Below are 72089 nucleotides of genomic sequence, written 5' to 3' on the forward strand. Positions count from 1 at the left end.
AGTAGGTCAGAAGTATGAAGTGTGTAAGCAAAGCGAGTTGAAAACATAATTGTCATTGAGAAGGAGGCAGGCAGACTACGCCAGAAACAACCGTGATAACTTCTCACAGACACTGCATAAATAGACTTAAACACAACACTGAAAATGTGTTCTACACATAATAACATTCTATTACTTGGTCTAACATTTATGATCGACACCAACTCCATCCTCAGTTGTAACACAACACTACATGACATTATTTATTAACGGATTATGAAGGCAATTTAGTTACACAAGCAAATTCAAAAAGGGAATCACTTACTTTGAATCAGGATGTTGTTGTGGGATGTTCCTTTGCAGCTTATATTCAAGCGGTTCCATTTTTTACTTGTCAAAATAAGCAGGTTCCATATGCCATTGAATATCTGAACGTTTACCATAATAGCCTATGCTACTAAAGAACAACGGTATCATTCTTGCAATAGACTCAACAGCCTGTTTTACCATTTTAGTGTGATTTTCATCACCCATCTTTGAATCATAATCGTACAAACACCTGTGTTTTATGCGAAAAACTACAAAAATCCAATGAAAACACTCACTAACATTCACAGGGATGATGATGTTATCTACTCTATCCCAAGGGATATTGGCAATCAAATTGTAACCCCGCATATATTGACCAACACAATGTTAGGAGATATTGAACTCATATCACAATTTGATTCTTCCCACAATATTTCAGCTCCCAACAACCACCACATAAAAATAGAGTTTGTGGTGACATATCTAGTACGAATTTTTGTAGAGTGTTTAGCCTTTTTCCGTAAATAGTACATAATGACATCAACATGTTGTTTCAATATAAACAATCAGTAAATACTATCAAAATGATAAAACAGGATTAAAAAATTACATATTAATTGCATACAATATGATTAACTGTAGTTTATAAATATACATATTAATTGCATACAATATGATTAACATTTTGTTTTTAAAATATTGTGATTTCAAAAACACAATAACTGTATATAGTAGATATATAATAAGATTTCTACATTTTTTTAAAATTATATACTCATCGGTCACATACATATAAATTAAATAAATGACATTAATATGTGAATCTGGAAATTCTTCTATGGACAACATCATATTAATATAATACATGAAGAAGATTAAATTTTGAAACATACCTCATCTTCCCAAGGTCTTCCATCATGAACCATTATGTGGAACCAATCCATTTTCTTAACTTTTACAATTCCTAGATCAAGTTCAGGCTTCAACTTATCATACATTGCGGTGTACGTAGACTTCCTGCTTCAATTATGTTTTAATATATATAAATCCATAATATGGAAAATAATTGATAAAAATTGAGTAAAATCGTCATAATGTAATGTCAAAAGTACCTATTTCGTCTCTGTGATACATTCTGATACACCCAATCTACAAACTTATTTATCAATTCAGCAGAACAATCAAACCCTTTAAACTTTTCAAAAGGATGCTTAGCATTAGAAACAATCATTCGCTTTTCACAACTATTTCCACCTTCAGGAAGCTGCACATATGGAGATGTATCATACTTGCCTGAATTTTCAATTCACATTTGCAATTGTAGTGTCACTATTTCATTAAGTATTGGGTCCAATGCAACCATTTGTGTGTCTGTGAATGGAGGAAAATCGTCCAGTGTTGGTGTTTTAGTAGACGAAGTTCCCGACACATCATATTTAGAAACTAGAATCATATATAATATAACAAATTAGTGCTTCATCATAGGACCTCAATTCTACAACAAAAACATTAACATATTTCGAACCTGTATCAGGCAAATTCATTCCAGAAGAATCATCTACCTCATTTTCTGATGCCACTGCATTTTAAAATGATAAAATTATCTTCACAACAGGTAATAAAATTATCAACTTATTATAAAAATTAGGTATAACAACTAATAATATGTATAAAAGCAAGTTGAATAGAATTTATAAAGGACTCGATACCTGTATCTGAATTTTTCATTCCAAAAGTATCAACTGTTTGATTTTGTTCAACATCTATATTTAACATGAACAAATATTTAGAAAATATCAGTATTTCACTATAAATTCATATAATTCTATGAAAAATATTATTGAGTATAAAACAAGTATGAAAACAGTTTGTTGCTAATCTTCACTTTGTATAAATTTGGTATATAAAGTGATAATAATAGATTAACCAAATATCAAAGTAATTTTTAAAGAACCATACCTTACTTGGGATAATTCTTTTCAAGAGAATTGACTCCTTGATTTTGTGTTATTTTTAAGTGGAATAAATATTTTAGGAAAAAGTAGTTCGCAAATAACTCATATAGGCAGATATGAGACATAAACATAAACATGATAATTATAAAACTAATATAACAATAGATTTTAAATAATAAAAACCTTGAACTGGGAAAAACTTTTCATGGGTTGGAGTTTATTTTTTGATGATCTGAATTCTTCAATAAGCAACTTCATTGAATCATCAATATAAGCTTTCAAATCCTTTATATGATCATCAACTTTTGTCCTTAAATCTTTCAAATCTTCCCGGACCTATGTAAGAAAAAAGAAACTATCACAACGTGTATACGATTATATAAACATAGTAAAATTTTCCCTTACATTCACAATTTCATTCTTTAATCTTAAATATCTTTCTTCATCAGTTAAAACCATCTTAATCCCTTCATCCTGATTATTTGTGCTTTCTGGCATGATTGAAGGATCCATGTCAGCCAGCTCCACATCTGTCAGTACTATGTTTGAAAACTTGATCTAGCATTAAAAATTCATATGAAAAAAACATTTCAAACTAAGAGATTCTAGACATAATTCAAGAAATAAAATTCTTATAATCAAACCACATGAACACACTTACCTGATTTCCGTATTTTCTAAACATTGTATTCTTTAAGAATTCAAAATAAATCAACGAATCAGATGTCCGCCAATTGAGTATCCGCGGAGTGGTGGTACATATGCGAGTTGCAACCAAACGATCAACCTTAGAGCAACACTCATAAAACCATATTTGTAAGGCAAGATGAAATCCACCAAACTTGAATGATGATGGGTTTTTTGCCAGTTTATGGCTACAATTTTTAAGCAGTGTGCGAAAACAAAGGTTCGCCCATGGATAATCTTTATATTCCCCAGTTTCAACCAAGTCAAAGTGCAATTTCAATACAAAATTGTTGTTTGGTTCAGCAGAAAGTAAGAAAGTCTCAATAAAGTATACCAATGCCATTTTGAAGACATCTCCAGGCTCTATAAAATCTTTGGCATTAAAAGCATTAATAAATTCCGACTTTCTGACTTGTTTTATTCCAGGAAAGTACTGTGCTAGCAGCCTGTTTGGAGAATCTGGATCTGAATAAAAATCACTATCCAAACCACATTTTAACCCAGTGATAACAGCAAATTCTCTAATTCCAAATTTAAGCTCAGTATCATTTACATTCACAATGAACATATCATCTCTATCATTCTTTGTTTCAACAAGCAAAAGGTTGCGTAATAGTTGTGGCTGAACCTTTATATGTGGCATGTCCAAAAATAAACCAAAAGGAGATTCCTTAAACTGTAGAAATTGTTGGTCGTTAAGACGATTCCTAATGTCATCACAAACATCCATATTGGTGTAGGAACACCAATGGGTATATTTCTTCTTTTCCTGGAGTAAAAAAAGATACTTTTTAAAAAAGGCAAAAATAAATACAACTTGTGTATACTTTTGATATAAAAATTGATCATGAGCTAATTCAAGAAATAAATTCAAGCAATACATACTATATACTAACAAACAACAACATTATAAATACGTTTGATATAATACCAAAGAGATAATCAAAATAAATTACATGTTACATGATTTAAAAACAATATACTCACATACAACAACATTAATTCACACTGATGTATCTAATTGATATCAGATTTTTTTTGGTTCTGAGATAATAATGAATTATAAAAGTCTATTTCATACTTTATAACTACATGATACTCAAAACCACATCAATAAAGTCAAATTCTTATGCCAAAATTGTATATACAAACGAACATAAATCAGACACATACAAAAATTTATGTTTAAATATCTCCATCAATGAAAATAACATGCAAAGAGTAAAATAATAAAATCATGAAAATATGTTTATTTAATACCTTTGGAACAACTTTTCCGCTTCTGAAATTTAACTTCTTGGCGCGCACCTTAATTTTTGGATTTGGGGCTCTAGAAGTCTCACCCTTCATATAGTTCTTGCCCTTAATGTAACTTGATTCTGGCACAAAATTTGAATCCGAATGTGTATACACAACACTATTGCATTTTCTTTTTTTTTCTTGTTGCTTGGTTGAACTAATTTGAATAGGAAAATTTTCACTTTCATTATTCTCTAAACAATCCTTCTCAAGTGATTGTGATATCAAATTGAAGCTCGGAGGTTGACTCAATCCATGATTGTTACTAAATCTAGGCCTTTTTCTAGGGAAATGGTTAGATTTCAAATATCTCTTCATGATTGATAATATATAATTTAAAAAACACAAAGACTAAGAATGAAGGACATGCAGATAATGGGAAATTGATTAAACGTGTGTAGACAATCAAACACATAATCTCACCACTTCCTAGGTACACTTTCAAAAACTGCTAACTTCTTAATTAATTAATAATCTGAATTAATTATTAAAAAATGGCTTATTAATGTTCAGTGCAGACACATACAAAAAGTTAGAAGATTTATTAATTATTAATTAAACTGCTAACTTTCAAAAATGGCTTATTAATTATTTGGCTTATTAATTATTTTAAAATGGCTTGTTATTTACTAATAAGGAAGCGTTTTCCTAGGCACACTTTCGAAACTTGTGCAGACACCTACAAAAAGTCACCTTAATTAATTATTGATTTAAATATACATTAATTATTAAAAAAAGTCCAATGGCTTTATAATTGAAACGTGTGCCATTAGACTACTTTCTAGGAGCACTTTAAAAAACTAAAAATAAAATTATAAATAATAAATTAATTATTAAAAAATCAAAAAGCCTCATTGAGAAACGTGTGCAGTAACCATTTCCTAGATACACATTTCCTTATTAAATAACTAAACAATCTAAATATATATTTACACGTTTCCATATTAATTTACATTAAATAATTTAAATAAATATTTATTAATTATTAATTAATTCAAATCTGTCATCAGTAGTAATTATTATGTTATATTACTAATTACTAATAAGTACCGGTATAAGATGTAATATATGTTCTATTATGTCTATGTAAATTAATTATTCCTACTCTAATATGTGCAAATTGGAATGGATTAGCATGTTGAAGGCCCATCAAATTGGGCTGGGCTTTGAATTCAATGGTTGACAAAAAGCAGCCCATTATAATAGCTAAAGGAACATACTGATTTGAAAAAATAATATTTAAGAGAAAATTATCTAAATATACAACTTATTTACCATATTTTATAAAATTTCCTATCACTCGAAAAAATTAAAAAATCCTACTCTCTCTTATTCTCTATACATCACTTTACGTGATGTATTAATCGGATATGTATGGGGACGTTGAATGTTGTACTCGAAACCAAGACACGATATATCGGAACTCTTTGGAATGCATCCAGATTTCACCAAATTTAAGAGATTTTTGTAATATAGAAAAGAGCAAGGATAAAATATAATTAGCTCTTAACACTATGAGATTTGTATAAAATTTTCATAATTTAACTAATAATTCATTTTGGAAACACTTATTTGTGTCAAAACTCAAAACTTTTGTTAAGAAAAGTAATCAACCTAAATAATCTCTCACCAACCATTTAATAAATATATAATATTTTGTATAATTCATATTAAAATGAGTATTTTACCATCAATAATCAATATATACAAGCCAAGAAAAGTAAGTATGAACAGCTTGTTTGGATGATTTTTATCTATTGTATTGTACTGTATTGTTTTATTAGTTTTAATACCATGCTTGTTACCTAAATTACGTAATGTGTCTTATTTTAAGTAACAATTGATTTAGTTTGATAACATATTATTTTTTTCTCATTTTCTCATTACTTATTATTTAATAATTCTATTTTATCTTTTACTCTACTTTTTTATGGTTACTCTATCCGTACTCGACTTTTCTTGTAAGTTTATTCTTCATATCAATTATGTGTGATATGATATAACAATTTAAAACGATACAATCAGTTCTAAAAAAAAATTCATCAGATAAATATTGTACGATGAAATACATTATTTCAAATCATAAGTAATAAATATCGAGACAAAGTGTAACTAATTCCACTACCAATGAAATATAAGTAGGTAAGCACGCGGATTGTACCGATCAGATTCAATTGAGTGACGATTACTCCATCTCTTAAGAAAGAACCTATCATTTGTTCAATTTGGTCGATTTGATACTTAGTTAATTCTTTTATCTTTATGTTTCCACTGATACCTAATCGATAACGAACCTGAATGGCTTTTTTAGGACCAATTCCATCAATTTTAGTTGAGGCAATTCTTACTTGTTCATCACCAACTAATCGAACGTGCGGAAAAATAATTGGACTGATGTGTCACATACGAAACATTAAGAACCAAAGTGTACACACAGAAGACTTTCCTCTTAAACCCAAAATCCTCCATTAATGGAGACATTTGAAGATTCTTTGAGAGAGAAATCGAAGAAGAGTGGCATAAGGAAGTAGAAGAATCCAAAAGTTAAGGCAAAAAGATGAAGAATTTACCGGTGTTTTTGATGGGCTGTGGAGGAGTTGGCCGTCAATTGCTTCAACACATTGTTTCTTGTCGATCTCTTCACGCTAAACAGGTAATGAAAAGTGTTGTCTTTTTATCAATTTGAGAAACTCATCGTCAATTTTGATTGTTATTAGTGTTTATTTTTGTTGGGTTTTTGTGGGTAATACTAAAAACTTACAGGGGTTGCATTTGCGAGTTGTGGGTGTGTGTGATAGCAAATCTTTGGTGGTTGTAGCTGATGTTCTTACTTCAGAATTCGATGATTCATTTCTTCTTGAAGTTTTTCGTGTCAAATCCAATGGCTCTTCATTGCAGACTCTTGCAAATTCTGGTAGCAGTTCACCCTTTTTATGGTTTTGTTGTTTAAGTCATTTAGTGTGCTTATTTGTAGAATGACAAAAAGGTGAATTCTTTTTTTTTGTTCCAGTAGGTGTATGTCAAGTGTTTTCTGGTCCAGAAGTTATACGAAAAGTAATTGATATTGGACTTCTTGGAAAATCAACAGGTTTGTGTCATGTCCAAGATATTTATTTTGGGATTGTTGTGGTTGGTAGGCTTGTTATGGAAAGCGTATACCTGCTTATAGTGTCGTCTATTCTTTACTGGTGGAGGACTAATCTACTTGAGAAGTTTGATTAGTAACAACGAGTAGCTGTTAACTTTATGCTGTATGGGTTAAATGCTATGTACATTAGCTCCTACTGTTAAATCTTCCCCATGACTTTTAAATGCTTTGACTTGTATAGTAGTTGACTTCAGCTGCTGCATGATTCTGGACCTTGCTTATTTACTTTGACTGTTCAGTCCAATCTAGGCTCAAATGTATGAGGTGCAGTGAGTAAATTAGCTTTGTTTTTGCAGTCTGTCGGAGTTGTTAGTCTATTTTGCTGTATGGAAGGAATTCTTTTGTTTATCGGGAGGGAATGAGTTCGAAAAACATCTTATTCTTGCTTATACATTTCTTACACTTGCTTAAATTCTTTGTACGTGAAGGCATAAGATAATGCAGGTATCAAGGTGTTAGCTTTTGGGGAGTTGTTTCACAGTCAGATTCCTTTTGATTGAAATTCAAACTGTGGCAGATTTAGCATTTGTTGATTGTTCAGCTAGTGCTGAGACTATTGGAGTGCTAAACCAGGTTGTAGATTTTGGTTGTTGTGTGGTGCTGGCTAACAAGAAGCCTCTTTCTGTGCCAATGGTAACCGGTCCTTTCTATTGTCGTTAATTTCTTCAATGTGTAGCTTCAAACCAGGTAGTTTTTCCTTTATGACAAAAAACCAGGTAGTTATTGTGGCATAGGAACAGTGTTCTAGACATGGTTCAACCATTGAATGTGCCACTAGCAGTTGAAGGATAAAATGTAGCAGATAATGTCCATGGTTGTCATTTTTTTTTTTTAGCAACCACATGCATGCTTACGTGCAGAAATGCAGTAAATGATCCATTCAACCGTGTTTAATCTTGAAAACTAACAAATGATGCTAAATGAGAAAAGAACAAAGACTGAATCAAATGCTATAGCATGAATATAGAGTTTGTTGAAGATATATTTAAGTGAACAAGTGTGATCTATCTAATAGTTTAAACTTTCACATTAAAAAAATCTAATAGTTTAAACTTTTGAATGCGATGACTACCTAATTATTTATGATAGCAGAGAAGGCAGAGGTTTGGGTTTAGGTTCACCATCACCCTTCATTAGAAAAATAAAAAAGTTCCTCATGCTTGGCCAGTTGGCCCATAGAAAAGAATCAGTTCCACAGGCGAGTGACTTAAATAAATAAAGGTGCACTCAACTTAAATTTTTTGGATGAGATGATCACACTATTCAACAGAGCTAAAGTCAAAGTCAGTTTCAATTGCTTCCCTTGATTGTAGCATGCTTACTTATTATGTTTGCTACGGTCACCAAGATTTGCAACACTACATAAATTGTGAACATTCAGGATTACAGGTCAATCACCTTTCATCCTCTTAATCTGTAAAAATATTTCCTCTTAAATGGACACTATTATGTTTTGTGTATTGATTATTTTCGCCTTATTTGCAGGAAGATTATGATAAGTTGGTGTCACAGCCCCGTCGCCTTAGACACGAGTCAACTGTATGTTCTCTTGTTTCTATTGCGTGTAAAAATCTTCTGTGCACTGGAATGTTGGAGACAAAGGAAACTTTAGAGTGTCATGTTATGGGGTTATATTAGTGTATGGGTCTCTAGGTAGAAAAAATCAAATTGTTTTTGATCGAGTAAGACCAGAAAGCTGGCTGAAGCCTTGGTTGTCCTGTCTTTTTGATATCAGCATTCTATACCAAGCTGATTGCAGTGGCGACCAGTTCTGTTTTGTAGCTTCTTCTCTTGTCAATTTAAAACAAGTATATCCAGTCCCTTTATCACCAAGGGGTGTGGTGGGATGGTTGGAGTCCCTCCATCCTATTCTCTCAACTGTGATTGTTCCAATTTCCGTGCGTCAGATATCCTTCCACCATTCGCTGAAAGAAGGATGTAATTAGGCATCTATCTATAAATATACATTTGAAGATAGCAAGAATAACTGATCATATGGATGGTGATGGGTATCATTTGGTTTATCTGATATCTAGAGCACTAGTTAAGTAAAAACCAGTTTCACTAGTATTTGAGATTCTTAAATGTCTCATACACGTTAAACCTTCCTCTTCTGCTTTAAAAGCTTTTCTTGTTCAACTTCCCAAACAATGATATGGGATTTGTAGCGTATTGTGTTTTCTTAATTGATCCAATTTAGCTTCTGTGGTATACTAAGGATGGTATTGTCCTAGTTCAGTTTATACTTGGCCAAGCAAAGTTGTCTGAACTTGCTATATGTGTCGTAGGTTGGTGCTGGCCTTCCTGTCATAGCGTCCTTAAATCGCATAATTTCATCAGGAGACCCCGTCTACCGTATTATTGGGAGTTTGAGTGGTAACATTTTATGACTTTTTATTAGTTAGGCTATATATGCAATAGCAATTGATTATCCTTGGTTGTTATCTTGCTTGTTAAAAACATGAGGAGCTTTTGATGGTACATTGCCATTTATCTTGTTATCTAACAGGTACCCTGGGGTATGTAATGAGTGAGGTTGAGGATGGAAAGCCATTCAGCCAAGTCGTTAATGCTGCTAAAAGCCTTGGCTACACTGAACCAGGTGATAAATTACAGCCACCCTATTAATGTTGTAAAATCACCATATGAGTATTGAGCTATGACTTATAAAAACAGAACAGTGTTTGTTGAAAATATGATATTATCTAGTTATAAATAAGTGTAGTCTTACTTTTTTATTTATATGTTGCTCTTTCTATGTGTAATTCCTACTTGTTTTCATGTCAGGCAACTGGCCCTTTGGTTCAATAGTATTCTGGCTTCTGCTTAGGAAGTTTGTCTAGCACTAATTCGAATGTGAGAGAAATTAGAGAAACACAAGAAGTGATTAAGAGAATGTGTGAGACAAATGTCTTGCACCTGAATTCATCTTTTATATGCTCACTTTACAGTGCATCTTCATACATTTATCCAATGAGGTGAACATGCACATTCAACTCTATATTACACTTTTCTCTTGTTATTTACATTTAGCTATCTAATTCTCCCCTCTAGTTGGTGCATACATGAGCTTGCCATACATGTAACCTGTATAGGGTTTTATGAATGTCTATATGCTGATCAATTGACTTCCCAAACTTTATAACAGTTTCGTGAAAACGTTTTTTGGTGAAGGGACAGTCAGTTTTTATATGCTTGGTCCTCTTGTCAGATTCTGCATACAATGGATACAAGTAAAACTTGATTATCACACTCAAGTTTCGTTATGATCAAATTTCAATTGTTAGAGAAAAATGTATCTCGGGTTTAACTCCGCCCAAAAGTTAGCTCATTACATGAGGATTGCCAAAGACCACATAAAGAGATTACAACAATACATCCTCAAGTGAGACTAACATCTTATCGCTTGCTGAGGGCGGAACATATGGAGTATGTGTAACATAACATAGGGGTTTAATGGTGGGTAATAACTAAACATTAGGGATGAGCTTGAGTGAGATATCATTAATAAAATGGACTTTGTGCCTAACCCAGTCCAAAAGGTTAGTCCAAGATCATATAAGGGTACCTTTAACCAATGTGGTAAACTAATAGCAACCGTTTTCGATCCTTTTGGTGGTTGTTAATCTATGATTTCATCGTCACCATAATCATGACCCAACATTCTCTTTCTTCTATAATGCCAAATTTCCTGAAAGTATTATTATAGTATTTAGAAGTAGAATGTATATACAGAAGGTATCACACTATCACTGTCCATTTTGCGTCGAAATTGTCTTTGATTTTCATTGATAATCCTTTCCAAGAGCAGGCTTCCTACCCCAAAAGATGCAAATCATTGCATCCTAGTGAATACGACATGGCGAATACAGAAATTGATTCGCAATAACAGTTGGAAAGGCAACATCAGGTCTAGTCACCTATAAGATAGTGTAAATTGCTAACTAACCTTCTATATCTCTTGAGATTACTAAGAAGCACTAAGAGCGTCCTCCTAAGTCCTAACCTAGTAGAGTTTTACCATTTAAATTCATAGATCATACATTTCTTCCAAGTACATAAGATGTAATGTTTGTGGCAAGTAACTTTTTAAGGAGAGTGCTTTATCCAAGGAGATAACATCAATATTTTAATCCATTGTGACGGCATAATTCTGTTTCCAGCAGGATTATATAAGAAATTTGGAGCCATCCAAAACTTCTAAGGAAATTCTAGTTCCTTTTCTAATAAAGAAATAACAATGTCTTCAATGCATTGTCAAGATGCAGCCTACTTTCTAGCAGCAATTAACAGGAATCGTACATCCATCCCAAATATCAATATGGAAGAAAAAACCCACTGACACTACACTTCATCTCAATTCTCATTAGGATAGTTGAAATATGAAGTTATTCTTATGTATTTATACGTATCTGCAGATCCTCGGGATGATCTAGGTGGTATGGATGTAGCAAGAAAAGTTAAGAAACATCTTTCTTCTGATTAAACTTACAGTGTCCAAGATTTCAATCCATTTATATTGCCAAATTATTATGCTGATTAAAGCATTATCTTTTTTTTTTCTGAACTTACCTGCAGTCTTACAGTATGCATAAGACATAATGTTTCATCTGCTATATGTTCACACTCACTGTAGAAAGTATTTTCAGGAAGCATGTTTTTTCTGTGATATTCTTATGCTGAATGTTATCCATTTAAGAGTAGGGAATTTTAGCCGAATGGACCCACGGTAATATGCATAGATTATTGTATCTTGCACTATCGCTTAAAGTTAGATCTTTGAAAGGGAAATGTGAATGAATTTATGAGCATTAAGGGTACGAGCAAATTGCCTAAAAACCTGTATAATAAACCCCTTTGGAAGACTCCAACTGCATAACTCAAAAGATTTTGAGGTTCACTTGAGCTTTAATATGGACTGAAGAGTGTGAGAATAAGCTTACCAAAGGTTGGCTACGATATTATGTGAAAAGATCTGAGCTTTCAATATTGGAGAACCTAAACCTTATGAACCCCTTTAAAAGCCTCTATTCAACCCATATGCAACAACTATATAACTCAACTGGAAATGCCTAAGATTCAAATATACGATACTCGAAGACCACCCAATTCTTTGTTTATAAGCCAACATAAACAATATGATACAATTATTCTATTTTGCAATGTCAACTGCAACGAGTCTGAACCATTGAATTAGCCATCTAAAAGAATGTAATTGAAGTAAATTTTGAGAAAAAAAAGAACGGAAAACTAGTAGAGTGATTGGTGATTATCATTGCTTATCCTGTTTTTTCCCTTATCATGGTTACTTGTAAGTATAATCTTGTAAGGAAAACATTCAAGCCAGTCCCATCTGGATATAAAATTCAAGGTTTCTTCTAGTCTGTGATTCTGCTATTCTCTTTTGTATCAGGAAAAGTGTCTCGTTAGCTATAGTCATATGTGCATGAGAGTGTAGAAGGAGCATCTTTGCTTCATACAAGTACTTTTTTATAATCTTTCCTTATTTGGTACTTGGGATGATGATGTCTTTGGGGAGAAGAAAGGCTGTGATTTAGGCAGAATCATTTTCACAGATTGTGATGGGAAGCATATCTTATCCAACTTGATATAGTTAATACTTGGTGTCTCGGTACCTTTCATGAAACGTTCATCGTTCTAATTGGTTCTGTAAATTTTGAGAAGTTGAACATCCCTCATAACAACATTTTGTTTTGATGTCTTCATAACAGGCTCTAATTCTTGCTCGGCTCCTTGGACGGCGTTTAAACCTAGATAATATGAAGGTTAGGATACATGTCACCATGTCTCTTTGTTTGCTACTAACTCAATTAGCTTCAGAAACCTTGATGCATATGCAAATCCCTTTTCAGATTGAAAGCTTGTATCCTGAAGAAATGGGACCAGATGTGATGCCTCTGGAAGACTTTCTAGTGAATGGCCTTCCCTTACTTGATAAGAAAATTGAAGATAGGATTAAACAAGCTTCTGCAAATGGGAATGTTCTGCGTTATGTTTGCTTGATTGATGATGCAAGGTAATTTTTTTATCCTAATCACATTCTGCAAGTCACCACACCTCTAGCAGCTTAAAGCAAAGCTTGCTCACTGATGGGAGTGTTATGGCAAGTTAAGGCACTGATAAGCATGAAGATTACTACTAAAGACACGTTTATCTTAGAAGATAATCTCAATTCCTCTTAACAAATGCTTTAGAAAATTATGATAGCATACACCCACTTGGACATATAAGTTTGAGAGATACCTGCAAACCAGTTGTATTAGTTAAGCTGTTTTATGTTATTGGCAATCCGACTAACAATTTCACTATGCCTTGTCTTCTGGTCAGCTGTTCACCTCTTGTATTCATGACTAATTAAAGAACGAGTTAGAAGTATAAATCTGTAATGGCATAGAAGAGGGAACATTGAAATATCTTTAGATGATAGTTTCAAAATATTTTCATTAATTAGTTATTTTTTCATGTATTTGGGGTGTGGGGAAGATGGCAGATGGGTATGCAGAATTATCATATTTTTTTTCTCGAGACTTATGTTGAGAAAATTGTTATAAGCTCTTGTATTTAGTATAACATCAATTGAAAATTGGGAAGCAAAGCTTGTCGGCTCATTCTACACAAGGCCTATGTTTGGATTTACAACAACAACATACCCAATGTAACTCCACAAGTGGGGTTTGGGGAGGGTAGGATGTATGCAGACCTTGTCTGGATTTGTTTGAATATAATTCACTAACATGTTCATATGGTAATGATGGGTTCGTTTGGATACAAAATGGCTATGTTGTCCGTACTAGTAGAAATTTAGAATCTATCTTTGGTTTCTTTAAGGGGCTTGGTCTCACCTTGTAACGTTTGAGGTTTCATTTCTTGTAATGTCTAGAACAAGCCTATATCAAGGAGTACATATTAATTTGTTGGTTGAAGAAAAAAAAATAGATATTTCTGTTTATTGGTTTTTGTCTTCTTGATAAGTGTCTACTTTAGAACTATTATGATTTGTCCTAGCAAAATCAACTGCTACAAACAGCTTCACTGAAAACAAATAGCACAGAAGAAAGTGTTTGTCCGTCTGCTGCTTGGGGAACAATTGATTATTGAAAACACTTTTGTATACATGACCTTAACATCTCACATTTTCAGATGTGAAGTTGGCATCCAAGAAGTTCCAAAAGATTCTGCATTGGGAAGATTAAGAGGAAGTGATAATGTGGTATGCATTGTCCACTTTCACCTCCCATTTTGCTATTTCTTTGGTCCCTCTTCTTCTTGTTCCATTACTTTGTTTTCCGTTGGGATTTTTCTTTTAACTGCTATGGAGGTTCAACCATATCATACACGTCGTCAATGTTTAAATCCCTTTTGTGATGTCATTTAGTGTAGCGATGTACAACATCATGCTGTGATTTTAAAGAATTGCTCATCTTTTACCCATGCCTAAGGCGAACGCCTTACTTTGTCTTTACTCTATGCATCATCTGGTGTCGCCCTGCAAAACTTTATGTAGTTAAGGTCTTTGATTCTACCTTAATCGTAAAATGTTTCCCTTGTACTTTTGAGGTCATAAAAACAGTAAGATGAATGACTTGCTTTTGTCGAAGAATGACAATGATGATTGAACGTTTGCAATTCGTTTGTCTGCAGGTGGAGATATACAGCCGTTGTTATGAGAAACAACCTTTGGTTATCCAAGGTGCTGGAGCAGGAAATGATACCACAGCAGCTGGTGTCGTAGCTGATATCCTTGACATTCAAGATTTATTCCCTTAACTGAGTATTATACACTGAGATACAAACATCTGATCCTCAAAGGACGAAAAATCGACTCTTCTTGTCCATCTGCTTTCAGATTGGAGACTGAAATCAGGCACAGAAAACATATTCATTTTTTGAGAATTTTCTCGATACACAAGAGTGCCTCTTCAGTCTACAGTAGATTATTATGCAATGTCTCTCGTGCATAACGACTCAAATGGAACAGAGCAAACAGAGTCATTTGCCTCAGTGCTGGACTAGTTTTTAGGATTTCACTTCAGCTTATAATCAGTTTGCTTTGTAATGACCATTTTGTTACCTCAATTTTTTATGTCATCACAATTTTAGAAACTTATCTCTTAGTTAATACACTTTTCAAGTTTGGTATTCGGTATGGTATTTGATATTTATAAAAAAATATTCAAAAACTTTTTTCTTTAGACAAAGAAAGTGACTTTCTGAGGTAACAACTATTTGTTGAGTGCATATAGGAGAGATATTTTCTTTAGACAATGAAAGGTATATTTACAATCTAGTATTTCAACCTAATCTATCAGCTTCCAACATGACATATATAGTGCATTATAGTAATTTTTTCCAATGTTGTCACCTATGTTGCTAAGACCCTTCAAAGGTATTACCGGACCCGTGTTGGATCTAAAAAAAATGCAAAGCTTTTGGAGGATCAGATATATACCCAAAGATGTTTTTAAAGAATCCAAGCAACATAGGTAACTTTTACTGTGAAGGCATTTTTCCTAATGTTTTCTATTTTTTGAAGAATCGATTTGGCTTTGGTATCATATTCATAATTCATTTACACTCCATAAGCAAATTGTAAATTATCAACAAACATAGATTAAAATTTCAAAACAAAAATTGTTCCATTTTATATGATATTTCTTTCGAAAACCTTATTATAGAACACCACAATATTCTTTGGAGTTCCCCACCCTAAGTACCCTTCCTCTCTTGCTTCAATTATTGAATTCCTGACTGGCAGACTCCATAATTTTTTGCTACTCTTTTTTTTCTGTGGCTGTGAGCTGCAGACTGTAGATAAAACATAGTTTTACCAATTACAAGCAAAAGAGAGGGAGAGAAATCATTCTTGATTACATATCACTCTTAGCTCTTAGCATTCAACAAGTAAAATAAAGTTGTTAGTAATTGAAGTTTGAAACATTTATCTTCTTAAAATCATTTTGTGTTTCCTTGTTTTGCTTGCAGATTTCAGAAATGGAGATTGGGTTAACAGTTGGTGGTGCATTTCTCTCTTCAGCTTTGAATGTTCTCTTTGATAGGCTTGCTCCTCATGGTGATCTTCTCAACATGTTTCGGAAGCATAAGGGTCATGTTCAGCTCTTAAAGAAGCTGAAAATGACTTTGCGTGGTCTTCAGATTGTGCTAAGTGATGCAGAGAATAAGCAAGCATCAAATCCATCTGTGAGTGACTGGCTTAATGAGCTTCGTGATGCTGTGGACTCTGCTGAAAACTTAATAGAAGAAGTCAATTATGAAGCTTTGAGGCTTAAGGTGGAAGGACAACTTCAAAATCTTGCAGAAACACTATTGAAACATTGGAGGATTTGCAACCTGTGCGTGGGTGATGATTTCTTTCTTATCATTAAGGATAAGTTGGAAGAAACCATTGAAACATTGGAGGTGTTGGAAAAGCAAATTGGCCACCTTGGCTTAAAGGAGCATTTTGGTTCGACTAAACAAGAAACTAGAACACCTTCAACTTCTTTGGTTGATGATTCTGATATCTTTGGAAGGCAGAATGATATAGAGGAACTGATTGACCGGTTATTGTCTGAAGATGCAAGTGGAAAAAAGCTGACTGTAGTTTCTATTGTTGGAATGGGCGGTGTGGGTAAGACAACACTTGCTAAAGCTGTTTACAATGATGAGAAGGTGAAGGACCATTTTGGTTTGAAAGCTTGGTTTTGTGTTTCTGAGGCATATGATGCTTTCAGAATAACAAAAGGTTTACTTCAAGAAATTGGCTCATTTGACTTGAAGGCTGATGACAATCTTAATCAGCTACAAGTCAAATTGAAGGAAAGATTAAAGGGAAAGAAGTTTCTTATTGTTCTGGATGATGTCTGGAATGACAACTACAAAAAGGAGATATAGGAAGTAAGATCATTGTGACGACACGTAAAGAGAGTGTTGCCTTGATGATGGGTAGTGGGAAAATCAATGTGGGGACTCGGTCTGATGAAGTCTCTTGGGAACTATTCAAACGACATTCACTAGAAAACAGGGATCCTGAGGAACATCCAGAACTTGAAGAGATTGGAAAACAAATTGCAGACAAGTGCAAAGGATTGCCTTTATCTCTAAAGGCACTTGCTGGTATTTTACGTGGTAAATCAGAGGTGGATGAGTGGAGAGACATTTTAAGAAGTGAAATATGGGAGCTTCCAAGTTGTTCGAATGGTATATTACCAGCGTTGATGTTGAGCTACAGTGATCTTCCTGCACATTTGAAGCAATGTTTTGCTTACTGTGCAATATATCCCAAAGATTATCAATTTTGCAAAGACCAAGTTATTCACCTGTGGATTGCTAATGGTCTTGTACAGCAGTTGCATTCAGGTAACCAATACTTTCTTGAGTTGAGATCAAGATCATTGTTCGAAAGGGTCCCAGAATCTGAATGGAAACTGGAGGGATTCTTAATGCATGACCTTGTCAATGATTTGGCCCAAATTGCATCTTCAAATCTTTGTATAAGGTTGGAAGAGAACAAAGGATCGCATATGTTGGAACAATGTCGGCACATGTCCTATTCAATAGGAAAAGAGGGTGACTTTGAGAAATTGAAGTCACTCTTTAAATCAGAGCAGCTGAGGACATTCCTTGCAATCAATATCCAGCACTATTATTACGACATTCAGCTAAGCAGGAGGGTGCTGCATAACCTATTGCCAAGACTAACATCCTTAAGGGCATTATCGTTGTCATGCTATGACATTGTACAGTTTCCAAATGACTTGTTTATAAAATTAAAGCTCCTGAAATTTTTGGATATTTCTCAGACAAAGATTAAAAGGTTGCCAGATTCCATTTGTGTGTTGTATAACTTAAAGACACTTCTCCTGTCATCTTGTGAAGATCTTAAGGAGCTACCGCTGCAGATGGAGAAGTTGATTAACTTGCGTCATCTTGACATAAGCAACACTTGTTGCTTGAAGATGCCGCTACATCTGAGCAAGTTGAAAAGTCTCCAAGTGCTAGTGGGAGCCAAGTTTTTTCTAGGTGGTTGGAGAATGGAAGATTTGGGTGAAGCACAGAACTTGTATGGATCTGTATCAGTTGTAGAGTTGGAAAATGTGGTTGATAGAAGGGAAGCTGAGAAGGCAAAGATGAGGGAGAAGAATCATGTTGACAAGTTATCATTGGAATGGAGTGAAAGTAGTACTGCCGACAATTCACAAACTGAAAGTGACATACTTGATGCCCTACACCCACACACAAACATAAAAGAAGTCAAAATCACTGGATATAGAGGGACAAAATTTCCCAATTGGCTAGCTGATCCTTTGTTTCTTAAGTTAGTGAAATTGTCTCTTAGCAACTGCAAGGTCTGTTATTCCTTGCCAGCACTAGGACAACTCCATTGGTTAAAATTCCTTTCGATTAGAGGGATGCATGGAATAACAGAGGTGACGGAAGAATTCTATGGTAGTTTGTCCTCCAAAAAGCCTTTTAACTCTCTTGTGGAGCTTAGATTTGAAGATATGCCTGAGTGGAAGCAATGGCACCTACTAGGAAGTGGAGAGTTCCCTATACTTGAGAAGCTTAAAATTAAAAATTGCCCTGAACTCAGTTTGGAGACACCCATCCAACTTTCATGTTTAAAAAGGTTTGAAATTATTGGTTGTTCTAAGGTTGGAGTTGTTTTTGATGAGGGGATGAAGCTGATTGAAGAATTAGATATTAGTGATTGCAACTCTTTTACCTCCTTTCCTTTTAGCATACTGCCCACTACCTTGAAGAGAATAGAGATATCTTGTTGCCGGAAATTGAAATTGGAAGCGCCAGTTGGTGAGATGAATTATTGTAACATGTTTCTGGAGGATTTGACACTGCAATCATGTGATTGTATAGATGTTATATCACCTGAGTTACTCCCAAGAGCACACTCTTTGAGGGTAGAGGATTGCCACAACCTTACTAGGTTTTTGATTCCTACTGCCACTGAAAGTCTCGTTATTCAGAATTGTGAGAATGTTGAAAAACTATCTATTTCAGAATCTGGGGGGACCCAGATGACGAAGTTGAGTATTGATGGCTGTTGGAAGCTGAAGTGGCTGCCAGAACGTATGCAGGAACTCCTTCCATCTCTTAAGGAACTGTATCTTTCTAATTGTCCAGAAATAGAGTCCTTTCCTCAAGGAGGATTGCCCTTCAATTTACAAAACCTTTTCATCAGAAATTGCAAGAAACTGGTGAACGGACGAAAGGAGTGGCGTTTACAGAGACTCCCCTGTCTCACAGAGTTAGAGATCGATCATGATGGCAGTGATGAAGAGATTGTTGGTGGTGAGAATTGGGAGTTGCCTTCCTCTATTCAAACACTTGTCATAAACAATGTGAAAACATTAAGCAGCCAACATCTCAAAAGCCTCACCTCTCTTCAATATCTATTTATTCAGGGTAATTTACCTCAAATTCAGCCAATGATGGAAGAAGGACAGCTTCCTTCCTCTCTTTCTAAGCTATATTTAGATGGCCATCATGAGTTCCATTCACTAGGTCTTTGGCACGTCACGTCGCTTCGACTTCTATTTATCGAGGATATCCCTAATCTCCAATTACTTTCTGAATCAGCACTGCCCTCCTCCCTCTCTGAGCTCGCCATCTTCCATTGCCCTAAGCTCCAATCCCTTCCATTAAAAGAGATGCCCTCTTCCCTCTCTAAACTATATATTTGTGACTGCCCATTGCTCAAACCACTACTAGAATTTAACAAGGGGAAATACTGGCCAAATATTGCTCAAATTCCCATCATATTTATCAATGGGAAATACATGTGATGATTAAAACAAATGACTCTCCAACAGATGCAAGTTATTCTTTTTCCTAGAAGTTTATTATTTTTTGTTTACTTCACTTTGCTTTTTAGTTAATTCTTTTCCATTTTTAAACCTTGTTGACCAGTGTGGAGTGTCTATTGCTCAAACCATAAATGTTGATTGGGAGAACCTTTAATGATTAAAACAAGTGGGGCTCCGATAGATGTAAGAAAGTTACAAAGGTACAAATATTTTTTCTTCTTTCTTCCTCACCACAACGCTTATATCGGTTTTGCCCCACCTTGCATTTCAATGATGTCGGAGTGTATCGGTTTTCTACTGGTATTCAGATACTTAAAGTGGGAAATTGCTTTTGAAATTATTGTTTTCATTGTTCGAAAGTTGTTTAACATATGATTGGCATCTGTTGATTCAAATATTTATTTTTCTGCTGATCTTCTTTTATCTTTAGTTTTACATGTCTTCTGATTGGGTTATAATACATGCCTCGCTTCTATAGAAGATGAGAAATTGTCAAATGTCTTTATGAAGTGTTTGCTAACTTGCTATCGATTAATTCAGACTCACTGAATTAATTTCTGACCCAAGTTTATGCATATGTTTGGTCTAACGTTGAAAAGGAAAAATGTTGAATGATATGGGTATTTTCTTTTTTAAGAATACAAAGTCACGATAAAGAGAGAAAATTTTGATGGTATTAATTTTGATATGGATCACCGTTGAGAATTTTGCCTGAGGTATTAGTTTCTATGTTCCCTGTTTAGAAATGTTTCCTGTAGCTCCTAATTGTGATGCTTTCATTTACACATATTTAAAATTTCATCTTATAACAGCTATAAAGTGTATCCAAGTCAATTAGATGTTACAAACTTGGCTCTTCTTTGTTTAATTCACTTTCTTCAATTTGATCAGAAAATATTTCTCTAAAGGCACGTCGATTTTATTATTTTACACGATTTCTGTTTGTGTTACTTTTTAGATTTCTAATTTATTTTTTGAATGTTATTTACAGTTCAATTTTCGATGCTTCCAAGTTTCAGCAGTCCTGATTCCTGAAGTTTTCTGGGTGAGCATGGTTCTCCCCTTTTTTCAAGTTAACAACTTATTTTATATTACTTTTGCTGAGATTGATTGTGAGTTGCAAAATTCACAATTCAATTTCTGTATTATGAATCATTGATGGACTATGGTGAAATTTACTTTTCTTCGTAGAAAAAGTATCAAAGAATTATACTACTATACTAATCAGGTTTATTAATATTGATGCTGCTGATGTTAATAATCACTTGGCTATTATGAAATATGTTGAGGATATTTAAAATTTTTATAAGCTCACAAAGGTCTGGTGAATATCAGATTTCTCTGTTTCGATGCTGGGGTGATTTTATTGTTATAGTGGATAAAGTCAGTTACTTTAATGTGACAAATAATAGTTTTGTGACTTTATTGTGTAGTATATAAAGTTCATGTTATTTTGATAATTTGGCTGATTCAGGATTAACGTCGATTGTATAATTACATGGATTCACAACCAGATATCAACATCAGGGTCAGAGCTAGCAATTTTTCTGGAAGGTTGAACTACTTGAAAAAAAATGAAAGCTACATTACTTCACACAGTTGGGAGATCAAGGTCTCTTCTAGTCTGCGATTCTGCTATTCTCTTTTGTATCATGAAAAATGGCGCATTAGCCATAGTCATTTGTGCATGAGAGTGTAGAAGGAGCATCTCTGTTTCATACTTCAAGTACTTTGTTATAATCTTTCCTTATTTGGTACTTGGGATGATGATGTGTTTCGGGTACAGAAAAGCAGTGGTTTATGCAGAATCATTTTCGCATATTGTGATGGGGAAGCATATCTTATCCAACTTGATATAGTTAATACTTGGTTTCTTCGCACCTTTCATGAAACATTCATAGTTCTAATCGGTTCTGTATATTTTGAGAAGTTGAACATCCCTCATAACAACATTTTGTTTTGATGTCTTCATAACAGGCTTTATTTCTTGCTTGGCTCCTTGGACGGCGTTTAAACCTAGATAATTTGAAGGTTACGATACATGTCGCCATGTCTCTTTGTTTTGTTTCTAACTCAATTAGCTTTAGAATCCTTGATGCAAATGCAAATCCCTTTTCAGATTGAAAGCTTGTATCCTGAAGAAATGTGACCAGATGTGATGCCTCTGGAAGACTTTCTAGTGAATGGCCTTCCCTTACTTGATCAGAAAATTGAAGATAGGATTAAACAAGCTTCTGCAAATGGGAATGTTTTGTGTTATGTTTGCTTGATTGATGTTGCGAGGTAATTCTTTCATTTCATTTTTAGTTTGCTCAATGGATAATGGCAACTGGATCTTTTATTCTTATCACGTTCTGCAAGTCACTGTACCTCTAGACGCTTAAAGCAAAGCTTGCTCACTGATGGGAGTGTTATGGCAAGTTAAGGTACTGATGAGCGATGAGCATAACAGTTACTACTAATTATGACAAGTTTATCTTAGAAGATAGTCTCAATTCCTCTTAACAAATGCTTTAGAAAATTATGACAGCATTCACCCACTTGGACATATAAGTTTGAGAGCTATCTGCAAACTAGTTGTAAGTTCATCTTCATGTTAGTCATCTGATCAGCTGTTTACCTCTTGTATCCGCGACCAATTAAAGGACGAGTTAGAAGTATAAATTTGTAATGGCATAGATGAGGGAACATTGAGATATCTTTAAATGATAGTTCCAAAATATTTCTTTAATTAGTTCTTTTTTTCATGTATTTGGGGTGGGGAAGATGGCAGATGGGTATGCAGAATTATCATATTTTTTCTCGAAACCTATGTTGAGAAAATTGTTATAAGCTCTTGTATTTAGTATAACGTCAATTGAAAATTGGGAAGCAAAAACTTGTCTGCTCATTCTAAATAAGGCCTCTGTTTGGATTTACAACAACAACATACCCAATGTAACCCCACAAATGGGGTCTGGGGAGGGTAGGATGTATGCAGACCTTGTCTGGATTTGTTTGAATATAATTCACTAACATGTTCATATGGTAATGATGGCTTCGTTTGGATGCAATATGGCTATGCTGTCCGTACTAGTAGAAATTTAGAATCTATCTTTGGTTTTCTTGAAGGGGTTTGGTCTCACCTTGTAACGTTTGAGGTTTCATTTCTTGTATTGTCTAGAACAACCCTATATCAAGGAGTACATATTAATTTGTTGGTTGAAGAAAAAAAATAGATATTTCTGTTTATTGGTTTTTGTCTTCTTGATAAGTGCCTAATTTAGAACTATTATGATTTGTCCTAGCAAAATCAACTGCTACAAACAGCTTCACTGAAAACAAATAGCACAGAAGAAAGTGTCTGGCTGTCAGCTGCTTGGGGAAAAATTGATTATTGAAAACACTTTTGTGTACATGACATTAACATCTCACATTTTCAGATGTGAAGTTGGCATCCAAGAAGTTCCAAAAGATTCTGCATTGGGAAGATTAAGAGGAAGTGATAATGTGGTATGCATTGTTCACTTTCACCTCCGATTTTGCTGTTTCTTTGGTCCTTCTTCTTCTTGTTGCATTACTTTGTTTTCCGTTGGGAATTTTCTTCCAACTGCTATGGAGGTTCAACCATATCATACGCGTCGTCAATGTTTAAAGCACTTTTGTGATGTCATTTAGTGTAGTGATGTACAACATCATGCTGTGATTTTAAAGAATTGCTCATCTTTTACCCATGCCTAAGGCGAACGCCTTACTTTGTCCTTACTCTTTACGCATCATCTGGTGTCGCCCTGCAAAGCTTTATGTAGTTAAGGTCTTTGATTCTACCTTAATCGTGAAATGTTTCCCTTGTACTTTTGAGGTCATAAAAACAGGAAGATGAATGACTTGCTTTTGTCGAAGAATGACTATGATGATTGAACGTCTGCAATTCGTTTGTTTGCAGGTGGAGATATACAGCCGTTTTTATGATAAACAACCTTTGGTTATCCAAGGTGCTGGAGCAGGAAATGATACCACAGCAGCTGGTGTCCTAGCTGATATCCTTGACATTCAAGATTTATTCCCTTAACTGAGTATTATACACTGAGATACAAACATCTGATCCTCAAAGGACGAAAAATCGACTCTTGAGTCCATCTGCTTTCAGATTGGAGATTGAAATCAGGCTCAGAAAACATATTCATTTTTTGAGAATTTTCTCGATACACAAGAGTGCCTCTTCAGTTTACAGTAGATTATTATGCAATTTCTCTTGTGAATAACGATTCAAATGGAACAGAGTAAACAGAGTCATTTGCCTCAGTGCTGGACTAGTTTTTAGGATTTCACTTCAGCTTATAATCAGTTTGCTTTGTAATGACCATTTTGTTACCTCAACTTTTTATGTCATCACAATTTTAGAGACTTATCTCATAGTTATTACGCTTTTCAAGTTTGGTATTTGGTATGGTATTTGATATTCATAAAAAATAATCGAAATACTTTTTTCTTTAGACAAAGAAAGTGACTTTCTGAGGTAACAACTATTAGTTGAGTGCATATAGGAGATATATTTTCTTTAGACAATGAAAGGTATATTACAATCTAATCTATCAGCTTCTAACAAAACATATATAGTGCATTATAGTAAATTTTTCCAATGTTGTCACCTATGTTGCTAAGACTCTTCAAAGGTATTACCGGACCCGTGTTGGATCTTAAAAAAATGCAAAGCTTTTGGAGGATCAGATACATACACAAAGACATTGTTAAAGAATCCAAGCAACATAGGTAACTTTTACTATGAAGGCTTCTTTCCTAATGTGTTATTTTTTTTGAAGAATCGATTTAGCTTTGGTATTAAATCCAGAATTCATTTACACTCCATAAGCAAACTGTAAATTATCAACACACAGATTAAAATTTCAAAACAAAAATTGTTCCATTTTATATGATATTTCTTTAGAAAACCGTATGATAGAACACCACAACATTCTTTGGAGTGCCCCACCCCCTTCCTCTCTTGCTTCAATTATTGAATTGCAAAAGTAATGAAAAGACAAGAAACCAGACTGGCAGACTCCATAATTTTTTTGCTACTCTTTTTTTTTCTATGGCTGTGATCTGCAGACTGTAGATAAAACATAATTGTACCAATTACAAGCAAGAGAGAGAGAGAGAGAGAGAGGGAAATCATTCTTGATCACATATCACTCTTAGCTCTTAGCATTCAACAGGTAAAATAAAGTTGTTAGTAATTGAAGTTTTAAACATTTATCTTCTTAAAATCATTTTGTGCTTCCTTGTTTTGCTTTGCAGATTTCAGAAATGGATGTAGTTGGTGGTGCATTTCTCTCTTCAGCTTTGAATGTTCTCTTTGATAGGCTTGCTCCTCACGGTGATCTGCTCAACATGTTTCGGAAGCATAAGGATCCAGTTCAGCTCTTAAAGAAGCTGAAAATGACTTTGCGTGGTCTTCAGATTGTGCTAAGTGATGCAGAGAATAAGCAGGCATCAAATCCATCTGTGAGCGACTGGCTTAATGAGCTTCGAGATGCTGTCGACTCTGCTGAAAACTTAATTGAAGAAGTCAATTATGAAGCTTTGAGGCTTAAGGTGGAAGGCCAGAATCAAAATCTTGCAGAAGTAAGTGACCTCAACCTGTGCTTGAGTGATTATTTCTTTCGTAACATAAATGATAAGTTGGAAGAAACCATTGAAACATTGGAGGTGTTGGAAAAGCAAATTGGTCGCCTTGGCTTAAAGGATCATTTTAGTTCACCTAAACAAGAAACTAGAACACCTTCAACTTCTTTGGTTGATGATTCTGATATCTTTGGAAGGCAGAATGATATAGAGGAATTGGTTGACCGTTTATTGTCTGAAGATGCAAGTGGAAAAAAGCTGACAGTAGTTCCTATTGTTGGAATGGGCGGCCTGGGTAAGACAACACTTGCTAAAGCAGTTTACAATGATGAGAGAGTGGAGAAACATTTTGTTTTGAAAGCTTGGTTTTGTGTTTCTGAGGCATATGATGCTTTCAGAATAACAAAAGGACTACTTCAAGAAATTGGCTCAACTGACTTGAAGGTTGATGACAATCTTAACCAGCTACAAGTCAAATTGAAGAAAAGATTAAAGGGAAAGAAGTTTCTTCTTGTTCTGGACGATGTGTGGAATGACAACTACAACGTGTGGGATGACTTGAGAAATGTTTTTGTACAAGGAGATATAGGAAGTAAGATCATTGTGACGACACGTAAAGAGAGTGTTGCCTTGATAATGGGAAATGAGAAAATTAGCATGGACAATTTGTCTACTGAAGCCTCTTGGTCTTTATTTAAAAGACATGCATTTGAAAACATGGATCCTATGGGACATCCGGAACTTGAAGAGGTCGGAAAACAAATTGCAGCTAAGTGCAAAGGACTGCCCTTAGCTCTGAAGACGCTCGCTGGCATGTTACGCTCCAAATCAGAGGTTGAAGAGTGGAAACGTATTTTGAGAAGTGAAATATGGGAGCTGCCATACAATGACATATTACCAGCGTTGATGTTGAGCTACAATGATCTTCCTGCACATTTAAAGCGATGTTTTTCCTATTGTGCAATATTTCCTAAAGATTATCCATTTAGGAAAGAACAAGTCATTCATCTGTGGATTGCCAATGGTCTCGTACCTCAGGAAGATGAAATAATTGAAGATTCAGGCAACCAATACTTTCTCGAGTTGAGGTCAAGATCATTATTCGAAAGGGTCCCAAATCCTTCTGAAGGGAACATAGAGAATTTATTCTTAATGCATGACCTTGTCAATGATTTAGCCAAAATTGCATCTTCAAAACTTTGTATCAGGTTGGAAGAGAGCAAAGGATCTCATATGTTGGAAAAAAGTCGGCACTTATCTTATTCAATGGGAGAAGGTGGTGAGTTTGAGAAATTGACACCCCTCTACAAATTGGAGCAGCTGAGGACATTGCTTCCGACATGTATTAGTGTCAATAATTGTTATCACCCTCTAAGCAAGAGGGTGCAGCATAACATATTGCCAAATCTTAGATCCTTAAGGGCATTATCATTGTCTCATTACAAGATTAAGGAGTTGCCAAATGACTTGTTTATCAAATTAAAGCTCCTCGGATTTTTGGATATTTCTCAGACAGAGATTAAAAGGTTGCCAAGTTCCATTTGTATGTTGTATAACTTAGAGACACTTCTCCTGTCAGATTGTGATTATCTTGAGGAGCTACCACTGCAGATGGAGAAGTTGATTTACTTGCGTCATCTTGACATAAGCAACACTTGTCTCTTGAAGATGCCGCTACATCTGAGCAAGTTGAAAAGCCTCCAAGTGTTAGTGGGAGCCAAGTTTCTTTTAAGTGGTTGGAGAATGGAAGATTTGGGTGAAGCACAGAACTTGTATGGATCTCTATCAGTTGTAGAGTTGCAAAATGTGGTTGATAGAAAGGAAGCTGGGAAGGCAAAGATGAGGGAGAAGAATCATGTTGACAAGTTATCGCTGGAGTGGAGTGAAAGTAGTAGTGCCGACAATTCACAAACTGAAAGAGACATTCTTGATGAGCTACGCCCACATAAAAACATAAAAGAAGTCGAAATAACCGGATATAGAGGGACAAAATTTCCAAATTGGCTAGCTGATCCTTTGTTTCTTAAGCTAGTGAAATTGTCTATTAGCAACTGCAAGGTCTGTGATTCCTTGCCAGCACTAGGAGTACTCCCTTGTTTGAAATTCCTTTCCATTAGAGGGATGCATCGAATAACAGAGGTGACGGACGAATTCTATGGCAGTTTGTCCTCCAAAAAGCCTTTTAATGCTCTTGAGAAGCTTGTATTTGAAGATATGCCGGAGTGGAAGCAATGGCACGTACTAGGAAGTGGAGAGTTCGCTACACTTGAGAACCTTTTAATTATAAATTGCCCTGAACTCAGTTTGGAGACACCCATCCAACTTTCATGTTTAAAAAGGTTAAAAGTTGTTGGTTCTTCTAAGGTTGGAGTTGTTTTTGATGATGCTCAACTGTTTAGATCCCAACTTGAGGGAATGAAGCAGATTGTTGAATTATATATTAGTGATTGTAACTCTCTTACCTCCTTTCCTTTTAGCATACTGCCCATTACCTTGGAGACAATAATGATATCTGGTTGCAAGAAATTGAAATTGGAAGTGCCAGTTAGTGAGATGAGTTATTGTAACATGTTTATCGAGGATTTGACACTGGATGAATGTGATTGTATAGATGATATATCACCTGAGTTGCTCCCAAGAGCACGCACATTGAATGTAGCTAATTGCCACAACCTTACTAGGTTTTTGATTCCTGCTGCGACTGAAACTCTCTTTATTCAGAATTGTGAGAATGTTGAAAAACTTTCGGTGGCATGTGGGGGGACCCAGATGACGTCACTGACTATTTTGAAGTGGCTGCCAGAACGTATGCAGGAACTCCTTCCATCTCTTAAGACACTGCGACTGATTAATTGTCCAGAAATAGAGTCCTTTCCTGAAGGAGGATTGCCCTTCAATTTACAACAACTTGTGATCAATAATTGCAAGAAACTGGTGAACGGCCGAAAGGAGTGGCGTTTACAGAGACTCCCCTGTCTCACTGAGTTATTCATCTACCATGATGGCAGTGACGAAGAGATTGTTGGTGGTGAGAATTGGGAGTTGCCTTCCTCTATTCAAAGACTTCTCATATACAATCTGAAAACATTAAGCAGCCAACATCTCAAAAGCCTCACCTCTCTTCAATATCTATATATTAAGGGTAATTTACCTCAAATTCAGTCAATGCCGGAACAAGGCCAGTTTTCACACCTCACTTCGCTTCAAAGTCTACACATCTGGTATTTCCCTAATCTCCAATCACTTCCTGAATCAGCACTGCCCTCCTCCCTCTCTCAGCTGGAGATCTCCCTTTGCCCTAATCTCCAATCACTTCCTGAATCAGCACTGCCCTCCTCCCTCTCTGAGCTGGAGATCTACCATTGCCCTAATCTGCAATCTCTTCCAGTAAAAGGGCTGCCATCTTCCCTCTCTAAACTAGATATTTCAGAATGTCCATTGCTCAAACCACTACTAGAATTTGACAAGGGGGAATACTGGCCAAATATTGCTCAATTTCCCACCATAAAGATCGATGGGGAATGCATGTGATGATTAAAACGAATGGCTCTTCAACTGATGTAAGCTATTCTTTTCCCTTGGAAGCTTTTTATTTCCGTTTACTTCAATTTGCTTTTTTGTTAATTCTTTTCATTTTTAATCACTAGTTCTGAAAACATATGTTGCACATTTATCCCAAAATATTTCATATAATTTTTGTATTACAAATGACATATTTTATCCCTTTCAAATCTATTGGTATTTACTAAAAATATATCCACCATTTTTACGATAGAAAGTACATATATCTTCCTAATAAAAAGAATACACCCTTAATTATAAAATTGACTAAACGTGCATAAAGTAAAAATAACTAATTATTGTACAAATCCAATATTCGAATGAGGATACTAAAATACCACATGTTAGGTTAATGTATACAAAACAACTAACCAATGTAAATTCTCAATATTAATAACCATAAAACAATAAAAAGTTATACAATAACAACAAACAAGAAACATAAGCATTAAAAAAAAACAAATAAAAAGAGACAAGAGAAAAGAGCATAGAGAACTTGATATTAAAATATGACAATATAGTGGAAGTATCAACTCCAACAACCCTTTGTCACAATCTACATATAATTAATATTGTTATTCTAATAATATAGCTTTTTGTCATGCTTTCCCTATTAGAAAGACCCTAATAGGAAAAGACAATAATCTAAAATATTAACTAAGTACTCTATACATGCAAAAAATATGAACAACAAATTTATAAGTTATACATACTATTTACTTACCATTAAAAGAGATCTGGACAAATAGACATTGTCCAACTGCTTGAACTTTATCTCTATGTGTATTTTGCAATTACATATATAGTTAAGGAAGAAGTTGAGGGGTCACATTAGTATATGACAGGACATTAAGAGAATCAATATACTTAATGGAGAGAAGTTTGATGGTCACGTTACACGTACATCAGTTGGTGAAACTGATAATAATGATGATGTTGTGCTCATCATTATTAGTATATGACAGGACATTAAGAGAATCAATATATGATGATGTTGTGCTCATCATCAAACACATAGCTTTATATTTAAGCTTCATAGAGAATCTAAATTTTTTAAAAGATAATCAGGGATAACGATCACAAGTTTTAGAAAATAAGTGCAACCTCCATTGTCAGAATAATTAGATGTTATATAATTCTATATTTCTTGGATAGCGACCAGACAACTACACAGGGAAATGCTTGATGTAACAACTTCAGATATACATTTGCAGGGTGTTTATCCAACGAGTAATAAAATCACAGTCTTCAGATATCTTCTCTTGCATATACTTTTGCAATTTTAAACTTTATTTTGAACTGTACATGTTGTTGCTAACTTGAACATGTTTTGTGCTTAATCAGATGTGGATTTTGAAGGGAGAGTACGATAAGTCTGGTCCATCCATTGTCCACAAGAAGTGCTTCTAAGGCGTTTCTGCTATTTTTTACATTTGTTCACGAGTTCTTTTTTATTTTTATTGTTCTTTCCGCTAAAGCTATTATGTCATCCAGAGTGAACTCAGGTCTGCTGTTATAGGCAAGTCTTTGAGATGGGGCTATACTGCTGATACTATTTCATGTTTCCAGTGCAAGCCTCTTTTGTAAGTAGACACAACTCAAATGTAACAGAGCAAACAGATTAAAATCAGGCTCAGCTAGCACATTCATTTTTTGAGAATTTTCTCGATACACACTACTCAAATGTAACAGAGCAAACAGAGTCATTTTCCTCAGTGCTAGACTAGTCTTTAGGATTTCACTTCAGCTTGTAATCAGTACGATTGCTTTGTATTTGTTACCTCAACTTTTTATGCAATCACAATCTCTTAGTTATTACGCTTTTCAATGTATGAAATGATGTGATATCATGCTCATGATCTACACTAAGATAATCATTATCCTAAAATAGAAAAGAACTACTAAATGATATCAAGCAGGAAAAAGGACCATATAGCCAGTGTAGGAATGATCAGTTTAAACCTTCCCTCCCCTCGTCATTTCAACATCTGGACACCAACCAGGCTCAGAAATTCAACCAAATATCAAGAGATGCTAAAAGAAAGTCTTCTTTCACTAAACCTTACCAACTTGTTTGCGACTGAGGTGTGTGTAGTTGTTGTTATTGTATCTAAAACTCAGCTACTACTGTACGATCAAAGTAGCGACCAGTAGGTCCTCCATCAGGCAAGAGAGCTAGCATGACAGGTCCTTCAGCTCCTTCCTCAACAGGCATTGTTCCTCTATGCCAGGATAAATCTGTATGGACGAATCCAGGATGGACACAATTGATGCACATTTTCTGGTACTTTCTTGCAACAACTCTGGTGTAAGCATTAAGTGATAGTTTTGATATGCTATAGACTGGTCCACTCATTTGCCAACCGTTCACCTCGAGAGAATCATGGTTCAAATCATGCAAAAAATTCTGCAGAATCTCTTAGTAACAAAAGGGTTACTTCAAGAAATTGGCTCAACTGACTTAAAGGTTGATGACAATCTTAATCAGTTACAAGTCAAATTGAAGGAAAAGATGAATGGAAAAAGGTTTCTTGTTGTCCTTGATGACGTGTGGAATGATAACTATCCTGAGTGGATTGTTAATGGTCTTGTACATCAGTTGAATTCTGGTAACCAATACTTTCTCGAGTTGAGATCAAGATCACTGTTCAAAATGGCCTCAGAATCTTCTAAAAGAGACGTAGAGGAATACTTAATGCATGACCTTGTCAATGATTTGGCCCAAATTGCATCTTCAAATCTTTGTATAAGGTTGGAAGAGAACAAAGTATCGCCCATGTTGGAACAATGTTGGCACATGTCCTAATCAATAGGAAAAGATGGTGACTTTGAGAAATTGAAACCATTCTTTAAATCAGAGCGGTTGAGGACATTACTTCCAATCAATATCCAACTCCGTGATTATGAAAAAAGTAAGCTTAGCAAGAGGGTGCTGCATAACACCTTGCCAAGACTTACATCCTTAAGGGCATTATCGTTGTCACGCTATGAAATTGTTGTTGACTTACCAAATGACTTATTAGAGACATACTTGATGAGCTACGCCCACATAAAAACATATCTGTGACTGTCCATTGCTCCTCCTCCCTCTCTTAGCTATAATCTCCAATCACTTTCCGAATTGACACTGCCCTCCTCCCTCTCTCAGCTGATCATCTACGATTGCCCTGATCTCCAATCCCTTCCAGTAAAAGAGATGCCCTTTTCCCTCTCTACACTACATATTCACGACTGTCCATTGCTCACACCACTACTAGAATTTGACAAGGGGGAATACTGGCCAAATATTGCTCATAACCCCACCATAGTGATTGATCGGGAATGGCTGTGATGATTAAAACAAATGGTGTAAGTTTTTCTTTTTCCTCATAAGCCTTCTACTTGCTTGAACTTTAGGATGATTTTAATTTTAGATCTCAATAGCAATTAATGTTACTTGAAGATTTTTAGTTCATGTATTGCTTCAACTTTCATCTCAATAGCAATTCATGTATACATGTTCTTTCCCTTTTCAGTCAGTTTAGAGTTATGCAATATCGAATTCAAAGCTCTAATAGAATTCTAAGGTGTACGATACACAAGGTATGTTTCCTATATATCAAAAATACAAATGTTTGCCTCCCAATAAATCTCGATTTGTAAATATGTTTGGGACTCAACTAGTGATTAGAGTACTGATTTTGTAAGATTTGTGTACAAATAATCAAATTAGAAAGATAGCTCGCGATGGATTTGAATTTCAAATCGNAAAAACTTTCAGTGGCATGTGGTGGATGTGAAAGTCTCAGTATTTTGTATATTTGGGGCAGTTGGAAGCTGAAGTGGCTGCCAGAACGTATGCAGGAACTCAAGCGACTTACTCTAGGAGATTGTGGAGAAATAGAGTCCTTTCTTGAAGGAGGATTGCCCTTCAATTTACTACGAATTGCAAGAAACTGGTGGAAGACCGAAAGGAGTGGCATTTACAGAGATCAAACATGATGGCAGTGACAAAGAGATTGTTGGTGGTGTGAATTGGGAGTTGCTTTCCTCTATTCAAAGCCTTGAGGTATCCAATCTGAAAACATTAAGCCTCCAACATCTCAAAAACCTCACCTCTCTTCAATATCTAATATTGAGAGTAATTTACCTCAAATTCAAAGCCAGTGTTCCTCCTTTTCTCACCTCACTTTGCTTCAAATTCTACACATCGAGAATCGCTGTTATCTCCAATCACTTTCCGAATTGACACTGCCCTCCTCCCTCTCTCAGTTGATCATCTACGATTGCCCTGATCTCCAATCCCTTCCAGTAAAAGGGATGCCCTCTTCCCTCTCTACACTACATATTCGCGACTGTCCATTGCTAACACCACTACTAGAATTTGACAAGGGTGAATACTGGCCAGAAATTGCTCATATCCCCACCATAGTGATTGATCGGGAATGGCTGTGATGATTAAAACAAATGGTGTAAGTTTTTGTTTTTCCTCATAAGCCTTCTACTTGCTTGAACTTTAGGATGATTTTAATATTAGATCTCAATAGCAATTAATGTTACTTGAAGAATTTTAGTTCATGTATTGCTTCCACTTTCATCTCAATAGCAATTCATGTATACATGTTCTTTCCCTTTTCAGTCAGTTTAGAGTTATGCAATATCGAATTCAAAGCTCTAATAGAATTCTAAGGTGTACGATACACAAGGTATGTTTCCTATATATCAAAAATACAAATGTTTGCCTCCCAATAATTCTCGATTTGTAAATATGGTTGGGACTCAACTAGTGATTAGAGTACTGATTTTGTAAGATTTGTGTACAAATAATCAAATTAGAAAGATAGCTCGCGATGGATTTGAATTTCAAATCGTGTCTTCTTTTTTCATGTGTGTGTGAGAGAGAGAAATTTGAATTGTGTTGTTTAGATTTGTTGGAATAGTCTAAAGAGATTCTCTGTATAATATTTGAAGACATTTGATGGAGATATGACTAAATGATTTTGAACAACAATTGCAACTGAAAATGGATATGTATATTATTTTCATAGTTAGCAACGTGTTGTATATTTTTATAGTGGATATATTGTTTTCTCATTTGGTGCTCGGTATCCACATTGAAATTCGACTAAATTCAGATTTGCGCATTTCAAGGGGCGGCACTCCTAACATGATTTTTTCCATTCCACGGCTCGTGCTCCTAAATTCTAATTAAGGGTAGAAAAATCTCAATTATTTCATCACAACTCATATGAGTTATATTGGATATACAAGTGCAAATGTTTTTGAAAAACACCAAATAACTAAATCTTACACTCGTTAACTACAACAACTAAAAAATATTTATAGCCCTCAAATGTAAGTAGAAGAACTCAAATTTTGGCCATGAAATGACACCATTTTCTCACACTCAAAATGATCTTAAATTTCATGAATGAAACAATATATATTACTTTGGTTGATTCCCCATTTTCTTCCTCGTTTTCCCAACGTATAAATCCTTAGACTTGATCATACCAGGGACTAATCCAATGATCGTTGTGAATGAAAATTAAGCCACTGCATCTTGCCTTCCTAACGAAACGATGATCTTAGGCGATGATCGAGGTTCGTATATTGCAAATGTAACATCTGGCAATGTGAAATAATTGAAGAGGCTTAGAATTGGAAATTTTCATTTTTGGAAAGAATTTTAAAGTTTTGGAAATTTGGTTAAGTATGGAAATCAGTGAGTTTTTGGCCAAATTTGATCAGTCATAAATCCTTGCTCCGGATGAGTTAGGAGTAGTTCCAGTTATGATTGAAAAGCTTGTGGAATGATATTTCCAACGCCGCTGAGTTTTCTCGATTCCGAGTTCGTATGAGTGAGTTATGCCCTTTGGAAGTTGGGCAGTTGGCAGGGAAGTGAAGTCCGTCCGGAAATTTTAAGGGTATTTTGGTCTTTTCCCTAATCATTTCTTTGGGTTATATTGAGGTGTTAGACTGATTTTTGGATCATTTTTGTCCCATTTTAAAGAGTGAGAGTAAGAGTGAGTGTTAGGGCTTGGGAGATAAGAGAGAAAGAAGAGGAGAAGAAGTGGAGAAAGGGAAGATCAAGCAAGGAGATCATCGTGGATTTCGTCGGGGGTGATCCCTATTAAGGTATGTGAGTTCTTAGTGTTGGGTTGATCCTTTCCCCCACACACCAAACTCATTTTATTATTGAGAAAAGATTGGATATGTTGTTGAAGTTGTTTGGTTGTGTTGTTGATGTTGTTGATTGTGTTGTTGAAGTCCATTGTTGATTTGGGCATGTTTCCGGTTGTGTTTTGGGTTGAAATCTATTGTATGTTGAGGGGTTTATGATTCTAAGTGTTTGGGGTTGGATCCATTGAAGTCAAGGAGGTTTAGAGTAGGAAAAATGAAAGAGAAGAGTCGGATTTTTGGGGGAAAAGGCTGGGGCGTCGCGCCAACCAGCGCGCCCCAACAGGGGTTCTGAGGTTTTACCCCTGGCGTGGCACCTCTCTCAGAGCGCCAGCGGGCCCCTTCTGAGCTTCAAGGGCTGGCGCTCCGCGCCTTGCAGAGCGCCAAAGACGCCAAGTTTCCCCATTCTTTTCACACTTTCTCATGCATGTTCCTAGGTATTATACCTATGTATGTTTCATAGTTGTTTCCGACACTCCAAAGTGCGTCTAAACATCAAGAATCCCTCCATAACATGTGATCAAACACCTTGAATTCATAATTTCAATTCCAGGAAAGTTAGTTTCCAAGTCAAGTGAAGTTAGAAGTCAAGTGAAGTTAGAGCCAAGCTTAGAAGTTAAGAAGTAAGTCAAAGCAAGTCTTCAAAGTTTTCAAGAGTCCTCATTGAACGTTTTAACTTCATTCTAAGGCTCAAGTTCCAAGTTAAGTATAGAATTCCAAGATAAGTATAGAGTTCCAAGTTAAGTATAGAGTTCCAAGATAAGTATAGAGTTCCAAGTAGAGTATAGAGTTTCAAGCTAAGAAAAGAGTCTCAAGTTTCAAGTCAAGAAAAGAGTATCGAGTTTCAAGTCAAGTCAAGAGTTTTCAATTAAGTCAAGAGTTTCGAGATAAGTCAAGAGTCAAGAGTTGAGTTCATTTCTCAAAAGTTAATAGGGAACTAAGTATTTCCCAAAGAAGTTTATAAATGTTTTCACATTTAAGATGAGAGGAAACTGAGATTTCCAAAAGAGTTTTGAGAAGTTTGAGTACTATCTCTTTTTAAGAAAAGATGAGTTTTGCAAAAGAGTTTCTAAAACATGATTAGTATGACAAATCGAGTATGTCATCAATGTTTAAACAGTATGGTCTCTAGATATACCATCAATGTTTAAGCAGTATAAATATCCCGAGTCATCAATGATCATATTAAAATATGGTTTTGAGATGTTCTTTTAGAAAGAGTTTTCAAGAGCCTTTGGGCTAAGTTTTGAGTAATTATCTCAATTAAAGAAAGTTGTGTTTAAAACACTTATGAGCTAAAGTATTTTTGGGAGTAGTCTTGAGCAACGAATTGGGGGAGCGTTCAAAGAACTCACAGCCCCCATAGAACCATGTAGTCAAACATGGGATTTCTTGGGTCATACTTTTTAGATGATCACGAAAGTTAAGCTAGTGGATCCACTAAGCAATAGTGTTCTATATGACGGCAAAGTATATGGCAGTTCTGGCAGCGTGGACAAGACGTTGTTTCACCACTTAAATATGTAGTGGTGGCTGCCGGTTAGAGAACTCCCACAGTAGAAAAAAGTTGGTTCCTTAAGAAGTTCTGCTTAGTGTGGATAGGGTTAAGGGACTTCATTCATACATTGCATAAGTAGACTTTGAGAGGAAGCATGGTATTTTCATGATATTATAAATATGATTTTTGACGTCATGTTTTAAATAGTTTTGTAAGCTTTATATATATTGCACGTGTCTCATTGCTTTATATTGAGTTCAGTTATTCATGAGTTGAACAGAGCCAAGGTAAGTTCTCTTTTGTATCCCTTTCAAGGCGACCAGCTCGCATACTCGTACATTCCATGTACTGATGCTAGTTGGCCTGCATCTTATTATGATGCAGACGCATGTACCCAGGATCATCATCCAGCACGCCGTTGATCCAGTTGAGCAAATCTAGAGTCAGTGGTGAGCCTCTGTGCATTCCGGAGGACTCGATTATTTTGTTCTCTTAATTTTGCTTTATTAGGATGTTGTGGGGTCTGTCCCAACATCCATCTCAGTATTTTAGAGGCTTCATAGACAGTCAGTCAGTTAGTTTTGAGTCTCTCATCTATGTATATATGTAAATATTCTATTTTGTGACTTGAGTTGCCTTTTTGGCCAGATTTTATCAGCTAGGTTATTTTTATAACCTTGCATTGCATTGAGCATTTCTGTTGAGTTAGGTTTCCGCTGAGTTAAGAAAGCCAGGCCAAGGGTTCGCTTGGGGGCCAACAATGGTCTTCGAGTGCCGGCCACGTCCAGGGTGTAGGCTCGGGGCGTGACAAACTTGGTATCAGAGCAAGTTCCAGAGTCATAGGGAGTCTATGAAGTTATGTCTGTAGAGTCCTAATTATCGGTGTAAAGTGCGCCACATCTATAATTGGGAGGCTACAACATTTAGGAAGATTTCTCACTTCTTTCATACTCATCTCGTGCGTTAGAGTTTATCTCTAAAAAGTTTCTTTCTAATTCGTGCCTGCGCGTGTTTCAGAGAATCATGCTTCCACGAAGAGCAGTCAGAGTTCGTCCAGCTATGAGGAGTATTGAGGAACAAGAGTTACCAAGTGCCCAAGAAGTGCAAACCCAAGAAGAGATCAAATATGCTGATTTTCAAGAAGCTATTCGGATGATAAGTCAAGTTGCGACCTATCATGTTGGGCAGAGAAACAATCAACACGAAGTGGTTGATACTTCAAGGATCCGTGAACTCTTAAGGATGAACCCCCCAAGCTTCAATGGTTCAAGTATTAGTGAGAATACGGATAACTTCATTGAGGAGCTTAAAAGGGTATTTGATGTGATGCATGTTGCTGAGTCGGAGAGGGTGGAGCTAGCTGTATACCAATTGAAGGGTGTCGCTAGAATCTGGTTTGATCAATGGAAAAAGAATAGGGCTGAGGATGCGCCAATAGTGAGTTGGGTTGTGTTTGAGAGTGCTCTCATGAGGCGTTACTTTCCTCGTGAGTTGTGAGAGGCAAAGATCAAAGAGTTTCTCACCCTTAATCCGGAGACTATGAGTGTTCATGAGTACAGTCTGAGGTTCACACAACTTTCCCGCTATACTCCGGAGATGGTAGCGGATATGAGGAGCAAGATGAGTTTATATGTTGCTGGGTTGTCTCGTCAGTCAAGCAAGGAAGGCAAGGCAGCTATGCTGATAGGGGATATTGAACTAGCAAGATTTATGGTCCATTTACAACAAGTTGAGGAGGATAAGTTGAAGGATAGAGAAGAGTTTAAGGATAAGAGGGCTAAGATAGTAGGGGAAGAGTTCAGGCAGCCAAAGAATGATGCTAATCAGTCATCCCTCCCACAGAAACAGAAGATACCTTCTCCACCATCTTCTAGTGCACCTGCACTTGAGAACAAAGATGGGTACAAAATAAATTCCTATAGTTTCAGGGCTAGACTTGCCTATCCTCAAGGTAGCATGGTACCAAGGGGTAGTAAGGCTCCTGCATGTGCTAGGTGTGGTTGAACCCACCCAGGTAAGTGTCGCCAAGGCCTGACAGGTTGTTTTAAGTGTGGACAAGAGGGTCACTTCGTGAAGGAGTGCCCTAAGAGCAGGCAAGGTAGTGGAAATCTGGGCAAGAGGGCCCAATCTTCATCAGTTGCTCCCCCAGACAGGATGGTACCTAGAGGAGCTACTTCTAGTACGGGCGGAAGAGCAAACCACCTCTATGCCATCACCAGTCGCCAAGAGCAAGAGGTTTTGCTAGATGTTGTCACTGGTATGATTCAAGTGTTTGACTTTGCTGTTTATGCTTTGCTAGACCCCAGAGTGAGTTTATCTTTTGAAATTCCTTAGGTTGCTATGAACTTTGATGTTATACCTGAGCAACCTAGTGAGCCAGTCATAGAGTGGAGTAGTAGTTCAACAGTGCCTAAAGGTCGTTTCATTTTCGTACCTTGAGGCGAGAAAGTTAGTTTCGAAGGGTTGTATCTATCACTTAGTCCGAGTTAATGACTCTAGTGTTGAGATACCTCATTCTCAGTCAGTTCCTATAGTAAGGGAGTTTCCAGAAGTTTTTCCTGATGATCTACTCGGAATTCCTCCTGAGAGAGAAATAGATTTCGGCATAGACATCATTCCAGATATTTGTCCTATCTCTTTTTCGCCTTATAGAATGGCACCAGCAGAATTGAAAAAGTTGAAAAAGCAGTTAAAGGGATCTGTTAGATAAGGGTTTTATTTGACCAAGTTGACTCGGAAGAACAACGAATTTTCAACGGTCTGAGGCTTGTGAGGAATACTTTCAGGAATGGAAAGAGGAGTTGACTACTACCCATATTGGAGAAGGAAAGAGAGAGTTAGCAAAAGATGTGCTCAGACTTGCACGCCTGGGAGTCAGACTTATAGATTTCACAGATTGAGGAATAGAAGTGACGAGCAGGGCCGAGTTATCATTAGTGTCAGAAGTATAAGGTGAGAAAGACTCAGACCCGATCTTGCTGCAATTTCAGGCTAAATGTTCATAAGCAATGATGGCTTTTGAACAAGGGGGAGATGGTGTTTTGAGGTATCAAGGTGTATTGCGGAATTGATTTCAAGGATAATTGAGATGATTACCTATCTTGTATGGAGTTGCTTACAACGATAGTTACCATTCTAGCATCCATATGGCTCGTTATGAGGCTCTTTATGGGAGGGGATGTAGATCTCTTTTTGGATGGTTTGAAGTTAGTAAAGCAGGGTTGATAGGACCAGAGTTAGTTCATCAAGCTATGGAAAAGGTGAAAGTGATTCAAGAGAGGTTGAAAACGGCACAGAGTCATAAAAAATCCTACACTGATGTTAGGAGAAGGGCGTTAGAGTTTGAAGTAGACGATTGGGTTTATTTGAAGGTCTCACCTATGAAAGGAGTCATGAGGAGGTTCCTGTTCAGATTTTAGATCGCCAAGTTCACAAGTTGAGAACGAAAGAAGTAGCCTCAGTTAAGGTCCTTTGGAGGAACCAATTTGTAGAGAAAGCTACTTGGGAAGCCGAAGAGGATATGAAGAAGAGATATCCATATCTCTTTGAATTCGTAGGAAGTGTAGATCAAGGTACTAATTTCTTTCTTAGTGCTCTTTGAATTATAGTGAGCATGTAGTTGTTGTTGGTGTTTGCATGATTGCTTGTTGGGTGTTTGAGTTTGATTTACACCCTTAGCCTAGTAGGGGTAATCTCATTCGAGGACGAATGTTCCCAAGGGGGAGATATTGTAACATCCAGCAATGTGAAATAATTGAAGAGGCTTAGAATTGGAAATTTTCATTTTTGGAAAGAATTTTAAAGTTTTGAAAATTTGGCTAAGTATGGAAATCAGTGAGTTTTTGGCCAACTTTGAGCAGTCATAACTCCTAGCTCCGGATGAGTTAGGAGTAGTTCCAACTATGATTGCAAAGCTTGTGGAATGATCCTTCCATTTCCGCCGATTTTTCTCGATTCCGAGTTCGTATGAGTTAGTTATTCCCTTTGGAAGTTGGGCAGTTGGCAGGGAAGTGAAGTCCGTCCGGAAATTTTAAGGGTATTTTGGTCTTTTCCCTAATCATTTCTTTGGGTTATATTGAGGTGTTAGACTGATTTTTGGATCATTTTTGTCCCATTTTAAAGAGTGAGAGTAAGAGTGAGTGTTAGGGATTGGGAGATAAGAGAGAAAGAAGAAGAGAAAGGGAAGATCAAGCAAGGAGATCATCGTGGATTTCGTCGGGGGTGATCCCTATTAAGGTATGTGAGTTTTTAGTGTTGGGTTGATCCTTTCCCCCACACATCAAACTCATTTTATTATTGAGAAAAGATTGGATATGTTGTTGAAGTTGTTCGGTTGTGTTGTTAAAGTCCCTTGTTGATTTGGGCATGTTTTCGGTTAAAATCTATTGTATGTTGAGGGGTTTATGATTCTAAGTGTTTTGGGTTGGATCCATTGAAGTTAAGGTGGTTTAGAGTTGGAAAAATAAAGGAGAACCAGAGTGCCAGCAGGCCCCTTCTGAGCTTCAAGGGCTGGCGCTCCGCGCCTTGTAGAGCGCCAAAGACGCCAAGTTTCCCCATTCTTTTCACACTTTCTCATGCATGTTCCTAGGTATTATACCTATGTTTCATAGTTGTTTCCGACACTCCAAAGTGCGTCTAAACATCAAGAATCCCTCTATAACATGTGATCAAACACCTTGAATTCATAATTCCAATTCAAGGAAAGTTAGTTTCCAAGTTAAGTGAAGTTAGAAGTCAAGTGAAGTTAGAGCCAAGCTTAGAAGTTAAGAAGTAACTCAAAGCAAGTCTTCAAAGTTTTCAAGAGTCCTCATTGAACGTTTTAACTTCATTCTAAGGCTCAAGTTCCAAGTTAAGTATAGAGTTCCAAGTTAAGTATAGAGTTCCTAGTAGAGTATAGAATTTCAAGCTAAGAAAAGAGTCTCAAGTTTCAAGTCAAGAAAAGAGTATCTAGTTTCAAGTCAAGTCAAGAGTTTTCAGTTAAGTCAAGAGTTTCGAGATAAGTCAAGAGTCAAGAGTTGAGTTCATTTCTCAAAAGTTATTAGGGAACTAAGTATTTCCCAAAGAAGTTTATAAATGTTTTCACATTTAAGATGAGAGGAAACTGAGATTTCCAAAAGAGTTTTGAGAAGTTTGAGTACTATCTCTTTTTAAGAAAAGATGAGTTTTGCAAAAGAGTTTCTAAAACATGATTAGTATGACAAATCGAGTATGTCATCAATGTTTAAACAGTATGGTCTCTAGATATACTATCAATGTTTAAGCAGTATAAATATCCCGAGTCATCAATGATCATATTAAAATATGGTTTTGAGATGTTCTTTTAGAAAGAATTTTCAAGAACCTTTGGGCTAAGTTTTGAGTAATTATCTCAACTAAAGAAAGATGTGTTTAAAACACTTATGAGCTAAAGTATTTTTGGGAGTAGTCTTGAGCACCGAATTAGGGGATCGTTCAAAGAACTCACAGCCCCCATAGAACCATGTAGCCAAACATGGGATTTCTCGGGTCATACTTTTTAGATGATCACGAAAGTTAAGCTAGTGGATCCACTAAGCAATAGGGTTCTATATGACGGCAAAGTATAGGACAGTTCTGGCAGCGTGGACAAGACGCTGTATCACCACTTAGACATGTAGTGGTGGTTGTCGGTTAGAGAACTCCCACAGTAGAAAGAGCTTGGTTCCTCGAGAAGTTCTGCTTAGTGTGGATTGGGGTATGGGACTTCATTCATGCATTGCACAAGTAGACTTTGAAAGGAACCATGGTATTTTCATGATATTATAAATATGATTTTTTACGTTATGTTTTAAATAGTTTTGTAAGCTTTATATATATTGCATGTGTCTCATTGCTTTATATTGAGTTCAGTTATTCATGAGTTGAACAGAGCCAAGGTAAGTTCTCTTTTGTATCCCTTTCAAGGCGACCAGCTCGCATACTCGTACATTCCATGTACTGATGCCAGTTGGCCTGCATCTTATTATGATGCAGACGCATGTACCCAGGATCAGCATCCAGCACGCCGTTGATCCAGTTAAGCAAATCCAGAGTTAGTGGTGAGCCTCTTTGCATTTCGGAGGACTCGATTATTTTGTTCTCTTAATTTTGCTTTATTAGGATGTTGTGGGGTCTGTTGTGTCGTAATTTTCCTATCTTTAGAAAAATCACTTTTTTGAAATGTTCTAAGCATAAAACAATCGGAGAAGAATACTTAGAAAAAGAGTCCCCACTTAATTTTTTAAAGAAATTAAGAAAACTTATAATTTTCAAAGATTTAAACAGAAAAAATCATTTGAAAATACCAAAGAGGGTTCGGGGTTCAATTTACACTTCGAGAAGGGTTTAAGCATTCGAAGTGTCCGCTAACATGCGGTTGACCTGCGACTTGACTAAAATATATTTGACTATTTTTAGAAAAATAATGATTTAACATAAAAAATAATAACTTACAATATATTCGATTAATTTTGAAAAAATAATTAAATAAATGACACATTTTATATTATTTTACTTTTTGGAAAATGGGACCTTAAAATTAGATTAATTGGTTTTTATTTCAATCATTTTTTAAAATAATAATTTAAACCCAATTGGTTAATCTAAGCATGAAAATAATTTTTAATTAATTGAAGAATAAAAGCAAAGTTTTGACTAACTTTTTGAGAAAAAGTGACAAAGTAAAAGAAAAGCCATTTATTTAACTTAATTGAGGATGTAAAATTTGACCAATATTTAATAAATAAAATAAATGACCTCAACACAAAAAAAGTATTCAAAGCAAACCAACACAAAGAAAATAACTCGTCTTTTGGGGAATCTAATTAAGTTAATTAAAAATTATAAAGTTAGAGTTAAACAACAAATAATAAATAATCACGATTAAATAATTAAAGAGTAAGGGAGAAATTGAATTTGGGCCTCCTTTTGGGCCAATTTCGCTGAAATTTTTGCCTTCAAACCAATCCCTTTTTGTATACAGTTGGTGTATATCAGTGTATATCAGCGTATGCATAGGCTCTTTTCATGTATCTCTTGCTTCCGAACACCTATATTTCACCTTAGCCCTGTATTTTTGTGTTTTTGACCTGTATTTGTTATACTAAACCTGTATATCAGCGTATAATGTTGTATACAACATGTATACTGCCCACTTTCAGACTTTCAAGATCTGGAATTTTAGTTTCCAACCATGTTTGCTACTTTCAATATATCCATCATCTTCTCCACTTGACTCGAGAGGAAGAAAGATGAATTTAGGCCTTTATGGCCTACTTCGAAATGCAATGGAGGAGGGAAAGGAGTCCACAATGGACTCAGCAGGAATTCACATACAACAACGGAAAGAGGAAATATATTAGTGTAGGTTCAAATGACGTGAGAAAAAGAACATATTTAAAATTCCAATATAATCAACACGCACCAAAATAAATTGTGCTAAGCAGGGGATTTAGATGACTTTGGTGGAATAAACCCAAACCGAGGGAGAATTAACTCCACCATACAACACATGCTCATCTAAATGCAACTTCCAAACAACAACAAAATATGCTAAAATTTAATTCATGAACCATGTGGTTTAGACTCGGATTAAGCCAAAAATGATTAACAAAGGGGAAATATACTCTATCAACAATAATTAACACAGAGCAAATGTGCCGGGACGTGCACCACAAAGTTGGGATCGATGTCATCGAGTTCAAATCATAGCATATGATAGTATAAGAAGGCTGAATTTTAAGAAATAAGTCATGGCAAACAAGCAATAATTGAACTTCAAGAGAAAATAAAGTGACACAAAATGAAGTTTTTTTTTTTTTTTGCACAGTAAACTGCAAATGATTGAATATTATGCTTTTTACAATAAAAGGGGATTAGCAACATGCCTCCTATAATAAAACGAATATATTTCGTGGAATAAATAAGTTAGCAAACAATGCTAAAAATTTGGGAAGAGACAAGAACTAGAAGTAAACCAAAAGTTAGAAGGAAACAACATCTCCACATTTATACAAACTCCACTGTAAATGGCGAACAACTCTTGATAAATTTTTATTTTTTATTTTTAGATAAAATAAAGGCCTATACTTGATTCAAACATATCATATTAGGTAGTGAGATAACAAAAACTCCATGAGGTAAAAAAAAGAAAGAAACGACAGCCCAAAAATAATAAGTAGTGACCCACTTCGGTTCAAATATTGAAATTTCAATATTAGCATGATTCATGGTGAAATTAGAAGAAAAAATGGAGTAGTAAACAGACACGAAATGAACACTCGAGAGGCCTGAAATAATCAATTTATCGACTCAATCTTAACTTGATCAAACTAAGCCAAACTCGAAATAAATTAACTCAACATAAAAAGTGACGAATACTACACAACTACTACTATTACGAATGAGATTTAAGAGGTACAAACAACTAATATAAGGACTATATATATGCTACTTAGTTGAACATAGATAGAGCACACACCATAAGAAAAGGCAGTAAACTACTCAACTCACACTATTTATACTAGCTAACATAATTGAAAATAAACCCACACATCAAATTGCGAAAACTAGCATTCTGGACTCGAAAAATTCACAACTGAGCTAAGTCATGGCAACCAGGTGAGATCACTCAATTTAATGAGAAGAAACTAACACGAAGTAAATAATCTTAGCTTAGAAAGGGGTCATCAAATTTCAAACAACAAAAATGAAGAAGAACCGAAATCAAAATAACTAAACTAAGCGAGTGATCAGACCATCCATATTACCAATTTACAGCCAACATTCAGCCATAATGCGCCCCAAATCATAACATTTGAACACTTACTCAGTCAAGAATCAAGTAATCAACACATTAAGGATAAAGAGACATGGGTTGAAATTAGATATTACCTTTTGAGAGGCAGAGAACTGGGAAAGACGAGCTTTGAATAACGACGAGCTTCCACCACCACACGACACTTCGAGAAATCTAGCAAACCACGAACAAGGCCCCAAAAAAAAAATTAAGAAATTGTATTTTAGGTGTATCTTTTATGTAACTTCCTGTAGCTTTGAAAAAATCTTTTCCGGTAGATTCTTGCCCTCAAAATCCAACTTTAAAAAAAAACCTTTTTCCCCCTCTACACTGATGGGTAAGGGGTGGTTATATAGAGGAATTAGGGGGTCAATTTAGGAAGGAAAACGGGTGAGAAATTGAATTTGAAATCCGAATTCCCTTTTTCCAAGGCCATCAGTGAAGAGATTTGGAAATCTCTGAAAAGGGGAAAAAGGGGACGTGAGGGTTTGACATTGAGGCTACTAGGGTATGGGTTCTGCAGGGTAGTTGGATGGGATTTTTGCAGCGTGATTTCTGGGTTTGCTTTGCTTGCTGCGTCGATTGTCACATGAAGAAGAAGAAAATGAGTTGGGGTTATTTGGGTTGGGTCGCGTACTGCACGTATGTTGGTGTGGGCTAGGAATGTTTTGGAATTGTTATTGTATTGTTACTGTATGTAATGTATTAGAAATGTTGGGTGTGTCTTTTGTGAATAATTGAAAATGGGCCTGGGTCAAGGGGAAAAGGTGGGCTGGGAGATTGGGGATTGGAGAATAATGGGCTGCTGAATTGGGAAAAAGGGCCCAAAATTCGGGCCTTTAAAGGGTTAAGAGTAGGATAAGCAATTGACTAAAATTACAAGACAAATTTTTATAAATTAATTAACGAGCATCTTAATCTTAACGACATAAAATAATTAATTCGATTGCAAAAATAATTAATTTAATCACAACTAATTAACTTGAAATTATAACTATAACTTAGACTAAAGTAAATTAATAAGATATTTAACTAGACGTAAAATCTTTTGCGATGATTTTCAAATATTTATAAAATATACTAATTATATACATACATATATATATATATATATATTGACAAAATTTACATAAAAGAAACTCGAAAAATATTTTGAATTTATAACAAAAACTAATTAACTCAAAATTAGTCATCACTTTAAAATACACTAAAGAATATAAAATCTTTTTTTTTTTGAGATGATTTTCGGATATTTATAGGATACACTTATTTCATACATAATTACATAAAACATATATATTATTTAAAAAGTGACAAAACTATTTAAAATAACTTGCAAACTATATTTATTTTATTTATTTTTTTGAATTTTTTATAAAACTAATTATTTTCAATCGTTTGAAATTAAAAAAGCTCAATGATTAACTTAAATTGCGGAGGTCCAAAATTGGGTGTCAACAGGGTCTGTCCCAACATCCATCTCAGTATTTTAGAGGCTTCATAGACAGTCAGTCAGTTAGTTTTGAGTCTCTCATCTATGTATATATGTAAATATTCTATTTTGGGACTCGAGTTGCCTTTTTGGCCAGATTTTATCCGCTGAGTTAAGAAAGCCAGGCCAAGGGTTCACTTGGGGGCCAACAATGGTCTTCGAGTGCCGGCCACGTCCAGGGTGTAGGCTCGGGGCGTGACAGCAAGTTTTCTTTCTTTTCCTCCGCTCATCAAAAGTTTAAGTTCCTGGTAACGAAGAAAGCATTAGAATTCAATTGAATAATAATAACAACAGGGACATACACAATATTGATGAGAAAGCCGATTTTACGCAAACCTTACCCCTACTTTGTCAAGTGAGAATTCAAATGAATAATAGAATCGAAAAATTCAAGTACTGGCTAGCTGCTTCAAGTCCTCTGGCTACTGCTATATTATCAAAAAGATACAAAATGTCATTTAAATCGACTGTACGCTGACCTTACCTCTTGCAACAACATATCCAGCGTAATCCCACAAATGGGGTCTAGGGAAGATATCAAGGTTGTTTCCGATAGACCCTCGGTTATAGTTTCTCTATTGCAACAAAACTAAAAAAATCACCACCCTTCACATATACTCGAAGGACGCAGCCCGTGATTTTTTCATATTCAAACTAATACTAATCCAAGTCATTTCAAGAATAAAATGTGATCAATTAACCTACCATTGTCTGGCAAGGAAAAATCAAAGGCAGAGACGGAATTAAAATGGCCCGCCACATAGAGAAATAGAACTAACTAATCGTAAGTCAAAGGAACTGAATACCACTATTCTCAAACAACTTGGAGCCAGTCTTTCTTTCACACTATTACTAAGATGAAAATAATGGTCAAAATCGAATTCAATTGTTTACTGCCCTTATTGAAAATATAGGATTGACTACTTGTCACTCCCCGAGCCTACACCTTAGGCAGGACCGGCACCCGGAGACCATTTCTGGCCCCAAGCGAACCCTTGGCTTGACTTTCTTAACTCAACGGAAACCTAACTCAACAGAATAACTCAATGCAAATGCAAGGTTACAAAACAACTTAACTTATAAAATCTGGCCACAAAGGCAACTCGAATCTCAAAATAGAATATTTACATATATACATAGATGAGAGACTCAAAACTAACTGACTAATTGTCTATGAAGCCTCTAAAATACTGAGATGGATGTTGGGACAGACCCCGCAACATCCTACTAGAACAAAACTAAGAGAACAAAATAATTGAGTCCTCCGGAATGCAAGGAGGCTCACCACTAACTCTGGAGTGCTCAGCTGGATCAACGGCGTACAGGATGTTGATCCGGGGTACCTGTAACTACATCGTCATAAGATGCAGGCCAACTGGCATCAGTACATTGAATGTACGAGTATGCGAGATGGAAAGCTAAACCGCAACTTAAGCTTGAAATGAGTACAAGAGAACACTTACCTTGGCTCTGTTCGACTTATGAATAACTGAACTCAATATATAAAGCAATAAGACACATGCAATATATAAAGCTTGAAAAATAGTGTAAGCAACTTAGCTCGTTAATGATAAAACAATAACAAACTCAACTTTACTTATATAAAAGTAATATAACTTTAGTGGGAGATTCTTTAACCGACAACCACCACTATGAGCCCTAGTGGTGGTACAACGTTTTACCTCACGTTGCCCAAGGACCATCCTATACCTGGCCGTGATATAAGAAGCTATATTTACTAAGTGGATCCACTAGCTTAACTTTCGTGATCATCTAAAAAGTATGACCCGAGAAAATCCCATGTTGGCCGCATGTTTCTTGTGGAGAGTTGAGTTAATATGAACTCGTGTCCCCAACTCGGTGCTCAAGACTACTCCCAAAAATATACTTTAGCTCATAAGTGTTTTAAACACATCTTTCTTTAGTTTGAGATAATTGCTCAAAATCTAGCCCAAAGGCTCACTTGGAATCGATGTTCCTTTCTTACTCAAATGTAAAAAAAACATTTAGAAACTTCTTTGGGAAATACATAGTTCCCTAATAACTTTTGAGAAATGGACTCGACTTTATGCTCTTAACTTAACTTGAAACTTGAGACTCATCACTTGGCTTGAACTCTATACTCTTTACTCGACTTGAAACTTGAACCTTAAAACGAAGGTAAAACGTTTAATAACGACTCTTGAAAAGCTTTAGAGACTTGCTTGAACTTACTTCTTAACTTTGCTTGACTTGACTCTAACTTCACCTTAACTTGATAATAACTCGCCTTGAATTGGATTATGGATTCAAGGTGTATGATCACACATTTATGGATGAATTCTTGATGTTTAGAAGTACCTTGGAGTGTTGGAAACAACTAGGAAACATAGGTACAATACCTAGGAACATGCATGAGAAAGTATGAAAGGAATGGGGAACTTGGCGTCCTTGGCGCTCTGCAAGGCGCGGAGCGCCAGCCCTTGACGCTCAGAAGGGACCTGCTGGCGCTCTGCTAGGCGCGGCGCCCCAAGGGAGAGAGCTCAGAATCTCTCTTGGGGCGCGCTGGCAGGCGCAACGCGCCACCCCTTCCCTAAAAAACTCGACTTTTCTCCCTCCTTTTTCCAACTCTAAACCACCCTAACTTCAAGGGTTTCAACTCCAAACACTAAGGATCATAAAATCCCTCAACATACAAGAGATTCAACTCAAAAACACAATCAAATCATGTACTAAACCAACAAGGACTTCCAACAACACAACCAACAACTTCAACAACACAAACCAACAATTTCAACAACCCAACCAAGGTTTTTCTCGGAAATAAAACGAGTTGGGCGTGTGGGGGAAAGGATCAACCCAACACTAAGAACTCACATACCTAGTAGGGATCACCCCCGACGATATCCACGACGATCCTTGACGAAAATCCTTGCTTGATCTTCTCTTTCCCCTCTTCTTCTCCTCTTCACTCTCAAGCCCTAGCTCTCACTCTTTAAAATGGGACCAAATGATCCAAAAATCAGCCTAACACAACAATATAACCCCAAAAGAAATAGCTAGGGAAAAGACCAAAATGCCCTTAAAATTTCCGGACGGATTCCCTGCCAACTGCCCAACTTTCCAAGGACATAACTCGCTCATACGAACTCAGAATCGAGCAAACTCGGTGGCGTTGGAAAGATCATTCCACAAGCTTCGCAATCATAACTGGAACTACTCCTAACTTATCCTAATATAGGAGTTATTACTGCTCAAAGTTGGCCAAAACTCACTGATTCCCACACTAAACCAAATTTCCAGATTTTGAATTTTATTCAAAAAATGACTATTTCCGATTTTTAATCTTTTTCATAGTTATTTCAACTTACCGGATGTTACACTACTGATTCTTAAGGAACACATTTCCACTACCTTTTGAAACCACAAAAAAATGGACAAATTCCTTTCATTAGAGACACATACATAAAACGAGGTGAAATATGTTCTGTTTCCACCAGAGTTGTTTAGCATCATGGATGTGCCAAACTTTATACGAATGACATAGATAAGCCATATTTAATAATTCAATGACATATTTGAGCTTTTTCCCTTATATCAAACACTTATTACTATTTTCAAAAAATACATATACTAAAATTGCTAATTTTTGCTCTTTCTATTCTCAAATTCTGTAATATTTAAGAAAATGCATTTTTTTTTTGTGTCATCAGGCAAAGTGTGATAGTAGTAACTAGTGTCATGATCCCAAATCTCAAATGGGTCGTGATCGACAAAAGGCGACTTGACCTATTTTTAGAACTATTAATTTCATTTTATGAGAAGAGAAAATAACTTTTTAAGAACGTAAAGTAAATATATTTATAATTTGGTAAGTCACTTTTAACACTATAATTATAAGTTGAATTTTTTTTTTATCATTTTAAGCTCTTTTAATTTTGAGTCCCCCACCGGGGGTTGGCCCCCCCTTTTTACACCCCTAATTAAGAACCCGTCTCCTCTTGCTTCAATTATTTAATTGAATAGTCTTCGTCGTTTTGTTGGGTGAAAGTCTGTCTTCTTGTTGGGTGAAAAGTCCTACTTTTTGAAAAAGAGAAAAAAATAACAATTTTGCTTCTTTTTTTTTTTTAATTAGTTATAATAGAATCTATTTATTATTTATGCATGATTTACTTATTTATGTTTTATTTAACCTGTCTTCTATCCTACATAAAATAATAATATATATAGATTTTCTCATATTAAAATCTAGGTGTATTAGTTATGTGAATTTCTAAATTGTAAATCAAACACAATATTAGTTTTATACATGAATAACTTACCACATATCCAGATATCAAACATTGTATTACTTATACAAAATTTAATACTTGCATAATTCATTTCCAAACCAGCTACCAGACGACCCATAATCAACATCAACAGGTAAAGTAAAGTTCCTTTAGTAATTGAAGATATAAAACATTTATCTTCTCAAATTAATTTCTTAAAATAATTTTGTGGTTCTTTGTTTTGCTTTGCAGATGTTGAAGATGTTTCAAAAGCATACAAATGATGTTCAAATCTTAAAGAAGCTGAGGATTTTGTTTGGTCTTGAGGTTGTGCTAATATTTCGTAATGTTAACGTCATGGTTTCTTATGTATAAAAATAATATTAAATAAGGTATATAATATAACTAATACATGTATTATTTTCTCTAATATCTCGTATCAAATGACCTCTAAATCTTAAACTTGCAAGGCAGAAAATAGGAATTTAAAGACTTACTGAATATAGAAAGGAACACTTTTTTTAAGACATGTCAAAAAGAAAAGAATGACACTTAAATTGAAATTGAAAAAATATAAAGTTCTAACAAATTTATTTCGTTGAATCTTTACTTAATAATTCTACTGAGTTAAAATATTAGAGATTTGTAACTTCTGGTAACACACTATTACTATAACAATGTATTATACATACCTATTATTATTATCTCCAAAAACACATACTAGAACTGTTAACTTGCTTCTTCAAGGACCTTTTTCACTAAAACATTGTGCTTCAATAAATAGAGGATCGGGCCATGACAGTTCGGTGTACAAAACATCTTGCATTAGTATGAAAGGTAAAAAAGTTGTATGACCTATAAGTCACACGGAGACAAATTTACATAGCACAATTTATTGTTTCACCCACCCCGCGTTATGGCCATTTGTCAACTTTATTCTTCCCCATTTAATTTTTTTTTTTTGCAAAGCCTTTCAAGTTAAATTGAAAAATGAGGAGACTGCCGGTGGATATTCTTTTTACACTGACACATAATTCTATTTATTTCTTTTCTCATTAATTTATTTATATTTTATAAAATAAAAATATTAAATATAGTGATATAAGGTAATTAGGATTCTAAATTTATTTTACCCGTTAGTTTTAGGATCTGTTTCCTCACTTATTGAAAATAGGAATATTAAAAAATGAAGAGACACGTGATTCCATATTATTTTTTTTAGTTAATCCAAATGATTTTAAAAAATATATATAAAAAGAAGTTTTGATAAATTCTTAATGTTGAAAAAGGTGCAGAATAAATTTTTTGATGAATACTAAAAAAAAAAAAGTTCTATTTCAATTTTGCTTCCTTGAAAATAAAAACTCTTACAGTAATTTGCTATAGAAAAAAATAATTAAAAAGACATGCTAATTAAAAAGGCATGCTACAATAATATCAATAATTTGCCATAGAGAAAAAAAATATTATAGGAGAAAAATAATTGAAGAGTAGTGACTTTTATAAAAGAAGAAAAAAATATGCTACAAAACGAGAAAGGAGAAAAAATTGATTTTAATTCATGAAGATGTCTTAATATGCAACTCATTTTGCTTATATATACCAAATTTAACTCTGTTCCTTTCACTTCTTTCTATGAAGATAAGTTTTAATTTAGTTGATGAGATCATTTTTGGAATTATATAATGATGTAACTTAAAGGAGTCGTTTGATACCTGATGCAAGTATTAGTAATACATGAATTAGTTGTGATGAAATCTATATATTATTTTATACAAAGATTTATTATGCATGATTTACTTATTCATGTATTACTTATTTCATCTTTTATTAGAATGTAAAGTTATCATTCAAATAAGAAATTCAGTTCTGTTAAATTCAAAATTCCACAATAATATTTTCAAAAATGATTTTTTTTTTAAATAAAAATAAAAAGAACTCTTCAAGAAGGTAAAGTAAAGTAAACATGTTAATGATATGATAGGTTCTTTTTGCACTATAATGAGTCTACTTTCTTTTTTCCTACTCTGTAGTTTGTACTTTATTTTAAGACTTGCCCACAATGACATTTTATCTTTATATCATTTATTTAAGGAAAACTTAAAGTGAATGTGACCAGAAAATTTAATTGTTCGAAAGTTGTTTAACATACCATTGACCATTTTTGATCCAAATTTTTATTTTTACTAATGATCCTCTTCTATCTTTAGTTTTACACGTCTTCTGATTGAGTTATAATACATGCCAAGCTTCTATACAAGATGAGAATTTGTAAAATGCCTTTATGAAGTGTTTGCTAAGTTGTTGTCGCCTAATTTATATTCCACTGAATAAATCACTAACCCAAGATTTTGCATGTGTTTGGTCTAACGTTGAAAATTAAAGAAAAAAAAGGTCAAATGATATGGGTATTTTCTTTTTTAAGAATACATACAAAGTTGTGATAAAGATGTAAAGATATGGCACCTAGGCCTAATTCAACCTCAAAAGTAAGCTCATGAGGGGAGAATTGCTCAAGTTCATAAAAAAGACAATCAGTTAATTCCCAAACAAATGTGGGACTTTAACCCACTCTATTATTTTTTTTCGGCAAGTAAATTACTTAATTACCAAAGAGACATTTCAAAACAGTTACACAAAACTGACAAATAGAGAATTTTTCCATACATACGATATCCTCCTCTTGGTATCTAGCTGCTTCTAGATATCTTGTCGCCTTCAAGATTTTCTGCACGATCCACGATGCTTGTGGAACTATAGACCCCCATAGCGTATTGGTCCTCCCATTCTAACAATTGATAATTTTGATATGGATCACCGTTAAGAACTTTGCCTGAGGTATAAATTTCTATTTTCCCTGTTTAGAAATGTTTCCTGTAGCTCCTAATTGTGATGCTTCATTTACACATTTTTAATATTTCATCTTATAATAGGTATAAAGTATGTCTGAGTCAATTAGATGTTACAGACTTGTAGCTAATTGATACGCATTATATAATTGCATATTTTTTTTAAGGATGTTCTATGCGGAACTGAGCTCATTATTTATTTTGTTAGTAGAAGCCAAAAGCTGATATGATAGGTGAACTAGAGAGGAGGGAGGGCAAATCACCATCCTCCTGCCTCTTATGTGGCTCTTGACTATGAGCAGGAGATTGAAACTGTCAGGAGCAGCTCCTCCACTGAAAAGAACTATGAATTGCCTAATGGACAAGTTATTACCATTGGTGTTGAGAGGTTCCGTTGCCCAGAGGTCCTCTTCCAGCCAACGGTCATTCCAATGTGTTGATCGTGGATAAGACACTCAGAAGAAGTAAAGATGACATGAAGATGGTTAGCTGCAAGGTGACTGACAGAAATTTCTTTATAGGAGGAAAATGGAATCTATCATGAAGAATCTGGGATGAAGACATAGACCCCACAGTGTGAAAGAGGTAACAGAGTTCCATATGCAATGTTAACAAAATCTTTGATAGGTAAAGGAGGCAGACAAAATGGCTGAACATCTTTTTAAATGCAATAGCAATTGATTCTCCTTAGTGGTTATCTTTTACCCATGCCTAGGCGTTTTACTTTGTCTTTACTCTTTACGCATCATCTGGTGTCGCCCTACAAAACTTTGTTCAGTTAAGGTTATACAAACAGTAAGATAAATGACTTGCATTTGTCGAAGAATGACTGTATATGATGATTGAACGTCTGTAATTTGTTTTGTTTGTCTACAGGTGGAGGGATATATACGATCGTTGTTATAAGAAACAACCTTTGGTTATCCAAGGTGCTGGAGCAGGAAATGATACTGTCACGCCCCGAGCCTACACCCCAGACGTGGATGGCACTCGAAAACCATTGATGGCCCCAAGCGAACCCTTGGCCTGGCATACTTACTCAGCGAAAGACTTAAACATAAGAAATAGTCTCAAATAAGGAACTTATAAAATAAACTTAGAATGTCTTTAAGGAAACATTCAAACTAGCTAAAATGGCTACTCAAGTCTCATAGCAAAACATCTGAAATACAAGTGACTAAAGAACTATAACTATCCGTCTATGAAGCCTCTAAACAATGAGGGATGTCGGGACAAGACACCCAATCATCCTTACAACTGAAATACTAGAACGCAAAGTAAAAGGAGTCCTCCGGAAAGCAAGGAGGCTCACCAACTGACTCTGAGTGCTCAATTGGATCAACGAGGCACTAGATGTTGATACTGGTTACCTATGTTTGCATCATAAGACGATGTAGGCCAAATGGCATTAGTACATTGAATGTACGAGTATGCAAGGGGAAAACTAAACATAACATAAGCTTGAAAGGAATCTGAAAGGAACACTTACCTTGGCTTTTCTCAACTCATTAATAACTCAACTCAAATACAAAGTAAAAACAACAATAATGGTGCAGTTTATACAAAACATTTAAAACAATAAGCAACAACTCAATGTATTGAAAAATACAATAACTACTCAATTACATAAAAGTAATATAATACTGTGGGAGTTTCTCTAACCGATAACCACTACTATGAGCCTAAGTGATGATACAACGTCTTGCCCACGCTGCCAGAACTGTCCTATACTTTGCCGTCATATAGAACGCCTTAACTAAGTGGATCCACTAGTCTATGCTAAAAAGCACTTAGGTGTTATCTAAAAAGTATGACCCTTTCTACCCATGATGGCTACATGGTTCATGGAGACTTGAGTTATTATGAACTCGCATCCCCATATCGGCGCTCAATACTACTCCCAAAATATACTTAGCTCATGTGTTTGTAAAAACAAAACTCTTTCTTTGATTTGAGATAATTACTCAAAACTTAGCTTAAAAGCTCTCTTGGAAATTGGTGTTTCCTTTCTTGCTCAAATGTGAAAACATTTTAACTCTTGGGAATACCTTTTTTTTTTAGTAAAATATGGGCTTTTAGTAATACTGAAATGAATTAGCAATTACACCTCCATACACTTCCGCGGGCATGACCCAACCCCTTGGAAATACTTAGTTCCCGTATAATCTTTGAAGAAAAAAAACTTTTACTCTTACTCTTTACTCAACTCAAAACTTAAAACAAAGTTAAAACGTTTGTAAAAGACTTTTGGAAAACTCTATGAACTTCTCTTGACTTGACTCTTAACTTTCCTTGAATTGAATTATGGATTCAATGATTGTGATTTGTGATAGGAAAGATCTCATGATGTTTAGGAGTGTTTTTAGATAGTTAAACATGAGAAAAGATCAAGAAATTGTTGTCTGAAAGCAGGTGTGCGACGCGGAGATGTATTTAATTATTTGGTCGCGAAATAACTTTTGAGGAACGGTCCGTGGCCGCTCCGCAACGCGAAAGAAACTTTCCCAAATCTGAGGAAAAGGTCTGCATCTGTCTAGATGTGCATACTCAAAGTTGGAGTGCATACTTGCCGGTTGAGGCCAAGTTTGAGTGTATATCAAAGCAAGACCAGACCACACACGGGGACTATCACCTACCTCAAAGCTTGGGGATGGAAATTTCCAATTCGATATGAGATCAACAACATATCCAGTGTAGTCCCACAATTAGATATGAGATTGAATTGCATAATAAAACAAGACCTAAGCAATGATCAAATTATCTTACCCAGTCTACAATGTCCATGTTCATGGCCCTTACAAGATGAAACACAATATTTGAACATCTAACGAGGATGTTGCTTCAGTTCCCCTCTTTACGTCTCTGGCTGTTAAGACAACTGTTACACCTGAATTCTCGAAGCCAATTGTAACAACTGCATACTTACAATCAAAGACCAAAATTGAGAATCAGTTCATTTTTGTCAAGATTTGGAAATAGTCAAACAAATCTGCAAATGGGGTTGGCGATTGAAGGGAGTATAGGCCTAATTTCCGTTCTACTATCTACTACTGGTGTAACTAAATTTGATGGATAAATAAATACATTACATGAAATTAAAAAAAATAACAAAAAAAGAGAGAGAAAGAATGTCAAAACAGAAAAATAAATAGATTAGTTGACTTTAGAGGCAATAATACAGGGACTAAAATGGTTATTTCTCTGTTTATATTATCACTAGTTTTTGAACACATGCATTGACATAAATTGTTTCAAATTATCATTGTATTAAAAATAATTTTATTAATTACATTACATGAATATCATTCATTTTCAAATAAAAAACTCAAATATTTGGAATCTACTCTTGGATATCAATAACAAATTAAAATATGATAGCAAAGTGTCTCTTCTCCAAATGAAATAAAAGATGATAATATTTAGTACTTTAAAATACTATAATTGTAAACACAAATTAATATATGTATATTCTTATCTCATATGTTAATTACCTGCAAGACAAAGTTCAGAAGAAAGATGAAAAATGAAAAGAATTTGATAAAATAAAATGAAGGCTACAATTAATAATCAATATTAAACTTTTTTATTATTATTAATAAGGGATCATATGAAGTATTGAATCTTACCAAATTAATTTTTTTCAAAAATGAGCTTAGAATAAAGAAACATAGCGTCAACGGAGTGACAACTTAAAATATGAAATGGTATCAAAAGTTGAAACATTGAATTTGCCTTTCTCAAAATGAGACAAAAGGATAAATAGATAAATAAGGATAAACATTTATATCATTATTTCTTTCGTGAATTAAAGAAGTTATTAATAATTTAATCATACGTTAATTTCTCCATTTCAAATTATTCATCGTGTTTCAATCTTGTACACCCCTTCAAAAAAAATTGATAATTAATCTTTTTTACAAATTACATCACGCAAGTATATTAGTAAAGAATCATGATCTTATATTTTGATGCATGACCCTTTATTTTACATTCAAAGAAGGAAATTATGTACTAAAAAAACATATCCTTCCTAAAGATCATTCACCTTTGTTCTTCTTAAAAAAGAGTAAAAAAATGCTTTGTTCATCCCTAAAGAAGTTGATCCCCTAAATCTTAGGTTGCCGATTTCTTGTATATCACATGATGTTGTTTACTCCAATATATTTCATATTTATAGATGACAAATGTAGGGATAATCCAAAAATTATAAGAGAATGTGTATAATCAAGAGTTAGATAAGTGCAAATTAATCATGATATAAATGCATGAGAATATTAACAATTTTTCTTCGATAATGTGACTTTTTGCTTATACATGAATCATATTAAATTACTTGTAAATTTCAAAATAACCTTTGAAATTCTAAAAAAGATCTGTAATTTTTTTTTGTGCATTGAAACATTAATGATTGCGTAATAATTTAGTTTTAAAGCATAAGTTATTAGAGGAACAATGTTAATTTAGTGAATGAAAAATGGTCATTTAATTTTTTTAGAAACATTTAATATTTAATTAATTAGTTTTAATTAAAAAAAAATAGAGCAAGGAGTATGTAATATATATATATATATATATATTTCAACATTACCTCAAATATAGAACATATATATCTCCAGCCCTAGTGTTCATCCCGCAATATAATATTTGGTCTTGACCTCGACAACGATGCTGTCACTTGAGATAACTCATGTTGAGTGAGTTTGTTATTTTTTCTAATAGAAAAATATGTCAAAACATTTTCACCAAATTAAAAAGAGAAAAATAAAAATATTACTCCACCTTGCCTAAATTCAACTTTGACCGTCTACAAAATTAGATAAAAAGTAAATATAGGGTTGAAATATATAGAGTCGGAATTAGGATGTGAAAATATTTCTTTGATACTGTTGCAAAGGCTTTGATAATGTGGCACTTGATATTCCCAAAGAAATTATGATGAGAAACAATGAATACATACAACATGAACTGAATCGGATACTCCAAGATGATGAACACTGCAATATTTCATAAATACTGTAGAGTATTAAGGACCTTTTAAATTAATTGAATTAGATATGAAAATTAAAGATGTAATATTAGGAAAAGGAAAAGGAAAAAGATGATATGTAACTATTTAATAGTTAATTAATTAGATATATAATATTTTAATTTAGTGTAGGGGTAAAATGATAATTCAATTTTGAAGTTGGGAGCTTCTCACTTTTAATAATACTAGTCTTAGACACGTGAGTCCTATGAAAGGTATAAATAACTGTCAAAATCACATTTTAATCAGTATCACAAGCTATTCAAAAAATATATAATTTAAAATAGATGAACAATCAATGTATTCAAATAACCTTTATTGTATGTCAAATGATTAGAACATTTGATGAACCTGCAAAATTTAGTTTGGTAACTAAAATAATGAGTTACATTTTTATATTAATAGGTCCAAACATATGATATATTAGTATGTGCAAAAATGAATAACAAAAATGATTAATGGTTCTTATTTAAATGCACAATAAGAAATTTTTTATATATACCTTAAATTGATATCTATACTTCAAGTTCAACACACATACAATTCTAAATGCTTCATGGAAAAAAAAATTCTATAATGGAGAAAGAAAGCAAGAACGAAAAGTTGAGGATAGTGCAAAGGAAGTCCTCATGTCCCGAAAAGAAAAATTTGTTAATGTTAGAGACAACTCATCAACATATCAATATAAGATTGTTCACTGTTTAATACTACACATGTATTAAATTCACTCTCTTTTTTTCCGCTGCTATTTTTTCTTCTTGATTACCAATTTTCAGCATTTTTTGGTTATCCTCACTTGCAACTTCTAACCCTCTTATCTTCTCATGTTGAATTGTACAATTTTCTTAATTCGATTTCCTATTGTGAGCTTCCATCTTTGTAAGTTAGTTCTTAAATAGCATTAGGAAATGACCCTTTAAATTCAAATTTTAATTCTGAAATTGATTTCTACATTAAAGTGATGAATGACTTTTTCATATCATAACTTTTCAAATTCTTCCATTAGGAGATTTATGATTACGATTAAAAACAATATCAATGTACTCATTTATCAATAAAATGATAATTTAATTATTAAAGGGCTTAAGGACTTCAAATTCTACCATTATCTAATTAAAATATTTATATTTAATCAAATTTTAATTTAGTAGAGGGGCAAAATGGTAATTCAACTTTTCACTTTGGAGATTCCCACTTATATATATATCAGAGATAAAATTAAGAAAACAATTTTTAAGTACTATGTTCAAAATTAAAGAATACGATTGACAAGAAAAGAAAAAAAAGGAGAGAGTTTAGTGAACTATTATGTGATTATATACAAATCATATCATATATATATATATATATATATATATATATATATATATATATAAAAGAGAACTCCACCACAAATCAGAATTGCCTTTTAATTTATTTATTTACAAAATTAGTTTTTCCTTTCATGAAAAGTTGTGACTTTAATGAAAATTGCGACTTTACTAAAGAGTTGTGACTTTTATGAAAAGTTGCGACTTTAATGAAGAGCTGTGACTTAACTGAAGAGTTATGACTTTTATGAAAAATTATGACTTTTATGAAAGGTTGTGACCTTTCCGAAGGGTTGCAACTTTTCAAAATAGTTGTAACCTTTCTGATAAGGCACAATAAACATTTATTCACACTACCATTTGTTGTTTATAAATAAAGGGATTTCTCTCATTTTAACACAACGAGAATTCTGAACCTCCTCTTCCTCCTCCTCTTCTTCTTCTTCTTCTTCTTCTTCACAATTAAATATTTATATACTTTGCTCATGTTGAGTGGCTCACTGACACTATTGCTTATGTTACAGATCCTGATATGTATTTTTACAATCATTAATTTATAATTTATGCTTATGTTATTAAGGCTAAATGATAAGATGTAATAATTTTCATTTTCCTTTACATTATTAATGTTTGTTACTACGTAATCTTGTATGTAAGATAATATAGTGTTTTAGTTTTAATGTATGATAGGTTTTAAGTATTATTTTATAAATTTCGTGATATTAAATTCCCATGCGAAGCACGGGTAATTTTACTAGTTATGAATAATTGAATACGACAGTTAATTTTTAAAAAAATATAAAATATATTAATTATTATTTAAAAACTTACTAGTTTTCTTTTAAAATATTTTGTTTAATCAATCAACAATTCAGTTTAGAAACTTTAAACTACTTTTTTAGGTAAATTAAAAAATCTATTTTTAAGCCAAAGAAAAATCATCCTTTGAAATCAAGATTCTTTGAGAGAGAAACAGAAGGAAAAGGAAAAAGATGAAAAATTTAGGGAGTTGGCTATCAATTTCTCAAACACATATTTTCTTGTCGATCTCTTCACGCCAAATAGGTAATAAAAAGTGTCCTTTTTTTATAACCAATTTGAGAAAATCATCATCTATAGTGTTTATTTTTGTTGGAATATACTAATAATACAGATGTGCATTTGCGAGTTGTGGGTGTGTGTGATAGCAAATCTTTTGTGCTGGTACATAATGTTTAATGTGTATTTTGTTGTATGAAAGGAATTTTTTTTGTTTATCACATTTATTAGACTTGCTTAAACTTCATTGTATGTGAAGGCATAAGATAATGCAGGTATCAAGGTGTTAGCTTTTGGGGAGTTGCTTCACAGTCAGATTCCTTTTGATTGAAATTCAAACTGTGGCACATTCTAAACTAGGGGTCTCGGGTTCAGCCTTGAGAATGGAGAATCTCTGGATAGGGAACGCTTTACCCCCCTTAGTAGGCATACCCTTGTGTCAATCGTATTAGTTGGACTAGTAGGTTTCGGATGGCAGATGGTTAGATAAAAATTGAAAAAAGTATATCCAGATCCCTTGAATAAGCAATGCTAAGTAATTCTGGAGAAATACATTTGGTATCATTTGGTTTATCTGATATGTAGAGCACTAATTAAGTAAAAAACCAACCTCACTTGTATTTGAGATTCTTAAATGCCTCATACATGTTAAACCTTTCTCTTCTGCTTTAAAAGCTTTTCTTGTTTGACTTTCCAAACAATGATATAGGATTTGTAGCACATTATGTTTGTCCAATTGATCCAATGACAGTATTCTCCTAGTTCAGTTTATACTTGACCAAGCAAAGGTGTCTGAAATTTCTATATGTGTGGTAGGTTGGTGCTGGTCTTCCTGTCATAGCATCCTTAAATCGCATAATTTCATCAGGAGATCCCATCTACCATATTATTGGGAGTTTGAGTGGTAATATTTTATGACCACTTACCATTTAGGCTATATATGCAATAGCAATTATTTATCCTTAATTAGTGATTATCTTGTTTGTTATAAACATCAGGAGCATTTGATGGGAACATGTCATATGTTTTGGTATCTAACAGGTACCCTGGGGTATGTAATGAGTGAGGTTGAGGATGGAAAGCCATTCAGCCAAGTCGTTAATGCTGCTAAAAGCCTTGGCTACACTGAACCAGGTGATAAGTTACAACCACCGTCTTAATGTTGTAAAATCAACATACAAGTTATGGAGATATGACTCATGAAAACAGAAAAGTGGCTGTTGAAAATATGATATACCATCCACGTATAAATAATTGTTGATCAGTCTCATTTTTCCGTCTAGATATTGCCCTTTCTGTGAGTCATTTTCCACTTAGGCAACTGTTCCTCTGATACAAAAATATTTTCTGGCCTTCTGCTTAGGAAGTTTGTCTAGCACTAATTTGAATGTGAGAGATATCAGAGAAACATGAGAAGCGATTAAGAGAATGTGTGAGACAAATGTCTTACAAGTCAATTCTTCTTTTATATGCTCACTTTACGATGCATTTATTTACATCTATCCAATATGGTGAACATGCACATACAACTCTATATTACACAATTATCTCTAGTAAGTTTCATTTAGCTAGCTAACTCTCCCCTCTAGTTGGCTCATACATGAGCTTGCTATACATGTAACCTGTATGAGAATTGGTGAATATGTGTATAAGCTGATCAGTTGACTTTACAAACTTTATAGCATTTTTTGGGGACAGGGACAGTCTGTATTTATATGCTTGGCCTTCTAGTGAGATTCTGCATACAATGGGATATAAGTACAACTTGATTATCACACACAAGTTTCAACATGATCAATTTCAAGGTCAAGCTTGCTCACTGATGGCAAGTTAAGGTACTGATGACTGATGAGCAATGAATATTATCGTAACAGATAAGTTTATCCTAGAAGATATCTGTACTCCTCTACAAATGCTTTAGAAAGTTAAAGACAACATTTACCCACTTTGACATATTAGTTTGAGAAGTATCTCCAAACAGTTGTATTGGTTATTCTCTTTCATGTTAGTAGCAAAACGACTATGAATTTCACTATGCCTTTGTCCATATGGTTTACTGTTCAGCTGTCCCACCTGCAGCCAATTAAAGAAACAGTTAGAAGTAAAGAATAATTACCAACATTTTATACACTCTCTTGCAGGCTACTGGAAGAAAATTCGGACAAGCTAACTGGGAAAGAGTTGGAGAAGCATATGCCATGCACGCGAGGCTACTCTACAATTCAAATCATTCACATTGGTGAACTGGATAAGTAATGGAAGTTCCATACAAGGTTGTAGTTACTTGTGTCCTGCCTACTCTATTCCGTTAGGTCAGGACACAAGTAACTACGCTGAGGCAGCAGCTATGCTACACGGGCCTGTCTAACTCGAGATACCTCAACAACAGATGCTACTTCTGCGGAAAGGATAATGAAACTGTTAACCATCTCTTTTTACACTGCCCTACAACAACTGACTCGTGGCATTTTTTCCACTCTCTGTTTGGTTTTCAATGTGTTATGCCTTTCTCCATTAACAAGACTTTGAAAAGACCATGGAGGATGATCCCTACAGTTATTGCATAGGCTTTGATGGAATCTCAATTCCCACTAGCACCTTCGAGGCTAAATGTTCATCTACTCTCTTCAGTTGGCACTTTTTCTTACCCCTGTAAACAATGTGGATAACTTTTTCGATTTCCCCGGTTCTCCCTCCGCCTCAATCTCGTCCAGCTCTGAATCCCAAACAGGAGGACCGGGATAGTCTTCATTCCATTTGATCATATCCATCATGTCATCACCAATATCTTCCATAACTTCAATCATCTCTCTTCACTGAAACCTTCATTCCATGTAGAGAAAAACTCATTTTCTGCTGTTTTGATAGCCCGCTTTTTCTCTGCCATTTTTACACCGGATTGAGTTTTGAATTTTTTGAGCTTAGAATGAATTTCGAATGGTTCCATTTCTACAACTGATTGAATTTTGAATTTTTTGAGCTTACAAATGAGTTTTGAATGTTTGAGTTTACTTATATAGTAGCTAAGTAAACTGATGGGGTGGGGTGGGGTGTAAGAAATTGGCGGGCAACATGAGTTTTACGATGATTTTCTTTTCATTTATTTAATTTTGTTTTATTATTACCTTAAACACATCTTAAATGAAGCATTTTGCTCGTATATAATCTTTACCGTACTTGCTTTTGTTACATTTTGATGGAACAAAGGTTGTATATATGTAATTATTCTTTGGTAAAACTTTACTCGATATTCAGTTAAATTATATTAATTTATTAAGGGAAAATGCATAAGTACCCTCCCAGCCTATGCCCAAAATCCCTGAGACACACCTAACCTTTACTAAGGTCTTATTACCCCCCGAACTTTTTTTTTAATTAATTTTTTACCACTTTTCGGCTTACGTGGCAATACAAACCAAATAGGTTGAAAACTTTGTTCAACATGCGCCGGGCCCCACTTTTTCAACTTTCTAAAAATGTAGCTTTTACACTTTCCAAAATTTCAAAAAGCTATCCTATTATTTATAATCTACTTTGTTAATATATTTTTAGTTAGTTTATAGATTTTAATGTTTATATATTTTATTTCAAATTTGGGCATGTAAAATTTTGTAAATATTATATATATAATTTTATTTTATTTATAGATAAAAAAATTTATTTATAATCTACTTTGTTAATATATTTTTAGTTAGTTTATAGTTTTCAATGTTTATATATTTTATTTTAAATTTGGGCTTGTAAATTTTTGTAAATATTATATATATAATTTTATTTTATTTATAGATAAAAAAATATTACTTATAATCTACTTTGTGAATATATTTTTAGTTAGTTTATAACTTTCAATGTTTATATATTTTATTTCAAATTTGGGCTTGTAAAATTTTGTAAATATTATATATATAATTTTATTTTATTTATAGATAAAAAATATTATAACTTTGTTAATATATTTTTAGTTAGTTTATATATTTTATTTCAAATTTGGATTTGTAAAATTTTGTAAATATATATATATATTTATTTATTTATTTATTTTTATTTTTTATTTTTTTTATTTTTTTTTTAAATTGCCATCATCAAGGTTTGTCACCCGATGTCAGGGGTCTGGCTAGACCCACATCTTTCCCATTCATTCAATATAATTTTATTTTATTTATAGATTAAAAAATATTATAACTTTGTTAATATATTTTTAGTTAGTTTATAGTTTTCAATGTTTATATACTTTATTTCAAAAAAATATATTTTGTACTCATGTGAATTTTACCGTCTTTACGAAAATTTCTATTCATTTAACGTTTCTTAAGTTTAGCTTATCACACAGGTAGGTGAAAATATATTTGATCTCTTTTTCAAACACCGTTAAGTTGTAAAAAACTGAAAAAAACCAAAAAAAAAAAAACCGAAAGAACAGACTAAAACCGAAACCGAAAAAACTGACTTTGCGTGATTTGATTTGATATTTAGATTTAATAAACCGACATAATTGGTTTAGGTTTTTTTTAATGAAAAACCAAACCAAACCGACCTATGTACACCCCTACTTCTAAGTCATCAAGAATCGTGGTTGAGTTCAAAGGTTAGTTTTTTCTTGATTTTATTTTGTTAGCTTTTCGAAGAAAGGAGCAATTTAAGTTATGATAATGGAGGTTTTTTTTCCAAACATGAAGAACAATAATAAAGAAGAAGACAATTGAGTTAATATTTATTTTTTCCAAGTTTATTTTAACACATGACCAATTTTTATTGGTCAGTGCTGTCTAAAAGCTGCACCCACGCGCCTAACATAGATGAAATCACGGACTCAGCCACGTAGGCCGAAAAGTGGTAAACAATTAACTAAAAAATAAGTTCGGGGGGTAATAGGACCTTAGTAAAGGTTAGGTGTGTCTCATGGATTTTGGGCATAGGTTGGGGGGGTACTTATGCATTTTCCCATTTATTAAGGTAAAAATTTGTGGTATTCCCTTTGTTTTCATTTTTTTACCTGATATAACTTGATAAGAAGTTTGAGAAAATTAGTAAAATTTTAAAATTTTGTGGTCTTAAATTAAATATATGTAAAATATATCTCAATAATTTTTAATTTTAATATTAAATATATCATGTGAAAGTTCAGAATTAATAATTGCTTAAAAAAAGGGACATTTTTTTTTAATGAAGTAAAAAGAAAACTAGCATATTTAAATTGAAAAGGCAGGACTAGTAATTAAGGTTTAGTTATCTAAATTATGTGACATATTTGTTTCTCCTCAATTACAATTTTGGTCCTTGTACTCTCCAATTCTTCATATTTTCTTTTTATGGATTTGGGTCTGATGACTTGAATGAGTCCATCATGAATTATGCAGAAAGTAACACTTAAAGTAAAGAATAAAAGATGTTTACGTGGAAACCTCTTTATTTTGTGGAGGAAAACCATGATTTATCTCACAAGATTTCAATAATAACTTCACTAATCAACGAGCTAATTAGATTTAGATTACAAGATTTGGCAATCTAGTAATTAAATCCTTAATCCGTCTCTTTAAAACGGCTTTATTACAAGATAGAACAAAACAATGACTTTATTGTCCACTATATAACTAAACTCTAATTAACATAGACTTCACTCAAAACTCGACAAAGCTAACTCTGGCTATAAACTCAACTTAATGATGATTACAACTGAAATGATCTATATTCCTGTTTTAAAATATAAAAATATAATTTAAATTGATTTTAGAGTCGCCACTTAATTTTAAAGTAAAATTAAGAAAACTATCATTTTCAAAAGACTAAAACAGAAATCTAATGAAAACTTAAAAGGGGTTCGGGGTTCTTATTAGTGTTCTAGAAAGGGTTTTAAAGCATCTAGAACACCCGCTAATACGATTATTCAACAATTAATTATTTGGCTAAAATATTTTTAACTTGAATTGAGCAAATTTTTGTAGTTAGGACCATTTTAAGGAAAAAATATTGAAATATTATCTAAATGAAGTATTTTGTAAATTTATTTATTTATTTTTGAGTCAAGTAAGAGATGACTGATTTAGTTAAATTGTTAAATCAAAATGAGAGTTTTTCGGGGATTTGAATTTTTCAACCTTAAGATTAGTGGCAAATATTAACAAGCACGCAAACACAATAAAATAAAGAGGGAAAGAGACTCGGGCCCAAATTTGGTTTTTTCTGTTCGCCTGGACCAATATTTGGGCCCATTTTCGTTTTGGGTCTTTGGCCCATTTGAGTCACCTGCACCTATTCTAAACTAGCATGAAAGGAATATATTACTTCCTTTGGGCCTTAGGCCCAATTTTTCCACTTGTCCTAAATTCTAACAAGAATAATAATAAATAAAATAACCAGAGCTTAGGCCAAAAAATAACAAAATACAACTTCTTAAAGTAAAGTGGGCCTCTTTAAGCCCATTTTCTCATTTTCGTATACACTAGGTGTATACTAGTGTATAAAATTTCGTATCAGCTCCAAATCTTGTTCGTCAAATTTTCGGGAACCTGTTCTTCAATTCTTTAGCTCGAAAAAGGGCTGACTCGATGGGAAATCAACTCGGATATGTAGGAGTGGAGTCCAAGATAGACCGGAGAGAAGTCGATTCATACAACAAAATGAAAGGTTAAAAATTAGCATTTGCAATGATAAAACAAATGAGACATGACTTAATCGAGATAAAAGCTATTTAAGAAACTTAACACCAAGTTGCCATAAAACCCAATAGCAAATAAATTTTAAGGAAAAAGCTATCAATGCATAGATTTTAACAAGTGACAGGAAACAGCAAGCAAAACTTTAATGCCTAATGGAACCAAAATATATAGATATATATATATTTTTAACAATACAATTGAGGGGGGCATTCAAAGGGCAATCAAAGTGGGCCACATTATGAGGAATATGTGACCGACAGCTAACAGTAAACCAAAAGCAAACAAAGATGAAGAGAAAGAGAACATGCGATACCATTAATATGCCTTACGTAATGATTCAAACTAACTTCATCAATAAAGTTTAATGATGTTATACAATCATGCCTAACGGAAGAGATTTCAAATAAAGGAAGAGACTGTTATTATACTCAAACAAATAAATCTGATAATGTTGTTTCTTAATTCAGCATGCTTATGAGTACCAACAGGTGAAAACAAACACAATATTCACAGAGATTGACATTGTTGAGCAGTAACACCGAATAAATTAGTGAGCCAAACAAACCGGTTATGCCGGTTATGTCAGATTATACGACAATGAGAACTAAGAACGGCATGCTCATTATTATTCACGAGGTAGGCAAAACTATGTTAAACCAAACATGAATCCTAACTCGAAACTGACTCAACACTATCAACAACACAGGACAACAGGATAAACACATACGAAAGACTAAACGCTAAACGAGAGACACATCAAAATACCCAGCAAATTTATTCACAACAGTGGAATGAGAAAGGAGAAGAAGTCACCAAGGCAGAAACAATGAAAGATAGCGTTATGAGCGACTTAAGCATATCAGTTAACTCGAATCTCTCAGATTAACGTGAATGACAATATTAAATAGTAACAACCTCAAAAAAAAAAAAGCTCGATTGACGACAGCATAAACAAATATACTAGAGATTCAACGATATCCCAAAAATAAGTTTGACAGGGGAAGCTTCAAATCAGACTCGAGTAAAGCAGCAGAGAAAACACAACATTAGATTCAACTACGAAACCTTGTCTCGACTAAAACATGAAGTCATTTCCGAATACAACAATAGACAGAAGGAATGCTATGAAGTATGAAACATTACCTTTTTCCGGTGCAGCGACGAGGACAGAGCGAGCAGGGAATGCAACGAGCTTTCACCATCAAAACTCGAACCGGACAGCAAAAGAGAAGCCTAGGCAGCAACTAGAACTCGAGCTAACTTAAAGGACGATGGTGATCGAACTAAAAGTACGGAAGCTAACTTTCTTTCTCTCTTTCAAGTGTATTCCCTATATATCCTATAGCTATTCCGATGTATCGTTCTCCTCCTTAGTTTTAAAAAATTTCCAGCCCCTCTTTTTCCAACGCCCCCAATTTTCCTTTCTAAATTTTTTTCAATCTTTTTCTCCCCTTTCAACAGTGAATCAAAAGCAATATATATACAAGGGAAATAGGGTTCGGAATGGGGGAAAGGCTGATTTCAGGTAAGGACAAAGGCCCAAATCGAAATTCAAAATCCAAAAATCTTTCACCATTTTGGGGGAGACATACTTTTTCTGAATTTTTCTCCCCCATTCCGAAAGAGGAAACGGGAGAAACGCGTGCCTTCTGCGACTGTACGAGTTGAGAGGGACGCAAGGAAGAAGACAAGAAATCGCAGAGTACCATTGTATCGTATACAAGGCGTGAAGTCGCCGTCTGTTTGCCGTGGTCGTTTGACGCGTATTGCTGCTGGCTTTCTCGTCGTTTGATCGCTGATGTTGGTGTTTGGAAAGGGCTTTTAACGTTTGTTCACGCCGCTTGGAATTGGTGTTGCGGTTGGTGTCGTTTTCTGCTGGGAATTGTACGCTGGAATTTGGTATTGTATGGGTATGGGTTGATTCTGGTGGGCTGCTGCTTGAATTGAATAAAAAGGAAAAACATGGGCTGCTGAAATTTGTAAATGGGTCCCAAAATTTGGGTCTTTTAAGGATTGAAATTGGGATTATAGAAAAGGGTATATTTATAAGGGAAAATTGTATATAATGGCAAACTAATAATTCAAATTAAATGGTATAACCACACTTTGATTTAATTGTGTCCTGTAGCAAACTGTTTGCCAGCGTCTCTCTCCCTCAAACTCTCGCTCGCCACTCTCCTCTCTCGCTCACTCCGTCTGTTTTCTCCTCTCTCGCTTTATACACAAAAGTGTATAAATTGCGTTTCTGTTTGTATAAAGCGAGAGAAAATTGTATATACACATGCAAATACATATATATTCGTCCTATACACTTATAATTATACAATAAAAATATTCCCCTGCCCAGTTTTATGTTTGTATAATGAAATTATACAATTCTGAAGAGGAGCCAACGAATTATACAATTGCTCTTTTTGTATGTATGTATAGCGAAATAGACAGCTTTTAATTGTATATGTATAGCGAATTATACATATATATGTTTGCTATGGAGCGCAATTATGCAAACTTTGCTATAGCATACAAATATGATTTTTTTGTTTGCTATATGTGAAAGTTACTCTATTTATAAATAAAATAACCCACTGTATTAAGAACGTTATGTAAAGAATTTGGCTAAAATATAAATGAGATGAATTAATATAATTAATTTACAAGCCTCTTAATTTTAACGAAATAGAATAATTAACTTAATTATAAATTTAATTAACTCAAAATATAAACCATTATATAACTAAACTAATTAACCAAATATTTAAGTAGAACTAAAATATTTTTGAGATAATTTTCGAATATTCATAAAATATACTAATTATATACGTAATTATATAAAACATATTATTATTTAAAAATTACAAAAGTGACAAACTAATTTAAAATAACTTTCAAACTATATATATTTTATTTTATTTTGAAATTTTATAAGGCTAATTATTTTAAATCATTAGAAAATCAAGAAACTCAAAAATCAATCATTATCGGGGAGGGTCAAAATTGGGTGTTAACAATTCCATTATAGCATAGGAGTAGATCTTACACAGTTAGAACACAAGACATTAACCTCACGCTACAACTAAAAACTACACTTGATCCCTTGTTGCGCATGAGAATAATACTTTTTTGAGAGAAATTTGCTTTCGCCTTTTTTGTGAAAATCTTTGTTGCAAAAATTATGTTTTATTATTATTAAAGAGATTAATATAAGATGGACAAAGCAACTTAGTGTGACGCCATTGGTTGATAACTCTGCACCTTTTTTTCTGTGTTTATCAATCATTACAGTTGTGACAACTTTAAGCTTAAAGAATTGAAAGCTAACCCAACCTTATTACTTGTCTTATTTCTAATTGTTAAGCTTTCAAAATATGTAATTGTAAATCTAATAAGTAGATTTTATGGTGCTTAACAAGAAACACTAGGAACTTTTTTTGTTGCTATTATGAGTGATGAAGAAAATCGATCCAGCCTATCATCGAGGGAGTAAAACTTTTTTAATGGTTTTGTGATAGTGTAACGATTGAAATTCTATGTCAGTAAGAAAATAAATTTTTAAAAGGTTTTTATTTGAGGTGGTAGTTTGTTAAGGTGAGGGGTATATGTTATTCGTTTAATTAATAGTAAGAGTATTTT

The 72089-nt window shown here is 34.3% G+C and overlaps 2 protein-coding genes, 1 long non-coding RNA gene and 1 pseudogene across 5 annotated transcripts; all 4 read left to right on the forward strand.

Annotated features, from left to right (window-relative positions):
• Nucleotides 1–6741: 6741 nt before the first annotated feature.
• LOC125852247 (uncharacterized) lies at nucleotides 6742–24285 on the forward strand. 3 transcript variants are annotated; one of them, XM_049531977.1, is made up of 12 exons: nucleotides 6742–6882; nucleotides 6993–7143; nucleotides 7243–7317; nucleotides 7895–8010; nucleotides 8863–8916; nucleotides 9666–9753; nucleotides 9887–9979; nucleotides 11796–11836; nucleotides 13110–13163; nucleotides 13251–13414; nucleotides 14539–14608; nucleotides 15040–15524. In XM_049531977.1, the coding sequence occupies exons 1-12, from the start codon at nucleotides 6787–6789 to the stop codon at nucleotides 15163–15165; spliced, it is 1128 nt and encodes a 375-aa protein (XP_049387934.1). In that variant the 5' UTR covers nucleotides 6742–6786; the 3' UTR covers nucleotides 15166–15524. The 3 variants fall into 3 exon arrangements, with proteins under 3 accessions (XP_049387934.1, XP_049387935.1, XP_049387937.1); XM_049531978.1 differs by lacking the exon at nucleotides 15040–15524 and adding an exon at nucleotides 24145–24285 and having other exon boundaries at nucleotides 6751–6882; XM_049531980.1 differs by lacking the exons at nucleotides 14539–14608; nucleotides 15040–15524 and adding exons at nucleotides 23642–23711; nucleotides 24145–24285 and having other exon boundaries at nucleotides 6751–6882.
• Nucleotides 16214–20198, forward strand: LOC125852245 (putative disease resistance protein At3g14460; annotated as a pseudogene).
• Nucleotides 21209–22250, forward strand: LOC125852249 (uncharacterized). Its single transcript, XR_007444992.1, has 3 exons — nucleotides 21209–21264; nucleotides 21694–21831; nucleotides 22197–22250. It is a non-coding gene; the product is annotated as an uncharacterized LOC125852249 (long non-coding RNA).
• Nucleotides 24286–25352: 1067 nt separating the features above from the next.
• On the forward strand, nucleotides 25353–29447 carry LOC125852243 (putative disease resistance RPP13-like protein 1). Its single transcript, XM_049531975.1, has 2 exons — nucleotides 25353–25417; nucleotides 25500–29447. The coding sequence occupies exon 2, from the start codon at nucleotides 25509–25511 to the stop codon at nucleotides 29355–29357; it is 3849 nt and encodes a 1282-aa protein (XP_049387932.1). The 5' UTR covers nucleotides 25353–25417; nucleotides 25500–25508; the 3' UTR covers nucleotides 29358–29447.
• Nucleotides 29448–72089: the final 42642 nt, after the last annotated feature.

The sequence above is a fragment of the Solanum stenotomum genome, unplaced genomic scaffold, assembly GCF_019186545.1.
Source record: "Solanum stenotomum isolate F172 unplaced genomic scaffold, ASM1918654v1 scaffold33130, whole genome shotgun sequence".
NCBI classification, from domain to species: Eukaryota; Viridiplantae; Streptophyta; class Magnoliopsida; order Solanales; family Solanaceae; genus Solanum; species Solanum stenotomum.

What these genes read in the sequence shown, in the direction of transcription:
- LOC125852243 (XM_049531975.1), top strand. Translation starts at nt 25,509, where the DNA reads ATGGATGTAGTTGGTGGTGCATTTCTCTCTTCAGCTTTGAATGTTCTC.
- LOC125852247 (XM_049531977.1), top strand. Translation starts at nt 6,787, where the DNA reads ATGAAGAATTTACCGGTGTTTTTGATGGGCTGTGGAGGAGTTGGCCGT. An exon ending in TATTATTGGGAGTTTGAGTG is followed by an intron (nt 9,754 to 9,886) that starts GTAACATTTTAT and finishes GTTATCTAACAG; the next exon opens with GTACCCTGGGGTATGTAATG. An exon ending in TGCTTGATTGATGATGCAAG is followed by an intron (nt 13,415 to 14,538) that starts GTAATTTTTTTA and finishes TCACATTTTCAG; the next exon opens with ATGTGAAGTTGGCATCCAAG.